General features: G+C 53.7%; 4 protein-coding genes across 8 annotated transcripts in view; 3 read left to right on the top strand and 1 right to left on the bottom strand.

Moving 5' to 3' along the window:
- The window catches only part of REX1BD (required for excision 1-B domain containing), a 2,950-nt gene extending 445 nt beyond the window's left edge, over nucleotides 1-2,505 (top strand). Inside the window, 3 exon segments of the mRNA XM_037028665.1 lie at nucleotides 285-466; nucleotides 469-638; nucleotides 2,284-2,505. Coding sequence (XP_036884560.1) covers nucleotides 285-466; nucleotides 469-638; nucleotides 2,284-2,457 — 526 coding nt within the window. The 3' untranslated portion in view covers nucleotides 2,458-2,505.
- Nucleotides 2,506-2,900: 395 nt separating this feature from the next.
- CRLF1 (cytokine receptor like factor 1) lies at nucleotides 2,901-13,470 on the bottom strand. 3 transcript variants are annotated; one of them, XM_037028777.1, is made up of 9 exons: nucleotides 13,348-13,470; nucleotides 8,211-8,492; nucleotides 7,749-7,878; nucleotides 7,447-7,616; nucleotides 6,298-6,455; nucleotides 6,051-6,219; nucleotides 3,835-4,022; nucleotides 3,698-3,745; nucleotides 2,901-3,231 (listed from the first exon to the last, which is right to left on the bottom strand). In XM_037028777.1, the coding sequence occupies exons 1-9, from the start codon at nucleotides 13,457-13,459 to the stop codon at nucleotides 3,211-3,213; spliced, it is 1,278 nt and encodes a 425-aa protein (XP_036884672.1). In that variant the 5' UTR covers nucleotides 13,460-13,470; the 3' UTR covers nucleotides 2,901-3,210. The 3 variants fall into 3 exon arrangements, with proteins under 3 accessions (XP_036884672.1, XP_036884673.1, XP_036884674.1); XM_037028778.1 differs by having other exon boundaries at nucleotides 3,698-3,740; XM_037028779.1 differs by lacking the exon at nucleotides 3,698-3,745.
- A 5,779-nt stretch (nucleotides 13,471-19,249) lies between these two features.
- On the top strand, nucleotides 19,250-24,397 carry TMEM59L (transmembrane protein 59 like). The gene is made up of 8 exons (XM_037028782.1): nucleotides 19,250-19,504; nucleotides 20,451-20,607; nucleotides 20,688-20,791; nucleotides 21,928-22,080; nucleotides 22,677-22,779; nucleotides 23,157-23,265; nucleotides 23,360-23,477; nucleotides 23,736-24,397. Exons 1-8 carry the CDS (start codon nucleotides 19,343-19,345, stop codon nucleotides 23,862-23,864), a joined length of 1,035 nt encoding a protein of 344 aa, XP_036884677.1. The 5' UTR covers nucleotides 19,250-19,342; the 3' UTR covers nucleotides 23,865-24,397.
- Nucleotides 24,398-34,430: 10,033 nt separating this feature from the next.
- KLHL26 (kelch like family member 26) lies at nucleotides 34,431-62,243 on the top strand. Of its 3 annotated transcripts, none has more exons than XM_037028921.1 (3): nucleotides 34,431-34,636; nucleotides 57,264-57,446; nucleotides 59,420-62,243. In XM_037028921.1, the coding sequence occupies exons 1-3, from the start codon at nucleotides 34,566-34,568 to the stop codon at nucleotides 60,999-61,001; spliced, it is 1,836 nt and encodes a 611-aa protein (XP_036884816.1). In that variant the 5' UTR covers nucleotides 34,431-34,565; the 3' UTR covers nucleotides 61,002-62,243. The 3 variants fall into 3 exon arrangements, with proteins under 3 accessions (XP_036884816.1, XP_036884818.1, XP_036884817.1); XM_037028922.1 differs by lacking the exon at nucleotides 34,431-34,636 and adding an exon at nucleotides 42,445-42,656; XM_037028923.1 differs by lacking the exon at nucleotides 57,264-57,446.
- Nucleotides 62,244-63,473: the final 1,230 nt, after the last annotated feature.

Genomic DNA, 63,473 nt, shown 5'->3' with positions numbered 1-63,473 from the left:
TCCCCCTCCAACACCTGGATACTGGTGCATTGCATCCACCAATTGCAAGCTGAGCTAGCGCAGGCCTTCGGCAAGCTGGAGGAGTAAATGCTGGTACTGGGGTGAGCTGGGGTCGTAGGGTTCAGCCGTCTGCTTGCATCAGGCGTGCCCGGGGGTGCAGCTGGGTCCCAGCACAGCTGCTTTGACAGAGGGGGGCAGGGTTTGCGAGGGGACCCAGGGTACGTCAGGACACACCTCAGGGCGTCTCTACCCCAAACGCAGAGTTGGGTCTAGTTCCTCTGCAGAAATCAGTGTCTCCCACACTCGGGTCTACACTTTATCGGGAATGGCTTTCACGTGGCCGATGTTGGTGCAGGGTCTGAGACCCCCGGAGGTGTAGCCTCAGGACCCCCTCTGCCACAGAGACACAGCCAGTACCTTCGCAGCGTCCCAACAAACGACTTCATGCGCTACTGAACCACAGTGCACAAGTGACCCAGGCCTTCGCCGCCTCGTGGGAGGTGCTAGGGGTGAAGGCCGAGCTGACCAGCCCCAGAGCACAGCAGCTGCTCGCGTGCCATGTGCACAGTCTACAGCTGCTGCAGCAGACCCTTGCCACCTGCTGCTGCTCGATACTCCAAAGCCTAATCTCTCCCGCTGTGGCCTGCTGGGCCTACTCTGCGCCCTCATGCAAAGGGCCAGAGGGCCCATTACCATCCACTAAAACCCCCGACCCCGGAGCCCCAGATCCCACCCCTTCCCATACCTTCCCAATTGCCCTCTAAGGCTTCACTCGAGACTCTCTGGCCACCTGGTCCCCACCTGTCCACTGGATTACATTAATGCTGTCCTGGATGACCTGCCCCCACCCCAACGCTCCTTCTCTCTGGCTCTTCTTTTAAAAAAAAAAAAATTTGTTTATCTTTAAAGAGGAAGGGAAGGAGAGGAGAGAAACATCAATGTACAGTTGCCCCTCGTGAGTCCCCCCCGCCAGGAACTGGCCTGCAACCCAGGCATGTGCCCCGACTGGGAATCGAACCTCCATCGTGTGGTTCACAGGCCTGTGCTCAACCCACTGAACTACACCAGCCAGGTCTCTCTGGCTCTTCTTAATGCCTTAGGTCCAATCCTCAACTGCCTGGTGGGTTTTCAGGCCCTGCCCCCCCTCAGAGTAACCCTAGACCCTAGCCTAAATTCTGAGCCTACTCTTGCCCTAGGGTTCCAAGGCCCCGTGTACTATGCCTCTACAGCCAATCCCATCTGAAACACACTATTCCCAGACCAAGTCCATGCGAAGCCACGCCCATATCGCACTCTACTTGGGATTCCATGGCCATCCACACTTCCAAGATCAGGGTCCTAGTCTAGATTTTTGGCCTACTTCCACCCTGGGATTACAGCGTTCTGTCTTGCCCACAAGACCATGAGCCTCTATCTACTCTGCCCCTGCAACCAATACCTAGCTGACTGCTAGTCCCATACCACTACGTGCAGGCTACAGGGCACTCTGCACTGACTCTAGGGCTTGCCTACTCTACCCCCTCAGGAGTCCCTCTTAATTGAATTCCAGGCTCCTCCCACACAAAGCACCTTTTGCCACACCCCACCAGTGGCCCCATCCCTTCACTGCTTTTCTGGTGTCTCCTCTCTGATATGGGGGGGGGGGGCAGTAGTAGCCTTTGCCTGCTGTGATATCCTCCTTGCTGCCTCTCCTGCCCTGCCTCCTGCACCAGGTGGCCCTGCTGCAATCATGAGGGCACCCTACACCTGCGAGGGCTGATGATGAAGTGAGTGCCTCCTACCAGTGGCCTGGCTATGCTAGATTTATTGCACATGGGCTGGGCACGTGCTCCCAGGCAGGTGTGCCCTAGGGCTGCCACCATCAGACCCTCTGGACCTGCACACAGCCCAAAGGGTGTGCACACTGGAGTCCGCACCTGGTGGCTCCCAGATATAGCACATTTCTCGGGTGCATACACCCTCTGTTTCCACACCAGACTTGCTATTCATTTCTGGGACAGCTGTACATCTCAGATACCAATCCTGCTCACATGGTTGGACTTGGAGCTTGGACACATCACCCAGGCGCCACTGGACACATGCCTGCACATTCCTGTCCTTCCCCAAGCACACACACATGCACATTCCTTTATCTGCTACAGTAACACTGTGAACCCTCTTGATAGGATACTCACCCAAGATGACCTTTTCTCTCTGCCCACTGTGACCTATAGGAACACCCCTATTCCCAGGCACCCAAATGGCCCTCCTGGACACTAATGCTGCCTAGAGGTTTGGTGGCAGGCAGGGGAGCCCAGGGTTTTCCACAGCCCCCCGAGAGCTGTACAGTGGAGGCTAATTTGCCCCATCTGGGTTTTATTTATAGTTCCCATTCACTCTTATAGGGTAATTAAAACCATGGAAGCTGTCAGCGAGATTCTCCAGGACCTCAGGTTTGATACAGAATCTGCTGAGTGACTGATGGTGACTCCCCAGGGACCACCTGAGGTCAGACATGGGAAAGGGGTAGGGCACCCAGCTTTGACTGCTAGCTGGCTGGGGTTGAGCCCCACTAGGCTATTAACCCTCTTTGAGGTCACCATGCCTCACACAAATAAAGGACCCTTCACCTGCAACTGATCTACTGTCTCTGCATCCTGGGGTGCTGGGGTGTGTATACCTGGTGAGGGGGGCCCACAGGGGCAGGGATGGAGGGTGGGAGACTCCCTTTTGCCAGACTGACCAAATTCTGGTGTTTTGAATCACACTCTCCAAGGAGCTTAGAAACATGGTTCTAATCCTGGGAAGAAAATGTCTAAAACTCTAGGAGGTGAGGATTTCAATCACAAAGTGTCCTCATGTGTCCTCTACAGTTTCCACCCCAGGCCTCTGCAGCCCCAAACTCACCTTAACAATCAGGGTACCTAAGTAGCTCATTTATTTAAAAAGATTCTTTGGTGGGGTCCTGGGTGAGAGAAGTAATGACTCCTCTTCACCCTCAACCTTGTGAGGGATTCTGGGCAGCTTGGCCAACCCTCACCCATGCTCCTCCCCACAGGGTGGACCCAAGGGTGGCTTCACATGCAGGACAGAGATGTGATCCCTGGAGCTCAGTGCCCATTCCAGCTCCCTCCTGCCAAAGGTGTTCAGGTACCATGAAGTGAGGGTACAGAGGTGGCCCCAGTCTGGGTGTGGCCCTGGGTCTCCACGAAGCAAGGGCAGCTCCAGACCTTAGAGTTTATCTGGCAGGACCTGTAGGCAGAGGGGAAGCCAGGCTAAGCAAGGAGCCTGGGACAGGCCAGCACTGCAGATCAACTGAGGAGCCCCTACCCTCCCTCCAGTTCAGATCCTGGCCCCACCACTTTCAGATAAGTGACCCTGGGCAAGGGTACTGCCTCTCCCTGGGCCTTGGTTCCCCATCTGAAACTATCTATCCATCCCAGGGGGTGTACTGCAGGTAAAGCCTTTGGAAAAGGGCCACATGCAGTAGGCGCTGAAACATGCTAACGAGCCAGTATGTTCATTTATTCCTGAGGATGACGTTCCACTTTGCCCATTTTCACGGAGTTGGGTGCTTTTACTAGGCTAAAAGCCAGGGGGCCAGGCACACAGTTGTTGCTAAGTAAATGCTGGTAAATAAAACGGAAGGCCCACGGCCTATTGGCCACCAGGAAGCGCCACTGTCTTCCTATCACCCATCCACCTGGGGCCCCCTTACCTCTCGCCGCGCTGCGTCTGCCCGAGGGCAGGATCCCCTCGTCCTGTGCTTGGAAGGAAGGAGGTGGTGTCTGGGGGCTGCAAACCTACCTCTCCGCCCCACCCCTCATCCTTCGCCCACGGGTCCCTCCTTCCTACCTGGTTTCGCGTCTTGTGCGACTTCTGCATCCAAGCTCGCCATTGGTCGTAGAGGCGGAAGCTGAGGTTTGAGCAGTATGCGTGCTTCTTGAGCCAGCCCAGGAATTGCTTGAGCTCGCGCCGCACGGGCCCCGAGCTCGGCTCTCCGCCCCGTGGCTCGCAGGCCCCGCCGCCCGGACCCGGCCGTTCTGAGGGCGGAGCGGCAGCGTCAGGGCGAACCCGACAGAGGGCGCGCGCGGGCAGCAGAGAGGGTCCCCGCGCGGCAGATTGCGTTCCCCTCGGGGACCTCCCCCCCATTTCCATGAGGCCAGACAGGGTCCTCCCCACCGCCCAGCCCAGCAGCCCAGCTGCGCCCCTGAGGAGGTGGGGAGGGTTGGGAAAGGAAGGGCCTCCCCCTCCACATCTCCAGGAACTCGATTCCTGTGGCCTGAGCCAGGTGTGAGAGGAGGGAGTTGGAGAGGTGAGAAGTCAAGGCCCAGGGGATGAGACGCTGAGAAAGAGCATGGGACAGAAAAAGGGAGAGAGAAACAGAGGCAGAGATTGAGAGGTGGGGACAAAGAGAGACGGGAGATACAGAGAAGACCAACGCCATGAGGGTCAGACAAGGAAATTCAGAGGAGGACGAGGTATGGAGAAAGTGGGGGGGACAGAAAGCCTGGGGATCGAAACCAAGAAAGGCAGAAAGAGAGAGCGGGGAAGAGAGTGACAGAGTGACAGACAGCCCCTGGGAGCATGAGCCAATGGGATGAGGAGCGGGTGGGAGGGCCAGATGGGAGGGCCGCCTGCCGGTACAGCTGCTCAACTCAGCCAGCCCCAAACAGGCCAGCGGATAAGGACATCGGCCTCACGTCATAAATAACACAGGGGACCCGCTGACAGGCCCTGGCACAGCCCAGGCCCCTGCTGGCCTCCCCCAGTCTCCCTAGCCTCCTCTGCAGACGCAGCCGCCTGCTGGCTCCCGTGCAAGAATCGCAGGTGCTGGGCACGAGCAGGGGCCAAGGCTCAGCCCCTCCCAGTCACGCTAGCTCCGCCCACCCCAGAACCTGGAGGGCCCCACAATGGGGGCTGGGGAGCTAGCTGACTTGAGCTAGGCTCTGCCCCTCCCTGGTTCTGAGACCCTCTCTGGGCCTTGGCTTCCCCATCATCCCAGAAGTGAGCATGGGCCTGGACTTCCAGCAAATTGAGTTCAGATTCTTGTATGACTTTGGGGGCTGGCTAAACCTCCTGGGGCCAGTGTCCTCACCTGAGAAAAGGGGGCCACCCTTTCAGTGAAAGGATGGGAGGAGAAGGGGGAGGGAGGCTTAGGTGGTGCTCACTATGAGGGCACTTTCTGTGGGTTATCGCACTGCATCTCACCTGCACAACAGCCTGAGACAGCAGTCATTATCGCCCCCACTTTCCAGATGGGTAAGCTGAAGCCAGACATTTCAAGTAACAGATTTCATATCATTTCACAAAAGAGAGAATGAAGGTCTCTGGGCTAAGAGGAACCCCAGACTGCAATAAGAGCCAGACCCCTTTTGCTTCTCTGATCATCCCCAGCCCCCTACCTGGGTCAGAAGGGGAAACTGAGGCCCATCAGAGGGACAGTTGGCAGCCCAGGAAAGCAGGGGTCTCAAACTCACTTGCCCTTAAGGACTGGGGAGGAGGTACAGGTGGGTGAAAAGGGCCAGTTGGGGATGAGGCAACTGGAGAGAGAGGACCAGGCATAAAGGGGCGGCCTTTGCTGATAGGGGCTGTGAAGCAACACTGGTTCTGTCCTGTTACATCTAGAAAATTTCCCTAGGGTATCTAAGATATGTGTTAAAACTTCTTGGTTTTTTAAAATAATTAATTAATTAATTTTTAGAGAGGGGAAGAGGGGGAGAAAGAGGAGAGAAACATCAATGTGTGGTTGCCTCTTACGGCCCCGCAACCCAGGCATGTGCCCAGACTGAGAATTGAACCCTTCGGTTCGCAGGTTGGTGCTCAATCCACTGAGCCATACCAGCTAGGGCAAAAACTTTCTGTTTTTAAATGTGTGCAAGTAAATCAAATGTGTGGTTTTCTTTTTTTTCAAATGACAGGTCAAAGAAAATAGATTCAGGGGCCAAATTTGGCCCCAGGGCCACCAGTTTGAGATCTCTGTTCTCCTGGAGAAACAAAATACAAGAAAACAGAAGCTCAGGCTGATTTAGGGCTGTCCCTGTAACCCCTAGGCCTGTTGGGATGCTCACCGCTGCGGGGGGTGGAGGCGGCCGTGGGGTGGCTCCACTCGCTCCAGATCCCTGCCTTTTTGGAGCCATAGATGCCAAAGGGGTTGCAGCGCACTTGCACGAAGTACACGGTGCCTGGCTTCAGGCCTGCCAGGCGACACGAGGTCTGGTTGCTCACGTCATCCACCACCTGGGCAGCAAGGGCAAGGTCAGAGGTCTGGGCGGGTCACACCGGGCCAGGGCGGGGCCGGGGGACGGGGGCGGACACCTTCCAATCCACACTGTCCTCCACGCGGTAGCGAATCTGGTACTTGGCTTGGAAGAGGAAGTCCTTGAGGGCCGGCGGGGAAATCCAGCGAACGCTCAGCTGGTCCTCCAGGCCCCCTACTCGGCTCACGTGCACGTCGGGCGGGGGATCCGTGGTCACTGCGGGGCGGAGTGGGGGCGGGGCTTAGTCACAGGCTCCTCTGACCCGGCTGGCCCCTAACTAGGTTCAAATCCCAGAGCACATGGCTTAGGTGGCACCTGCTTCCGTTCTCCCCACTCCACCCCCCCTGGAAGACGGGTGGATTACATTAGACAATATTCGGGAAACACTCAGCGCCTAGAAGCACTCAATTAATGTTAGCTGTTATCACCATTATTATCTGTGACAGGAGCAACATAATCCTATCTTCTGGGAATTCTGCAAAAGCAGACACTGCCTAGCTGATATTATTATTATTATTATTATTATTATTATTATTATTATTATTATTCCCAGGAGGCCAGGGGACCATCGGACCCTCACCTCCAGCTCCTTTCCACCTTACAAAGGTCATCATTATGTTGACCAGATGGGAGGGCCAGATGGGAGGGACTTGCTGGGTGCAGAGGGACAACTGAAGCTGAGAACATGCCCACTAGAGATTCAAGACTTCAGGAAACAAGTGGGAAGCAGGCTGGGATAGGGGTAGCTCCAAGCCAGGAGGAATCTGGGATTCTTTTAGGAGCCCTGTGGGAAGGAGGGAGAGCTAGCTCTCCCCCTGAGGCCTCGGAGAGGGTCCGAAAGGGTTAAGGCACAGGCCTGCTCAGGGCTGAGAAACACCCTAATTAGATTAGGCCCAATTCTGCTGCAGATCATCCATTTCCTGCCTCCTGCCTGGAACACCCCCCCCCCCCAGCTCCAGGCTGTGGCTTCCTGGGGTGCCTGAGACCTGGGCATCCCCTCCCAGCTGAGGGGTGGGGGCCCTCCAGTACACCTGGGCTTTGGTGAAGGGGGCCAGGCCAGGTATTCTCCTCAGAGTGGAAATATCCTGGCTAATTCAGGGGGCTAGGGATCGACGGGTACTCCCCACCCAACCATCAGTGTTGGACCAGAGATGCAGCCATGGCTGGGGTTGGTGGGGGGCAGGATCCACCCCAAGGGGTGTCTCACCCACATCCAGGATGTCCAGGGTGAGCACGTCTGAGCGGGCTGAGCCCAGCCTGTTGGTGGCTTCCACCCAGATCTCGTAGGGGGTAAAGAGGGCCAGGTCCTTGGGGATGTGACAGGAGTGAGGTCCGACTGTGTGGTACTCCTCACACGTGTTGTCCTGCCCATACCACCTGCAGGGGGAAGGCGGGGGACACTTACTAGGGCAGCACCAGAATACAGATGGGACACTGGGCTCAGAGAGGGCAGGCAGGTTTGGTAAAGGCCTCAGTCTGGGACAAATGTCACCCAGGGCCACCACCAACCTCAGCTTGTACTTCAGGGAGTAGTTCGTGTGGAGGAAGGTCTCTCCATGGGCCCCGGGAGTCCAGCGGCATGTCAGGTCTTTCATGTTCTTGGACCAGCAACTGATGTTGAAAGGTTTCTCTGGGGGCACTGAAGAGGGGGTGCAGGGGCTGAGGGTCTGGACTGGCTGAGGACAGGCAGAGGAGCTGCCGGTCACCAGCCAGTCCCCACCTTAGAGTGGAAGGAGGGTGGGCAGGATGGATATTGTCATGGCCCCCCTGAAAGAGCTCTCTTGGGGATCAGGGCAAAAGGGGTGGCTCTCCAGACACTCACTCCCACCCTAGAGGTTTATACCTCTCAATCCATGCAAGCGTCCATGCCCCCCATCCAGCCCTGGGCCAGAGGGCCCATGATTCATGCCCCTCTCCAGAGGGAGATGCTGCCCCCCAAAGCTACCCCTGAGTGTCCTGGGGCCCACTTACGGCCAACATAGAGGCAGGAGCCCGCCAGTATGCTGCCATCTCGGGCGTGGCACACGAGGTTGTCCCCCGACTGCTGCCTGGATCCATTGAGGTTGGCCAGGGCTAGAGCCAGGGTGGAAGCGTTGAGCACACGAGAGAGCTCAGGGGGCAAACGGCGCCCGTTGAGGGTCCAGTAGAGGCCCTCTGCGGTGGGGCCTGGTGGGTCCCCGTGCACTGAGCACGTGGCCTGCAGGGAGGAGCCGATGAGGAGCGTGGGGTCCTGGGGGCTGATCACAGCTGTGTCTGGGGTCAGAGAAGAGGGCCTATCAGGCCTGGGATGGAACTGCCCTGTGCCCCGCCAGGCCAGGACCTCCAGGACACGCAACCATCCTGCAAAGGTGCTCTTTACTATTATCTTCCCGCTCCCCCCTTTTTTTTAAATTTTAGAGAGAGAAAGGAAGGGAGGGAGGAAGGGAAGGGGAGATAGGGACAGAAAAAGAAACTAACTTGTTTTTCACTTATTTATGCATTCATTGGTTGATTTGTGTGTGTGTCCTGACCCAATATCAAACCTGCAATCCTAACTTTTCAGGATGAGACTCTAACCAACTGAGCTACCTAGCCAGGGTTTATTATTCCCATTTTACAGATAAGCAAACAGGTTCAGTTAGTTCATGCAAGTCACTCCATCACTGACCTACTCAAGGCTCTGAGGGGTTACAAAACTCAGGCAAAAAAGCCCACTCACTTTCAGGTCACTCTTGTTTGTGAGACAAACCCTACACTTTCTGCCTTTTTTAAATTATTTAATTTCATTTTTGGTAATTAGAAATAAAAGATTGTGAGTCCTTGCTCTTATATCCTGAGGGCCTCACACACAGTAGGTGTCTGTAGGGGGACTCCCTATGAAAATCCTTTTTTTCTAAGCCAGCATGTTTTATTGATTGATTTTAGAGAGACAGAAACATTTATTTGTTATTCCACTTATTTATGCATTCATTGGTTGATTCTTGCATGTGCCCTGATTGGAAAGGGAACACACAACCTTGGCCTATAGGAATGATGCTCTAATCAATTGAGCTACCTGGCCAGGGCGAACAACCTGCTTTTTATAGATTAAAAAACTCAAGGCTCTGAGAGATCAAGTCCCCTGCCTAAGGTCATTGACTGAGGGAAGGATACACTATTCAAACCTAGATCTCTCCATCTCCAAAGTCCTGCGCTATACGGGAATAGAAGGTGTCTGAGGCAAGTTCTAGGTCCTCAACCACCATCCGAAGGGACCTGACTCAGTCCCTTGACTTACTCTGCCCTTTGACTCATTTTTCCTAATCTTCAAAATGGGAACAAGAAAGTTCCTGGTCCCCAGGGCCATTATGATGATCAGATTCTGGGAAATGACTTCCTAAACTGGGTTGGGTGCTGAGCACTGGCCCTCAGGGATGGCCAGGGCTCCCTCTTCTGGAGATAGGAACCTAAGAGGAGACTGTTTTACCCACAGGGAAACCAAGGGCCAGAGAAGGGGGAGGGTACTCATAGTCCAAGCCCCTGGCACCCCTCCCCGAGTCTCAGTCTACCTATCTGGGAAGTGGGCATCATGATGTCAAACACACAGTTGTTTGAGGAGTGAAAATATTGTCATAAGAACAACCCTGTGGGACCTTTAAGCCAGGCTGACCTGGGTTCGAATGCCCCCAGATCACCGTGGAAGTTCAGTCCAGGCACTTTACTTCTCTGCGTCTCTGAAAAGAAGCCTCCCTCCACCAAAAGCAGTTGGAGGGATTCATTAACTCGTGTGTTCAATCCTTCATTCACTGATCACCTATAGTGTGCCAGGAGCTGGGGGCACCATGGTGACCAAGATACCCAAGGCTCCAGCCCTTATGGGCCTTGAATTCAAGAGAGCAGCAGGAAAAAGAACAAATAGTATCTAAGAGAATAGGGACAAAGTAAAGCACGAGTCAGTCGTGGCAGCTCAATGGTCCAGGAGGCGTGTTCAGGGAGGTGGCATTTGAGCTGAGATCTGAATAAAATGAAAGAAGTAGCCACAAAAATACGTAGGAGAGAGTATCCAGGCAGTGGGAGCAGCAAGTGCAAAAGTCCTGGGGCAGGAATAATAGGAAATGAGGTCTGGGAGGTCAGCAGGGGCCTGACTGGCAGGGAGTATTCCAGGGTTCTGAACAGGGAAGGGATTTGCGTTTTTAAAGGATCCCCAGGCAACAGTTAGAAGGGACTGACTGCAAGGGGGCAGAGGGGAGGCAGCCAGCTTCTTTGAGATGGCCGCCAAGGACAGGATGATCCTGGCCCCCTAGAAGCAACCCTTCTCCGCCCCCACAATGCCAACCGCTGCCTTATGCTGGCCTTCACTGCCCTAAATGGGAGAGGTCGGGTGGATCGGGCTCCATGGGCCAGCCCTGATGATTTTCCCGGGGCAATCTTGGCTTGAGGGCTCTATCTCGCTGGAGCCTGGGATCACAGTTGCGTTTCAGGCTTGGCCCAGGGCTCTCCGGAGGTCTCAGCATCCGTGCGAAAGAGCCGGGTGAGCGGGCCAGAGCCGAGGAGGCGGGGGAGGCTGGGGCGGGGTGAGGGGGGGACCAGGGGGCCGCCCTGGAGGTCCCAGGCAGCCAGCCGCTGGCTAATTCAGAATTCCTCCTGCATGAACTCGGGCGTGCCAGCATCTCTGCCCCGGCCCACCCACCACTTCCTGCCTGCCCCCACCTCCAGCAGGGTGCGGGACATGGGCAGGCCTGGCCTGCAAGGACCCCAGACCCACTCCCAGTCCTCAGGGGTGGATTACATCCCTCTTGCCACCCCACCCATCGTCAAAGTCTAGTCAGGAATGAGCTTTCTGGGGGGTCCTCGCTGGGGGGCACTGCCCCTCTGCCACACCCACCTGGCCTGGACTAGCACTGCTTGCTTGCCAGCAGCTGCAGCTGCCCTCCAAGGGCTGGGCGGGGGACAGGGCGAGAGGGCAAGGCCAGGCGGGCCTGGACAGGCTAGCCCCCCCCCACCACCACCACCCGAAGCTCCAGCAGGAAAGGTCAGAGGGAGGCCTTCTTCTCTTGTAATGTGGGTGCCAATCCCAGATGGATCACCTAGGCAATTGGGTTCCCCTCTCCTGTTCTCAGTTTCCTCTTCCATAAAAGGGGAGGAAAATATACCTACCTGCTGGGGAGATTAATGAAATGTGATTGCAAGGTCCAGAGTACCTAGGAACTATTAGGATTACAGCTCCTCCCAGCTCTGAGGTCCTGGCTGGCTGTGCACTCCCCAAATAATGGGCCAAGGCACTCAGGACTGGGATGCAAACATTCCGCAGCAAAGCAGCTGGGAAAAGCCCACTGAGGTTAGGGGGCCCTTGGCTTGATTGGGGGGCCTCCTAGAAGGCTCCCCAAAGCAGATCCCTGGGCTAGGCTTTTGGACAGCCCTTCCATCCTACATCCCTGCCATTCCCGCAGAGCTGGGGCCTTTAAAAGTATTTCCCTTCCCCACTTTCCAATCTGGAGCCACTGCCGTTATTAAAAAGGAACACCATGTGTTTTAAAAGGGAAAAGTGTGAGATTCTCTGCAAGCAATGCAGGAGGGTGGCCTCCATCCTGAGGTCCCCACAGGGGTCCCCATCTCCCATCCCGCTGGTACCTGCAGACACTTTACGACCCACCCGCCTGCTGGTCAGGTGCTAAGACACACCGTAAGTAGAAACATATTGCCGAGGTGTGAGAATCTTTTATTTAATTTCTTTCCCCTTAAAGGAAAAAACACACGTACAAAGGCCACCTCCCCACCACCACCTTCCCTGCTGCTCTATAGGCTGGAAACAAAGCCTGCTGTGAACACTGGCACTCACAGGCGCTGCCCACTGTCTGGCAAAGCCGTCAGGGATCCAGAGAGGGCCTGGGGCCCCTCACCTGCCCAGGCGTCGGAGACTGCTGGGTTTTCAGCAAGTGCCCCTAGGGGGTGCCCAGACCCTGCCCTCTCTGGAGGAGCACCGCAGGGAGCCTGCAGACAGCTGTTTGTAGTGTGGGGCGTCCTGGGCAGCAGTGAGTGTCCACCTGAGGTGACCTGCATGTCTGGACGTAGTATGTGGAGTGACTTTGAGTGTCCAGGGCAGGCTTTGCCTGCGTGTGTGCTCCTGTGTTATATTCCCTGAGGAATGAATTTGTGACCAGGAAAGTGTGTGTGCCAGGGATGGAATGTGCGCGCTCCCCGATGGTGTGCGAATATGCATCTGGGATTCAGTGTATGCGTCTGAGGGCCAGGGTGACGGGCCACAAGCCAGTATGTCTTTGTGTTCCTCTGGGTGTGTCCCAGAGCGGGTCTGGATGTAGAGACGATGTCCTGGAGGGGGTAGGGGACAGAGAATGCCAAGGCCAGGAGCTCCCGACGGAGCGGGGGTCTCGGCCTGCCCAGCTGCGAGTTTCTGGGCCCCCCACCCCCACCCAAGGCTGGGCCCGCGGTGCCCAGACTCGCTGGCTCCCGATTCCTCTCCCTCTCACCCACTGGCTCACAAAGATTTCTCTTGCTGGAGGCTCCCAGCCCAAAGCAGCCCGGGCGGTAACAGTCCCGAGCTGCTCCAGTGACTGGGACTCCGAGGACCCCCTCGCGCGGTGTCCCGCCGGGGGAGGGCGGCGGCGCCGGCCCGCGGAGAGGCGCGTCCCCGGGGACCCCGGGCCGCGCGCCAGGCGGCCAGAGCCGCCCCCCTCCCGCCCCGCCTTCCTCGTGGGGCTCATCTCTCCACCGGGGGGTGCTCGGGGCCGGCACCCAGCGCGCCTTCCGCGTGCGCCCCCGCCCAGGAGCGGTGCCCCGCGGTCTCCGCGGCTCGGAGTCCGCGGACGCTGTTGCGTGCGCCCGCCGAGTCCCGGCATGCAGAGGGTCCCAGGCCGCGGCCCCCGAAACTCCGGGGTCCGGGCCAGGAGTCCTGCGCCGGGCGGCCCAGGTAAGGCCTCGGGCGCGGAAGCCGGACCCGCGGGCCAGTGGACTGCTGCGCTGTGCGCCCCGCAGGTGAGGGAGCCCCGAGGGCCGTGCCGGGGGCGCCTTCCTTTGTTCCCGGGCTGTCCAGGTGGCGCCTGCGCTCCCTCCCCGCCCCCCCCGCGGCTGCCCCCAGGGCGCACTCACTCCTCCCAGGCGGGAAAGGGAGAGCAGGGCGCTGGGTACTCACGGGCTCCTGATCCGTCTCGAGGCGCCCCGAGGACGCAGAACAGCAGTAGGGGCAGCAGCGGCGGCGGCCGCCGCGCGGATTGGGCGGCGGGGCCCAGGCGGCCGGCGGGCATGGGGCCGGCGCTGCCGGGGGCGCGCGGCGGGCAGCGGCAGCGGCAGCGGCGGCGCGGGGCGCGGGAGGGCGCGGGCTGGGCAGCCCGCACGTCGCTGGGCGCGGGCGGGGAGGCCGAAGCAAGTCTGAGCAGCCGAATTGACAAGGCGCTAATGCGCCGCTGGCCCCGCCCGGCCCCGCCCCCGGCCCGGCCCGGCCCTGGGGGGGGCTGGGAGCGACAAGCCCCGCACCGGCTTCTCCGTTGCCCGCCCGCCCGCGGGCACTGCGCGCCCCACCCGTCCGGCCTCCGCCCCGCCGCGCACCGCGCGCGCCCGGTCCCCTGGCCCAGATCCCCCTCCCACTCAACCCCTACGGCCGGAGACTTCCCATTTGCACCCAACCAGCTCCAGGCTCCGCACTCCCAATGTGGGACCTGGCGCCCCCAACTCTGTTTCATATTCCTGCCCACTTTCCTGCACCCTGCTTTCGGCCTCGTGCCGCTTCAGTGTCCCCTGTGGCCCTCAGCCCTGGCTCGCTCCCCGCACCCCCGCCGTAATCCTCTTTCTAGCCCCCACCCCAGCTTTGGTCCCCACACCCCACTGAGTGGTCCCTGAGCCCCACCAGTTTCCATGTCCAGACCCCCTTCCTCCCCTGGGGCCTGAAAGTCGTCCCCTTCTCTCCCCACGCCAGGGGCGCACGGGTCCAACCAGTCACGGCCCAACAGCCCCCCTCTCACTGCATCCCACCTCTCCCCCGTCTTCCGCGGGCAACTCCCGGCCCAGGCTTTGCTGGAGGGAAGACGGAGAAAAAGCTGGAAGTAAGGAGTCCCTGGGCCCTCACTCTAGGTCAGCTGTCCTTCTCGCACGGGATGAGGCTGGGGTTCTTCGGGGCGCCTGGGGGGCCTCAGGAGGGAACTCCCACGTGGGCAAGCGAGGGAATTGGGCCCCCGTGGGAGCAGGGACCGGGCCCTGTGAGGGTCCAGCCTGCGGACGAGAGCGATGTCCAGGAGAAAAGCGGTAAGGAGCACCTCCGCGACTCATTGACACCCCCCCCCCCGGAAAAAATCCGCTCAACGGCCAGCGGGTGGGGTGCGCCACGCAGTGAGTAATCTTTCCGGCGGCCGCCGCCCGCCGACAGCAGGTAACGCCGACTGCCCGGAGCGATGCTAGTTTGTCTTACTTTTTTTTTTTTTTGCGCAGGAATCCTTCTCAATGTTATTATTTTTGGCCATTGCTTGGGTGTCGAAACCCGGTTCCCGGATGCCTCATCCCACTGCTCTCGGTCCCTAGCTGATCAGTGCGCCCAGGATAAAAGAGTTCCTGATCCCCAAGGCCGAGGTGAAAGGGCACCTGAAATGAGAGTTCCAGCCCAGCGGGCCGTTTGAGTGGAAGCCCCGCCCCTAGTCGTGTGTCCTCAGAGGGGAAGGTCTCTAACTCTCCCTTAGAGGCCGGAACCCTTCACCCTTGTCCCTAATTTGCCAAGGGGATAAAAGTGATTGAGAGGGGCTCAGGAGCCTCAACCTTGTTTGCTCAAGGACCACTCCACCTCTGTTACTTAGGTCTCCAACCGAGACCCTAGAGAGTCAGAAAAGAGAATTGGAGGATGGAGTCCTGGGGGAAGGGAGGGGGTCCTAAATGAAGCCTTTTATTGGGACCAGCCAAGCCTATGCCTCAGTTTCTCCCTGGGCACAGTGGGTGACTTCTAGCCAGCCTGAGGGTTTCTGTGGGGAAATGCAATGCAGCAGAGTGCCCCACAATCTAAAAGTGCTTAACATAACACTGAGCTGGGGGCGTGTGTTTTGGGGGCAGAGGCAGTCGCCAGGTCTCAGTTTGTCACCTCTGAAAAATGGGTCCATAATTCTGCTAGGTGGGTGGTCCAGAGGCTGAAGTGGAAGTGGCAGTTCTTGGATAGAATTGTGTCCAGGATATATGCCACCCTTCCTCCCCCTTCAACGTTTGACTCCCTCCTTGGAGGACTTCTAGTTTCTGAAGGAAAATCTTGGTATTTCCCCCCAGTTTCTGCTCCTCCCACAGTCATTGCCCGGATTTGGAAAAAGGCTCCTCCATCCACCCAGGTGCTCAGGCCAGAGACCTGGAGGCGTGCGTGACAACTCTCTCCTTTGTGCATCCCCCACGTCCCATCCATCAGCAAATCCTGTTGGCTGTGATTCCAAAATACATCCCCATCCTGAAATTCTGACCCCCTTCTCCCCACCCCATATGGGCTCAGGCCCCACCATCTCCCTCTGGGGTGCTACCCAGCCTCCTCCTATAATTCCCATAACCTTCCTGCCCCCATCTGCATAGTAGGCAAAGGAAGCTTTTAAAAGAAGTGAAGCAAGTCTCCTCTACCCTGCCACACTCTTCCCCTCTTCCTCTTCCTCTCTCTCTCCCTCACTCGCTCCAGCCAGTACAGCCCCGTTCCCCCAAACACATCAGGCAGGGATTTTGTACTTCTGCTGTTCCTTTTGCAGGGATGCGATTCCCCCAAATCTCCCCCCAGTTAGTGCTTTCTCTTCCATCAGGTCACAGGTCAAATGTCACCTTTTAAAAGGACCTCCCACTCTTTCCAAGCACTCTTTATCCCTTTCCCCCTTTTAAATGGAACACAGTTCTTCAAATGCTGGCTTTCTCTGGTGACTTATTCCCTTTAGACTGTGAGCACCCTAAGAGCCATTAGGACCCCATGTTGGGCCCAGCGCAGAAGAGCTCAGTGAACATTTGCAAAATGAAAGAACATAGAATTCTCAGTACCTCCAAGCAGCAAGAAAACTCAATCCCAGTGAATCATGCTGTCTGGGGTCCCAGCCAGGCCTATGCCCCTAACGTGCTGTGTGATCCAAGCCAGTATTAGCCTCACCTCCCCACCCCCCACCCCCGGCCCAACCTTATCTATAGAAGGGTGTGGATCCTTTGAATTTCCAATCTTGTCCAGCCCTGTCCTGGAGTGTGCCCTCTGCTCTCTGCGTGACCGTGACCCCTATACCTTTGACTTTAAGGAAAGATTTGACCTCTGGGTGCACCCTTCTTACCCTTGGTGCCCCTGTGGCTTAACCCCTTCTTCCCCAGTTTCACCACCTCTTTGCACAGGAAGAGGAACCAGCATTGATGGAACTTCCAGCAAATATTGACCCAAGTCCTTGAAGGTGGCTGGGAATGCACTGAGGGGGCAGATGGAGGGAGGGCCCCACATGGGCTGGGGAGGCCCTGCTCCTTAGTCTTTCAACCTCTGCACCTAAAGATTAGGTTGAGGGAGACCCTCTAGCCCCAGCTCCCTGCGTCATTCCAAGGCACTGAGGCGCCACTGGGAGGAGGCCATGATTACACACATTTAGGGTTCCTTTGGACCCAGAGCCAATGGGAATGAGGGCACACAGCTGCCTCTCCCAAGAGACACCTCCCCACACCTTGTGTTTCTGGTCAGTGCTCTCAGGAAGACAGTGAGGTGGACAGGGGGGTTATGGCAGCAGAATCAGGTTCAGGACCTGTGGGGCTTTATCATTTTCACCTGGGAAGCTGAGCCAGCCCAGCTGGGATGCTTGGGTTGCAGGCACTGGGGGTGGGAGTCCCAGGGCTGCCCAGACCCAGGTCAGGGCCAGTGCTCTGAGCCATGGAGGCCTGGGTTCCTTTCTCCTCTAGTACCCTGGAGAACCTCAGATATCTGGGGAGTTGGCAGTTGAGGAAGCGAGACAATGTGCCCCCTTCCCCTCCCTGCCCATTGTCAGCAATCTCGGGCGCCAAGAGCCCGTGACTTCTCCCCAGCCTGTACCCGACTTGGGGGTGGGGGTCAGCAGGGTCGTGGTGAGGGCGGCAAGGGACAAAGGGCGCTTGTCCGATGCCCGCTCTGACCTCGACCGCTGCTTCCCGGACGCTGGGCCGCCGCTGATTCACACCCAGGCTGGCCGCAGCGCCCCCAGCCAGCCGCCCCCGCCGGGCCGCCCCGGGGGGTAGGAAGTGGGGGGGACGGGACGAGGGGCGGCGCCGAGTCAACTTTCCCTCTTAAGCCCCGAAGGAATGTCGGCGGATTTCCTGAAATCCGACCCTGGCCGCCCGCCGGCCCTCCCGCCCCTCACCTGGATCTGCTCCCTCGGGAACTGCAGGAGGGGCGAGGGGGCTCACCTGGGGGGCCGAGGTCAAGTCCTCCTTCCGCTCCCACCCCCAGGGACTTCGTGGAGCAGAAAGGGGGAGGGTTGCAATCAAACCTTTTCATTCCTCTCCGGAGACCTAGGCCAGTGGTCCAACCCCTCCTGCCTCAGTTTCCCGCCCCACCCCCGGAGAAGGACTCGGGGTGTCCTTACTACCTATTACACTCTAAGCGATGCCTCTTATGTTCGACGTGCCTCACTTGGACCGCCACTCTTGGCCACCCTAAGCCTCAGTTTCCTCATCTGTAAACTAAGAAATGTTATCATTTCTTCCTTACAGGGTTGTTAGAAGAAAAACGCCTGGGAAGTGTTTTGAGATGAATGGAGGACGGTCACTGTGGGAGGCTTAAGCGTACAGGGCTCTGGAACTGGCTCGAATACTAACTGCCGAGGGGTCCTGGGGCCTAGGTTTCCCACCAGTGAAATCGGGTGTGTTTCTCGAGGCCAGAGGCTGACGCGCAGTGAGACAAGGGGTTTCCCCACATTCGCGCAAATCGGGGCTTCGAAGCCCCTCGCCGCAGGGTCTCCGCGGCCTGGCTCGGGAGGGGAAGGGGAGGGGCGCGCCAGGATCCAGATGTTCGGGGTTCACCAGGCACAGCCGCGCCTGATTAAGCCACGTGGGGCCGGCGGAGGCCGCGGAGATGAAAGCGCGGCGGCCGACCCGGGAGAAAGCGTGCGCCATTCCAACCCCCATCTACCCGGTTCCTTCCTCCTGGGCCGGAACCTGAGGCGGCCTCTGACCCGTAGACTCGGCGTGGCTGCCACACCGTCTGCGGGGGCGGGGCGTAGAAGACGCGCAGGCAGACGCTCGGCCTTGGCAGGCACCTGTGAGGACACGCCGGCGAGAAGCGGTCGTCTTTGCAGAAGACCTAGGTTTAGAGGGGCGTCCCCACTCCCATGCATGAGAAGAGTTAGCTAGGCTGACCTTATAACGCTAGATTCATGGAGCTACAATGCGTCACTTGGAGTGGGTCTTTTATGGAAACCAGAAGCGTCCGATTGTCCCAAGATTTCCCAAGAGAATTAGAAATTTTAGCAGCACCTCCGCATCCCTATCTGCAGCTCTGTGCCCCATCCTACTTGGCTGGAGGCCGAATGACCCCCAGTATGGGGGAGCAGGGGTCAGATCCAACAGATGCGGATCAGGTCTGGGCCACAAGAAGGGGAGGCTAGGGGAGCCCTGAAGGAGCTGAGAAGGCTTCCTTCCTTAAGGAGGCAAACTTCGCACAAGTTATCACCTCCCTGACTTGGGTATCAAAGGAGATAATGCCAAGGACCCTCCCAAGGCCTTGGCTGATCTAGCCCTGGGACCCTCACTACCCTACACCTCTACTCTCTAACTGGGCTCCAGCCCCACCTCCCTCCTCTCTTAACAAGCTTCTCCCTGCTTCGGGGTTCTCGCAGTTCCTTCTGCCTCGGTTGCCTGGCTTGGTCCTCCATGATACCCTGGCGAATAAACCCCTCTATCCCATAACCCGATTTGTTTGCTTTTGCTCCCAGCTCCGACTGAGAGCCTCTCCTCAGTGATTACGAGGGAGGTGTCAAGGAACCCCCGAGACAGACCAGACGACAGGGGCTGGAGTACACCTGCCCGCACCCCTGAGGTGCAGCAGAGCCGCTGCCCCGCCCGTTCTCCGCATCCTCCGCCCTCCCTTCCCAGGCTGCCTCGCTCGGGTGACGTCAGCGACCCGGTCCCACCGCCGCCGCATCCTCGGCGCTTGCGGGAGCCGGCGTCCCGCGCCCCTCGCGCCTGGCCCAGCCATGGCTCTGGTGGCGCTGCTGCCTCTCCTGCTACTGTTGCTGCAGCCTCCATCCGCCACGCTCGCGCCTCCTGCCCGCGACCCCTTCGCCCCACAGCTCGGGGACACGCAGAGCTGCCAGCTGCGGTGCCGCGATCGCTACCCTATTCCGCAACCCTCGCAGGTGACGCGCTTGCAGCGCCAGCCCGAAGACCGGCGATCTCCTGATGGGGGAGGGGTTGGGGATTCAAGTCCCTCGGTTGGGAGCGGGAGATTGGTCCCTAGGAGGGGGAAGGGGTCGGAAATGGGGGGTATCTCTCTTATGAGGTTGGGTTCCTTTGGTGGGGGAAGGGTTGGGGTCCCTTGAAAGGGGGCAAGCGCAGGCACCCGGGTTCCCCAATGTGATGCGGCTGTTTCTGCCTTGGGGAAAGGACTGGGAAGGCCCTGCGATGGGGGAGGGTACTGGGATTCGGATCCCTCGGATGAATGCGGGGTTGCGGGTCAGGGGGGTGTCCTTCCAAGAGGGGTTGGGGTAAGGTTGAAGACTGAGGATCCTAATGCCACCTGGTGGACTCTCAGTTACACTCTGCTGCGCAAGGACCCTGGCATGCCCAACCCTCACCTTCTTCAGGCCAGACACTCCCCTTCTTCTTGCCCACCCGAGCAGCTTTCATACACTCATATTCCTGCCTACGCCTATCAGAGTTACCAGCCCCCCCCACTTGTACCTTTATGTCCCCACCAAGCTCCTTCCCAATTTTCCCAGACCTCTAGGGTGATGAAACCTCCTCTGAGCCCCCTCCCCCTTTCTCAGGTCCTGAGAATCCCCCTCAATCTCCCCCCTTTTCCCTGGAGCCTGTTGGGGGCCAGTTTTCCTCCATCTTCCCCAGTTTTCTAACCTTTGCTGAAACCAGCATTCTCCATTGCCCATCTTCCCTCCCCCTCCCCCTCTGTTCTCTTCAGAGCTCAGAGCCTGAATATAAGAGAATACTTATATTCTTAGCATCATCCTAATGTCCCTAGATTTCAGGAAGGGGAACCAAATCTTCTACCTCTTCCCCTGAGTGCTTCAAGTGCCCAGCTCCTCCTCCCTCCCTCTGGCCTGAGCCATGTCTGTACCCTACTCCTAGGAGGAGCTGGAGCAGAAAGACACCTCCAAGTCCCAGAATGAATATGACAGGGCTGTCTTCACCAGTGCTTGTGAGCGAGGCTGCCGCCTCTTCTCCATCTGCCGGTTCGTGGCCAGGAGCTCTAAACCCAATGCCACACAAGCTGAGTGTGAAGCAGGTGAGGGCTGGCTGGGTGGGCCAGGGTGGGGACAGGTGGCCTGGGAAGCCTACCCCCATCACCCTCTTCTGCCCCTGCAGCCTGTATGGAGGCCTATGTGAAGGAGGTGGAGCAGCAGGCCTGCAGGGAGGGCTGCTGGAGCCAGAACCCTGAGCTGGAGCCTGAACCAGAGTCCAAGCAGAAGGTGGGCACCCTCCCACCTGCCTCTCTGGGCTTATACCCCCACCCCTGCAAATCCACATATGTCCAGAGTCTCCCAGGCTCTCTGATCCATTCTGTGCCTACTAGGTATCCTCAGTCAAGCATGTCACATCTCAATCCTCAAGCCTCAATCCTCAGTTGTCATTCTGGGACATAGAAAGTACCCTCTCACCACCCCCACCCCCCTGCCCACCACCTTGCAGGAATTAAATAACAGAAAACAGCCACCATTTATCAAGTATTTTTCCCAGTCCAGGCCTGACTAGGCTGTCCCAAATTCCTCATGCTGCCCAGAGGCACTAGGGACAGTGTCACACCCAAGAAGACCAAGTTCACACAAAACTGTGCAGATTGTGGCATCTAAAGCCAGTGCCACCCGGGCTTATAACCATCCCTCAGCTAGCTCATCTTCAGTGCCACCGGAGCTCACTTTATTGGGTATCTACTGCATGCCACGTGCTGGCTAAGCACTTTTCTCATGGTGAACAGGTGGCCAGGCATCTGGAGAGCTCTGAACTGAGGTTCAGGGGGCATCAACCTTCCAAGCACACGGGCGCACACACACACTGTCCCCCCTCCCCCACTGTCCTGGGAAGAAATAATAACTGCTCACTCATAGTCATGAGTGAATCTAGGCAATGTGGCATCAGAGGAGACTGAGGCACAGGAAATAATTAATCTTAACCAGAGACCCATGGACTGGGGTTCCACACAAAGCCCTTTCCTGCCTCTCTTCATTTTCCTCCACCTGCTCTAGCTTTTCACTGTTCATAAAAGCACAGAGCACTATTATTCCTTCTTATTCTGATACCATCAAAAGAAAAATAATGATGATGGTACAAGTTTGAATAATAGCAGCTATTATATATTGGGCACTGGTGCTGTCATTGTCTTGCTGAAATCTTGTAGCCACCCCATTCTAGAGCTCAGAGAGGGCAATCCTTTTCCCCGAGGGCACCCAGCCAGCCAAATACAGTAGTGGTCTGTGTTTCTCCTATGAAGCCCTGTTCCCCCGAACCACTTGGTGAAGTCCAATCACAGTGGACTCACCCAGCTCTCTTCCCATTGGTCAATGCCCTGCCTCAATCACATTCCATGCCTTGGGCTTCCCCTTGGCAGAGAAAGGCTCTGGAAGCTCCAAGCAAGGCTGTTTCGTTCCTGGACTTGTTTTCCACCCTCTGCAATGACCTTGTCAACTCGGCCCAGGGCTTCGTCTCCTCCACCTGGACATATTACCTGCAGACTGACAATGGGAAGGTGGTGGTGTTCCAGGTGAGGAGTCTGGCAGGGATCACACCAGAGTGGTTGGTGGGTGGTCAGGGTAAGAAGGCAGGATACAATCATTCTTGGCTCATGAAATGCAAAACATATAGGTGATCAATCAATCAAGCATTAGGCATAGCTGGATCCAAGGGTTCAGTGTCTCATTTTACCGCTTGATTCTGCTTTCCTCTGTGGTAGCTTTATTTCCAGGCAAGCATTTTATTCCTCATAGCAGGGTGGATGCCTAAGGCTCTAAATTACTTCTCTGGAGTTTTAACTAAGCAGGAATTTACAATGATTGGCCCTGACCTGGGTGGTCATGTGACCACCTCTCAGCCAGTCTCTATGGTTCTATTGGCTTGGCCTGGATCATGTTCTTCAGGAGCTGGAGGCTGGGGTCAAGACACACTGAGGGGCCCACAGTAGCAGGGAACAACATCCCTGACATCATAGCCCATGGAAGACTGTACTTCCTGCACCCCGTGGAACTAAGTGCCAGCTGAGCATGGGGCAATGGAACTAATAGAGACAGAGAGAGGTGGTTCCCAGAACCAAGATGGTGCCTTTCTAAAAGCCTTCTCTGTGCTGTCTTATTCTTGGTCCAGACCCAGCCCGTGGTAGAGCGCCTAGGGCATGAGGGGGCCCATCTTCAGAGAGTGGAGGTGTCCTGGCGGGGATCCCATACTGAGGCCTTGGAGGTGCATGTAGGTAAGATCTGAGCCTAGACCAGTGTCCCTTTCAGGGGTGGCTCCACTGCCATAAGGAGTCCTCCTGGCAAATGAAACCTGCTAGGGCTGAGATTTCTGTTTCAGTTCCTGGAGTTCTGTAGTCTGTCTCCCACGGTTCCATAGCCCATCTCCCACGGTTCCTTGGTGCATTTTCCAGGTTTCTGTGGCCTATCTCCCAGGGTTCCCTGGTCTGTTTCCTAGGGCTTCATGGTCCGTCTCCCAGGATTCTGATCTATTCCAGGACTCCATGGCCCATTACGCCAGGTCCTGGCCTCCTTTCTCTTCTCTATGGCTGCTGCAGCCTCAAGGGGAAGGACTGGGGCCACTGAGGAACAACCTGTCTCTCTGACCCTTTAGGCTCCTTGGACAAGGTGAGGAAGGCCAAGATCCGAGTCAAGACCAGTAGCAAGGCCAAGGTGGAGTCTGATGAGCTGCAGGACAATGACTTCCTCAGTTGCATGTCCCGGTGGGTGGCAGGATCCTGGGAGTGGTGTTGCGGTCAGAGGGGAGGGTTCCCAGACCCTACTAGGGTCACTGAGAGTATATGCCATGTTGGGCAGGCGCTCTGGGCTTCCTCGCTGGATTCTGGCCTGCTGCCTCTTCCTCTCTGTGCTGGTGATGCTGTGGCTCAGCTGTTCCACTTTGGTGACTGCTCCTGGCCAGCACCTCAAGTACCAGGTGGGTGGGGCCAGTGGGTGATTCTGGAGGAGGGGTTGGGGAGAGTGGCACCCTAGTTCTGGATGGGTCTATTCCCTCTCTCCATGGAGGCAGGGCCCCCTGACTTGGTGTTTGACTTTGGGTAAGTTTCTTCACTCCCTTGTGAAATGGGGGGAAGAATGCCCCCACCTTTAGTCAGGGTGACCTGAGATCAGGGGTGGGAAGGACTCTTACAGGGTAGGGGCTCAGTAGCCTGCCCTCCCTCCTCCTCCCTTGCAGCCCCAGACCCTGGAGCAACACAAGGGCTTCATGGTAGAGCCAGACTGGCCCCTGTACCCTACCCCATCGAATGACTTTGGGGATAGTCCCCCACCCTACAAACTGAAGCTGGACCTGACCAAGCTGTAGGCTTTCTTTGGCCTGAGCACTGCCAGGGACAGGAGCTCCTCCATCCTCACTGCCCTGCACCCAGGGGTCCAGGCAAGGGTGGGACCATCCTTGGACTCCTGTACCCCCAAATCCTCTCTCTCTGGTCCCATTCCTCACCCCTCTGGGTCCTGGGGTCACCATGCTCCATTGGGGGGAGGGATCTGGCCTTTGTTCCTACCGGGGCCTCTTTTCCCTGGAGTATGCTACTTTTTGCCTTCTATTGTGTAGCTTCATGAGTATTTAAACCCAAGTTCTGTGCCGCCTTCTTCCTTCCCTGTCTCTCTTCAGGATGGAGGACATTTCTGAGGCCTCTGGGGAACCAACCACCTTGTGCTAGGGCTCCCTACTTTCTCCCCACCTCACCTCCAGAGATCCAGCCCCAGTGGGAGGAGGCCCTCTGGGGAGGAGGCTGTGGGCAGCTCCATGCTGCGAGGGTGGGCGATTAAGGCTGGAATTGCAACATGGGGGTTGGGAGGAATAAACCATGTACATAAAAGGTGTCTTGGACCAAGCCTGCTTGTTTGTTTTTCCATCGGCCCTTGGAGAAGTGGTCTGAGCATGGCCATGACCTTTGCTGACTAGGCCCTTCTGAGATGGGGGAAACCCTGGGAACTCCCTGTGGCTCATGTGCCCCTAGAGGTTAATTTAATTGGGTCCTCAGCCTTCCAGCTAGAGTCAGTTGTGGCGGTGGGAGGGAGCGGTGACAGGACCAGCAAGATATGGGAAGAAGGAAGAATGAGAGAAGACATGTTTCTCTCCATATGTCACTCCCTATATTCCCCAACCAAAGACCATAGCTCTACCAAGTGAGCCTTCAGCCTGGGCATGGACAGTTCTCCCTGTTGCTTGTTCTGCACACTGCACTACCCATATCACTTACCCAACCTTGTGCACACCTTTGCAAAGGGCCCCTTCATTACGACGCTCCTGAATCATCCATTCTCAGTGGTTCCTGCTGCTGCCAGGACCCTGCCTGATGACATGAGCTTCAGGATTCAACATGAAGGCAATTTAGGCCCCCAGGTGTTATTCTGAGCCTGGCTTGTAGTTTCAGGGCCTCCTTTAGGAACATTGCCAGGAAATGAGACCTGGACAGAGATGAGAAGTGGAGACAGGCCAGCCCTGCCCAGTAGAACTTTCTGCGATGACAGAAACATTCTGTCTGCACCATCCCTAGACACATGGTGTTATGGAGCCCTTGCAGTCTGGCTGAAGAAGTATATTTTTTCTTCAGTTTGAGTTGGTGGTGTACATTTAAGATTTTTCCTGGTTTTTTTTGCATTGGTAAAATATATATCTCACATAAAATTTGCCATTTAACCAGTGTATAAGTGTGCAAATTGGTAGAATTAGGCTCATCCACAATGTAGTGCAAACATCCCTACTATGAACTGAAATGGCTACTGGCACTGTTTAGCTCAGCTGGAAGGGCTCCTGGTGGTCCTTTACCCCGTATCCACATCCTGCCCCTGGCCTCCCTATCTCGATAGCTCCAGACACTTCATAGCCCCTTTGACTCTACCTAGCCTCACTCCCACCTTATCCCATCAGTAGAGCCAGTCATCTTGGCCTCTAGCCCACATGCTTCTCTGTCTCCATGGAAACCACCTGAAGTCCAAGCTACCACCTCTCTTCTGGGCTTCCTGCTCCCCCTCCAGTCACCCTCCAGTTCCATGCAGCAGCTGGGGAGCTGTCAGTATTATGCAAACCTAAGTCTCATATCACCCCCTTCCTGGGTTTTCTGCTGCCATGAGGAGCTCAAACACCCACATGTACCAACATAACCCCCCACAATATGGCCCCATTAACATTAACCACTTCTAGAGAGGCTCTGCCTCTCGATGGTTATGCTCCAGCCACATGTGTTCTCGAGTCTACCCAAGGCCTTTGCATTTACCTCTGTCAGGAATACCCTTGCAGCCCAGTTCTTTCCAAGTTCTTAACTAAAATACTCAGCAGAAGACATCCAAGCCATCCCAGACTGGGCTACTATCCTGTTATATTCACGTTTAGCTCCCTGTCAACCTCCCCGTGTTTACCACAGTAATTGCTAAATAATTAGTAATTACTTGTTTCAACATTGGTACAACCTAATTTTACAAGCTCTGTGAAGGCAGCTTCCATGGGTTTCATAGGTGGCAGGGCATGGAGCAGAGGATCAGTAATTATGTTTATTTGGGTTTCTCCTCATTTTCTTCTCAGACCTCAGAAGTAGCCTCACCCTGTTAAGTTCATCCCCTACATGGGGTCAGGCCATGCCCCTCCCCCGCTGAGTTCCATGACTTCCTGTTGCCGGCAAGCACCACCTAATTCCCTCTTTTGGGCTTTATTTTTTAATTTATTGATTTTTAGAGGGAGGAAGGTGGAGAGAGAGCACAACATTGATTTGTTGTTCTACGTATTTATGCTTTCGTTGGTTGATTCTTTTTTCAAATAAATTTTTATTTATTTTTAAAGAGAGGTAGGGAGGGAGGGAGATAGAGAGGGAGATAGTGAAACATCAATCGGTTACCTCTTGCACACCCCTAACTGGAGACCTGGCCTGTAACCTAGGATGTGCCCTGACCAGGAATTGAACTGGCAACCTTTCAGTTTGCAACCTTTTCAGTGCTCAATCCATGAGCTACATCAGTCAGGACGAATAGGTTATATGTGCTCTGACCAAGGATCGAACCCACAACCTTGTTATATTGGGATGACACTGTAACCAACTGAATTACCTGGCCAGGGAATCTTATGGACTCAATACTCACCAACCTGGCAGCCACCTCTCCCGTTCTATCCCTCTCACCTTTTGGTCTACCAACATGGGCTCTATTCTTATTGCTTCCTGTAGTAACATCAGTGCTCCAGCCTCTGGGCCTTTGCTTTAGCAGCTGCTCTTTCTGCTAGGAATACTGTTATGGACTTGGTACCTGTCACCCTCTTCTTCCTTTCTTCTTCCTTTCTTTTTTTTAAAGATTTTTTATTTATTTATTTTTAGAGGGGAAAGGAAAGAGAGAGAGAGAAATATTAATGTATGGTTGCCTCTGGTGTGTCCCTTGCCGGGAACTGGCCTGCAACCCAGGCATGTGCCCTGACTGGGAATCGAACCGCAATCGTGTGGTTCGCAGGCTCACGCTCAATCCACTGAGCCACACCAGCCAGGGCCCTGTTTTTCCTTTCTAACAGCACTCTAGTTTGCTTTGGCCAAACCTATGTAACTAAGGTGAAGCTTAGCAGCATGATGCAAGCCTCCTCTGGTATTGTTGGGATTTCTTGGGACAGAGACATCCCTGTTAACTGGGATTGCTGAGCTGGGGGGATACAAGTCTGGAGCTGCTAAAGGTCATATGTCACCAAGTGACAGACTTCCAGACAGATGGAGAGAGACTTTGTCTTCATCATATTGGAAGTCCTGGATCAAGCTGTGCCTGAAGCCCACATTCTCCTTGGTTTTTGATTATCTCTGTTTGCATTCAGTTTCTTGGAATTGAAAAGTTGCGACTGATCCCTGTCTCTTTGCCCTCCCTCCTCTCTCTCAAAACTCTATTTTGTTTGTTTGCTGCTGTGTGTCTAGTGCATTATTTCTTTCTTTCTTTTTTTTTTTTTAAAGCATGCCTCCAACCAGTACCTGGCCCGCAACCTATGCATATGCCCTGACTGGAAATCAAACCAGTGATCTTTTGGTTTGCGAGATAATGCCCAACCCATTAAGCCATACCAGTCAGGGCTAGTGCATTACTTCTTAAAGCCCAGTGCTGGGCCAGTGAATGCCTCATAGGTGTGGAATGAATAATGCTAGGTGGTGAGGATAGAAACTGTGAGTGCTGTGAGTGTGTGGAGAGGGAAAAAGAGTCCCTTCCAAGAGGGTGAGGAGTGATGGCCTCCTGAGAGAGGTGACAGCTGAATGGGTTTTGAGGAGTGGATAGAATATTGGGAGAAGGGAGGGAGTCCCAGGTGCATGCGCTCGCGCGCGTGTGTGTGTGCGCGCGTGCCAAGAAAAGTAATCCTTGCTCATATCACCTGCCCCTTTGAGGGCTTCACTGGGGGAGGGGCCCTAGTGCCACACAAAGGCCTTTGGGTCCTTTCTAGAGTCACAGGAGAGAGAGCACTTTGCCTTCTTCTGGGGCTCCTTTCACAGGTGGGGGCCAGCAGGAGTGACCTTGTGGAGGAGCCCTGACTCACCACAGCTCTCTAAGTCTCAGTTTCCTTCTCTGCTCTCTCAGCTCTGTGAGGCGTCTGGAAAGCTAACCCCTCTCCGTCCTCCCTCTGCCTTCCTCCTGCACCCAAAGCAGACCTGGTAGATAGTGGGTGGTGGCTGGCATCATGGCAGTAGGCAGGAGTGGCCATGTGTCCTCACAGCTCAGGGTTGCCACGGCAACTGGCTATCATTTTCCTGGCAACAGGCCTGAGTTCTGGGCTGTGGGAGGCAATCTGCTGAAGAAGGGAGGCAGGCAAGTGAGGTGTCCCCGTGATACTCCTTCAGTGCTAAGAGGGAAGGATGGGGACTCATGTCTTTCCCTTCTCTGTGTGTGTTGGGGGAGGTGTAGGCTAGGCTCCAGCTAGCGGCTGCCCAGGTCCCTGCTCAAAGCCAAGCAGGAGCCCAATGGGGAAGCTGAGGCCTCCATGGGTCTGTGTTATGTGACTCTGACCACCACCCTCTTCACAGTCAGTCCTACCAGGCTCTCTGTGGCTCCTGGCATTTTCTCTCCTCAAAGTTCCCACACAGGCTATTCCCTCTGCCTGGAAGACTCTGCTTTCTTCCTGGTCATCTCTTCAGCCTGAATGTCCCTCCCTGTTCTCCTGACAGCCTGGTCCCTCTAAGTCACTATGCCCCAACTCAAGCTTCTATCATGTTGACAATTATGTTATTACTTCTTTGCTTGTGTGATGATTGGTTTAATAAATGTTCCCCCTTCCAGATGTGACACGTGAGCAGTCTCGGTCGCAGCTGTGTCCCATGCTCCAGGAGGCAGCTTTCAATACATCTTTGTCTACACTCTCCCTCCTTGCTCCAAGCCTTGCCCATGTCGCCCCACCCAATGTGGTTTCTTATCTCTGTCTCTCAGACTCTTTCTGGAGCCTACACATTACTGCCTCCTGAAATGTTCTGGAACATTCTAGGCCCTTCCACAATCTTCTGGAATGTCCTGGAATATTCTAGAATATCCTGTCCCCTGCTTTTATTAAAGCTGGATGTCAGCTCCTCAAAGAGGCTGTCCCTAACTTATGGCTAAAGCAGCCCCCACCCCTCACTTGGTCACTCTCAGCCTCTTGCCTTCCTGGCAACTGTCACCATCAGGAAAGGCCTTGGTCATTGATAAGTTCATGTGTCTCAGGTTTGTCTTTCCCATTAGAATATACATTCCAGAGTATTCTGGACATGAGGGCAGGGATCTTGCCTGGCATGAGTACAGCCCAGCACCTGGCACATAGCAGGCACATAATGTGTGTGTTGGTCTAATGGAGAGGGATAGCAGGAGTGAGTCCAAGGTGTGGCGGGGAGCTCTAGGGTAGGATGGCTTTGACATTCTCCCATTGGGGCCCTAGGCAAGTTACTCTGAGCCTTTGGGTCTTTCTTTTAAACTGAGGTGTAATTTACAAACAGCAACATGCACTCATTTTTTACTGTACAGAATCATGAATGTTTACACTACTGTGACCTAAGTACAGAGTAACTCTAGTCCCTGGGGGCTCCCTCATGCTCCTTCCCAGTGGGTCACCCCCCAGAGGTAGCCCCAGGTCTTACCTCTGTCACCTTGGCTCCATATGACCTGTTTTATTTTTGTTAAAAAAACAAAACAAAAACAAATCAGCCCTTGTTGTGGTGGCTTAGTGGACTGTGCGCCAACCTTTGAACCCAAATGTTGCTGGTTCAATTCCTCAGCAGGGGACATGCCTGGGTTGTGGGGCTAGGTCCTCAGTTGGGGGTATGCAAAAGGTAACTGATCAATGTTTCTTTCACACATCAATGTTTTTCCCCCTCCCTTCCTCTCTCTCTAAAAATAAATAAAAGCTTTAAAAATATTAAAAAATACTTAAAAATTAGCCTTAATGAGGCAAAATTTACTTCAATGATGCAAGTATTTTTTAAGTGCTTGGTGAATTTTGACAGATGTAAACCCCCCTGTTGTTCCAGAATCAAGGAATAGAACATTTTCATCACTTCCAGCTCCTATGCTTCTTTGTGGTCAATGACTTCCCTCCCTACTGATCTACACTAGGTGGCCCCTGTTGCAACCTGTCAACATAGATTAGCATGGCCTGTCTGTGAACTTCCATAAATGGAATCGCACAGTGTATCCTCTTTATGCCTGCTTCTTTCACTAAATGACCCACCTGTGGGATGCACGTAGCACTGGTTTGTTTTTTCCTTGCTGCATAGTATTCCATTGTGTGAATATGTCATTTGTTTAGCCATCAACCTGTTGGAGAACCCTTAGATATTTCAAGTTTAGGGCTGTTATGACCACTTGTGTTCACTTTTTTGATGAAACCATGTCTTTTTTCTGTTGGTAAAGACCTGTAGTGGGTTAAATGGGGTCACTACCGTCCTTATTTTGTGTCTACTTGAACCTCAGAATGTGACCTTATTTAGAAATAGGATCTTTGCAGTCCCTGCTTTCACTCGTCTTGGGCACATACCTCAGAATGGAATGGCTGGATCATAGGGCAGGTCCATAAGGAACTTTTGGAGGAACTGGCATGCATCTTCTTTCCTTGCTTACCATCTGACCTCCCCCTGGAATGCCAATTCCCCTAAGGGCACAGACTATTTTCTTCCTGACTCAGAGCCCTGGGCAGCATCTGGCACATTAAGTAAATACACGGTGCATGAGTGAATCATTGTGACTTTTGGTTAAGCAAGAACTGTTAGGTTCTCTGGATCTCAGTTTCCACATCTGTGAAATGGGAATGAACTCAATCATTCCCTCAGGAAGAACTAGTCTCCCCTCTTCCAAAAAGGCTCTGAGTCAAATACTCAAATATCCAAAGTAGGCTGCTAATTGTCCCGGAGAAAAGAACCACCAGTTCCACATTCCTTCTGGGATGGTGAAGAAAGTCAAGTGCAGAGGGTGAGGGGCTCCTGCAGTCACACAGCAAGGGCTTTGGGCTCTGGGCCCTTAGGGAGTAGACTCTATGAGATGCTGCAACAGAGGCAACTCTTGAGGCCCCTACCTTAGTTGGGGTGCTGGAGGCAATAAGAGTCTACAGCCAGACAGTGCCAGAACTGCTGCCTAGAGGTGAGCCATACCCAGGAGGACATCATGGGAGGTGGGCAAAGCAGTCCCCAGTGATTTATTCCCATGGAAAGTGGGCTCTGGGCTAGAGGAGGAGCCCCACAAGCCAACCCCCATCACTATGAATAATGTAATGGCTGATGTGGACTGAGTGCTGCCACAGGGCCTTTGGGGGCTCCAGAGACTCTTCCTCTGAGCCAGGGGTCCTGGTAGTCCCCCAGGTCCAAGATCTCACATTTCTGGCAGAAGCCAGAATCAAATCATATCCACAGTCTTGAATGCCGATTTACCTCCAAGACCCAGTTTTCTCATCTGTAAAACTGGCAGAGGATTAAAATCAGGTGCTTAACAAATGCATGTGCATGCATGTTCACAGCACACTATTTACAATAGCCAAAAGGAAGAAATGACCCAAGTGTCCATCAACGGATCAACGAATGAACAAAATGTGGTCCATCCATACAATGGAATAGTAGTTATAAAAAGGAGTGAAGCACTGATACACACTATAATGTGGATGATAAATTATCATAACCACATAAATATTATGCTGAATAAAATAAGCCAGACCCAGTACGACACATATGTTTTTCCATTTATATGAAATATTCAGAATAGGTAAACCCATAGGGACACAAAACAGATCAGTGGTTGCCAGGTACTGGGGGAGTGGGGATGGAGAATGAATGCTAATGGGCAGAGGGTCTCCTTTTGGGACGATGGAAATGTTTTGGACCTACATGGAAGTGGTGGTTGCATGACATTGTGAATGCACTATACCATTGAATTGTATACTTTAAAGTGGTAAATTTTATGATATGAGAATTACATCTCAATTTAAAAAAGGAAAACTCAAATAAGGAGTTTGTTAGGTGGAAAATCGAGTAGTGCGGGAGGGCAGAGGGTGGGTGTAGGAGAGGGACGTGCTGTCAGCTGCCGTGGGCTACTAACTGAGCTGTCCTGAGCACAAGTGCATTGCTTATTTCATCCTGACCTCTGCCCAGGGCCATTCTAAAGATGGAGAAGCTGAGGCATAAAGAGCTGGAGTAAACTGTCCAAAACCTCATGGCTCATAAGAAGTGGATGCAGAACTCAGTGTGATAATGGTATTTATCAGATGTTGACCTGTCTAGTTTACGGAGAAGCAAAAGTGGGCACTAGAGCATCTGCAGCTCACTCTAAGGCCGCTCAATGGCGAAGGGCAGACAGGTGGAGGAGGCCCCGGCATGAGGATACAGGAAACAAGGCATCCCTTACCCCTGCCCCAAGCCTCAGTTTCCTCTTCTGCAACACCCGGGGGTTACAAAGAGGCTTCTGAGCTCCAACCTGGGGCCGTGAGTCGAACAGCTGGTTCAGAACAGAGGAGCAGGTGGCAAGGCCCCTGCCTCTGGGAGAGCCACGCCAGCTGTTGTCCAGATGGTGGCTAGGCCTCAGGTCTTTGCCTGCTGTGTCTCTGCTTGTGGGGTCTGCCAGACCATAGGTCATTGTTATTGGGTGAGGGTCTGCAGTAACCTTTGGCCCCCCAGGTCCCCCATCTGCTGGTACCCCATCCCAGGTATAGCAGGCAATGGGGCTAGGCCAAAAACCCTGGCTTCCCTCTGCCTCACTCCAACACCCATCTGTGGCATCTCCTGTTGGCACTACCTGCAAAGTATCTCCTGGCTAGGAGTACTTTCCACCCCTCCCCTGCTATACCACCACCCTCAAATGAGCTCCATCATTTGTCCTAGGATACTCCTAAGTATTGTCCCTTATTCAAGATATTTCCCCTGACTGTCATGTTGGTTACATCCCTTCTGCCAACAATTCCCCTCTCCCTCCACAGTGGTCTAGGGGGCCCTCCATGACCTACAGCACCCCTCATTGATGCCTATCCTGTCCCTCACTTTTCTCTGCCAGGCAACACTCCAGGTGCCCTCTTGCATCAGGTTCTTTGCACTGGCTGTCCTGTGATGTATGATCTTGGAGTGAGTACCTAGTGTGTCCACAGCACCGTGCGTCTGCAGCATGCTATGCGTATGCATACAGCCAGGGGCCCAGTGATCTTGAGCTGTGTGCCTGTGTGTCTGACATGTGGGTTGAATCTGGGTGTTTATTAAGTGTGTGTGCATATGGATGCCATTGACTGCAGCCGCGTGTTTGGCGGGTGCGTGAGCTGTAGGTCTCAGCTGAGCAGGGTTTGATGCCTGCATGTGGTTCATCTGGAACAAAGGCTTGAGTGGTGGCTGATTACAGGCAGCAGAGAGTGAGTGTGCAGAGCTTGTTGGGAATGTATGTATCCCATGCGTGTATGCATTCAGCATTTATTGAGTGCTTATTGTGTGCTGGAGAGGTCAGTAGGGCCCTTCAGCACCTGGTATCTGTCAACTTGCAGTGTCAACTCCTGAGTGTTTTTACACGAACGAATGAGCGCCTATTAAAGCCTGACCCTCTACTGGACATGGATCAGTGGGTCTGATTCTACCTGCAGAAGCACACTCAGGAGGTCCTTTGCTTCTTCCTCTGGAGTCTCCAGCTCATGCTCACCCCCTTCTAGGAAAGGTGACTGCACAGAGGTCTCTGAGCCCCATCTGGACCCCTGGGCCTTTCTTGAGGCCCCACGAAGGGAGGTTTTTCGATTCAGAGGGTGAAAAACTAAATGGGCTCAGGGCTGGAGAGAAGTCCTGGGAGCCTGAACCCACCCAGGGCTGAGGTTCTAGGCTTTCTGAGGAGTCGGGGTAGGGGTGCACTTGAAAGCTCTGGGAGCTTACAGAGGCCCTGTTGGCTCAAACACGGGCTAGAAGTTTGAGGCCTAGGCACAGGGTGAGAGTTCCCCTATCTGAGGGAGGTCTTGAAGAGGGAGTGACTCTCGGAGGGGAGGATGATTCTCAGAGCTCAGAGGACCATTTCCCCAAGCCTTACCTTCCATCAAGTCTCCGTCCCTTCCCTCTTCCAGAGCAGAACCCGCCCCAGACTTGCTGCACCTCACCTTCCCACCAACCCCCACTCCTAGCCCCCTTCTCTGTACCCCTCCATCCACAGCTCTCTAGTCCCACCCATTCCTCTCCAATGGCCACGCCTTTGTACCCCACCCCACAACCTCCTTCTTGGTCTCGCCCCATCCCAGTCTAAGCCCCGCCCCTCTATAGACTGAGCCTTGCTCCAAGTCCCAATGCTGTCATCTTCTGCCCGTCCTCTGACGCTGCCGGGTCTTCAACCAGACCACGCCCCACGCCAGAAGCCCCGCCTCTCCAATACTAGGGAGAGCAGGGCCCCCATCCACGCCCGCCCCGCCCATCATCAGACCCCGCCCTCTCCCCAGAGGCCACGCCCCCTCCTCACTTCTGGCAGAATTGCCCAGGCCCTTCAGTCTTGAAGCACGCCCCGCCCCTGTTCCCCAACTCTCGGTCTCCAGGACAGGCGCGAGGCTCCCGTCACTAGAACGCCCGGCGGTAGCGGCGGCGGCGGCGGCGAGAAGATGGCGGAGTCCGGCGGCGGCGGCAGCGGTGTTGGCTTCAGCGCGGGCCCTGGCCCGGAGCGCCCTAGCAGGTGAGATCTGGCCTGCAGTGGGCTCGCACCTGTCTCAGGATCCTGGTGACTTGTTGGGAGTGCTGGGGGTCTGAGGGCCTGGGAAGCGTACTGGGCCTGCCCAAGGGTTTTTTCGGGGACTGCAGGTAGGTGCTGCTGAACAGACAGCTGGAGGAGGGCTGGGCGCCCCAGAACCTCGAGGTGTCTACATGTGGCTCTAGGGGCCTGAGGGGGCGTGGGAGGGCTTGGAGGTCTGAAGGGAAACCCAGGGGCTCCTGACTGCGAACTGGGAATGCTAAGGAGTCTGGGAGGCAGAAAGGGCCTGAACAGAGACCATGGGCAGTCTTGAGGTTGTTAAGGTTGTTTTTGGTGGGACTCTGAAGGGGCACTGAAGGGAACTTGCTGGGACTGAGGCCCCGGACTTCCTAGAGGGTGCTAAAGGACCCTGAGGATTCTAAAGGTGGTCCTGAGGGTATGCTGAAGGGACCTGGAATTGGCGAGGACTGTAGAAGCCAGAGGGGAGGGGTTAAGGGCACAAGTGAACCTAAGGGCATGAAAGAGGCCTAAAGGGGCCTGGGAAAACCTGAGAGGGGAGGCTAAGGGGCCCCAGGGGTCCTAGTGAGTCCTGGTGGGCAAGAAAGGGCCTGGAGTCCCAGAGGTTCTGAGGGGCTGGAGTGGGTCTTGGGAAGCCTGAGGATGGTGAGAGAACCCTGAAGATCCAGCACACACACACACACACACACACACACACACATACACAGTGTCCACCCTTGGAGTGCCTCTTTCCCATCCCCATGGGGTTTAAATCTCCCCGTTCCCCAGGTCAAAGGACTTGAAGCAATGTCTTGTCCTCAGACCAAGGGGGCAGAATTCATTTTCTCCAGTTAGAGGGAGGTCCCCTTTCCCTTTGGCCAAATCCTGAGACTGGGTGCTTGAATCCCAGATTTGGCATGAAACTTGATGTTTACATGTGTTGTTCTGGGTTCTCAGAGGGGAAGAATGCTGACCTTAGGGAGCACAATCTTCCTCTTTACATTGCACAGGGTCAGGGTGGTCCAGACCTCCCCGTCCCTGTTCCCTGGGACAGCTGGCCACCCTTGGCTTACCAAGGACTAAATTCAGGCTCTTTCTCGCTGGTGAGCTTAAGGGAGCAAATCATTTCAGTTAAAGTGATAAATGATGAAATTAGTACTCACGTGCTGTGATGTCATTTATCATTGTGGGGACCTAGGCTGGTGCTGGCTGGAAAGGCCTGATGACCCAGGTGCACAAGCTGGGTTTTGGAGGCCTCCAGTGGGCAACATTAGAGATACAGAGGATTTGGGAAGAGATTCAGGAGGTGGGCTGGGCAGGGCTTGGTGACCAGGAATGAGGTGGTATGTCAGGAACAGGCAAGAGGGGAGAGTGAACCCTAGGTGTTTGCCTTGAGCCTTGGGATGGGATAACTTGGGGCAAGGGTAAGGTATAATTAATTGCATACCATACTGTTCATTGAGTTTTAATAATAAATTTGTAAGGAGGTAATAAATGGTGGTAGAAGGAGACTTGACTTGGGGTGGTGAATACACAATACAATATAGAGGTGATGTATTATAGAACTGTACACCCGAGCCCTGGCTGGTATGGCTTGAGTGCCAGCCTGTGAACCAAATGGTCTCCAGTTCAATACCCAGTCAGGGCACATGCCAGTGTTGTGGGCCAGGTCCCCAGTGGAGGTGTGTGAGAGGCAGCCACACATTGATGTTTCTTTCCCTCTCTTTCTCCCTCCCTTCCCCTCTCTCTAAAAATAAATACATAAAATCCTTTTTTAAAAAAGAATTGTAAGCCCTGGCAGGTGTAGCTCAGTGGATTGAGTGCGGGCCTGTGAACCAGACGATCGTGGTTTGATTCCCAGTCGGGGCACATGCCTGGGTTGCAGGCCAGTTTCCGGCGGGGGACACATGAGAGGCAACCATACATTGGTATTTTTCTCCCTCTCTCCTTTATTTCCCCTCTAAAAGATAAATAAATAAAATCTTAAAAAATAAATTGTATACCTGAAACTGATAGAATTTTATTAGCCAGTGTCACCCCAGTAAATTCAATAAAAGTAAATTTATAGAATATGAGCATACACCCATTAACCCAATCCAGTTTTCCATCTTTTATTCTTTTTTTGATCCCCACCTGAGGATATGTTTGTCGATTTGAGAGAGAGAGAGAGAAGTGGGGTGGGGAGAGGGAGACTGAGAGCGAGAGAGAGAGAAAGTAACATCGATTGATTGCCTCTCATGGGCTTCCTGACCAGGAATCAAACTCATAACCTAGGTATGTGCCCTGACTGGGAATCGAACCTGTGACCTTTTGGTGTATGGACAGTGCTCCAACCAACATAGCCACCTATCCAGGAGTCTTTTTTTTTTTAATTTATTGATTTGTAGAGAGAGGGGGTAAGGAGTAGGTAGAGAGGAAGAGACAGACATTAATTTGTTATTCCAGTTATTTATGCATTCATTGGTTGGTTCTTGTATGTGCCCTGACTGGGAATACAACCTGGCGTATTGAGATGACACTCTAACCAAATGAGCTACCCAGCAAGGGCAGCCAATCTTTAATTTTAGTAATTCTAGGTGTATGCTGTTATTTTATTTTGCTTTTAATTTGCATCTCCCTAATAACTAATGATGTTGGACAGTTTTTCATGGTTTCGTTATTCATATTTTTGATAAAGTGTCTTTTCAAATTTTTGGACTAATTTTTAGTTGAGTTGTCTTCTTATTGACTTTTAAGAATTCAGCTCTGGCTAGTGTAGCTCAGTGGATTGAGCACAGGCCTGTGAACCAGAGGACTGTGGTTCGATTCCCAGTCAGGGCACCTGCCTGGGTTGCAGACCAGTTCCTAGCAAGGGACACACAAGAGGCAACCATACATTGATGTTTCTCTGCCTCTCTCCTTCCCTTCCCCTCTAAAGATAAATAAATAAAATCTAAAAAAAAAAAGATTATCTCTTAAAAAAAGAATTCAGTAAAGTCTCTTAAAAGATTTTATGTATTCTGGTTACAAGTTCTTAATCAGATATGTGATTTGCAAATATTTTTCCTAGTCTGCTACTTGTCTTTTCATTTTCTTAATTTATTTTTTACAGCTAAATTAAATTATTATTTTGATGAAATTATAGTTTGTCAATGTTATTCTTTTGTAAATTATGCTTTTAATGTCATATCTAAGAAATCTTTTCTAAATGGAGGGACTATGGAGGGACTTTCTTTTTTTTCCTAATTTATTTAATTGTTGTTCAAGTACAGTTTTCTGTCTTTTACTCCCATCCAAGCCCCCCCCCAGTGCTCCCCACCTCCCTCCCATTTTCACCCCCCTTAGTTGTTGTCCATGTGTCCTTTATACTAGTTCCTGTTGGAAGGACTTTCTTTTTTTTTTTAAAGATTTTTAATTTATTTATCTTTAGAGGGGAAGGGAAGGAGAGAGAGATCAATGTATGGTTGCCTCTCGTGTGTCCCCTGCTGGGAACTGGCCTGCAACCCAGGCATGTGCCCTGATTGGGAATTGAACCTTGATACTCTGGTTCGCAGGCCTGCACTCAATCCACTGAGCTACACCAGCCAGGGCTGGAAGGACTTTCTTAAAAGATATCTCCACCATCCCTGAGCTGCCTATGTACCCCCTTCCATCCTTCCCAGTGAAAAATCACTGTTGTTTGGAGCAAATGATGGTGGGTATATGTGAGTGTGTGTGTGTGTTTGTGTGTCTTATTGTGGTGCTAGTGTAGGGAGGAGGGCAAGAAACCCTAATATGATGAGATGGAGCATACAGAAAGAGGACCAGGTTTTGAAGGAAATTGTGGCATACAATAGCCTCCCAAGGACCTTTTGAAATGTAGAAGTTTTTGTAGCATTGTTCATTTATTCTTTCCTTCATTTCTTCCAAACGGGCTAGACTGGCCTGTTGAATGACCTGCCCATGCCCTCTTTGTCCTTCTACGCTCCAAGATCATGGCCTCTCAGAGCCACCTGCCTGATTACCTGCATTCAGCTAGCCCCAGGAACACTTTTCTTAGTCACCTCATGTGTGTGTGGTAGGGGTGTTTTTTGTTTTTTTTTGTAAAATTTATATGACATAAAACTCTTTCATGTAAAGTGTGCAATTCAAAAATAAAGAGAAGAGAATGAAGTGTACAATTCAGTGGTGTGTAGCACATTCACAATGTCGTTTGTGTCCATCACCTCTGTATAATTTCAGAACATTTCTATAACCCTAAGAGGAAATCCTGTCTCCATTAGCAGTCACTCTCCATTCCCCTTCTAGCCCAGCCCCTAATAACTACTCCTCTATTTTCTGTTTCTGTAAAGTTATCTGTTTTATGAATAGAATCATACAATATGGGATTTTTTTATGACTGGCTTCTTTCGCTCCATGTAACGTTTTCAAGGTTCATCTACATTGTCCTGTATGTCAGTGCTTCATTCCTTTTTATGGCTGCATAGTATTCTGTCAGACCACATTTTGTTAATCCATTCACTTGCTGATGACAGTGGAGCTGGTTCTACCTTTTGGGTATTTTGGATAATGCTGCTGTGAATATGTGTGTACAAGTTTTTGCCTGAACCCCTGTGTTCAGTTCTTTGGGGGAACTGAACACAGGGGCCGGAATTGCTATTTCAGGGCCGGAATTGCTGCATCATAAAGCTGTTGTTTCATCCTTGACCGTGCTATCAACACCCAGCACTACTTGGTGTGTTTGTAGAAATGCCTTGAGGGTGGGGAGCGTGTCTTGTGTACCTGGAGCAGAGGCCACACAGAGGAAGTAAGTGTTCAAGAAATATGACCAGGAGGGAAGAAGGGATGGATAGGGTATGTAAAAGCTCTCTAGGGCTCGCAGTCTGGCAAGGAGGAAGTAACATCTATGGATGGGGTGGTCCTTTGCCTTCTTGGGGAGACTGTGGGAGTGCTGCGGAGTGGAGTTGGCTGACCTTGTCTGGGAGGTGGGTTTTCCAGCCTGCCAGGAGGTGTCCGCATCTGCCTTTCTTGTCCCATGAAGGGTTTTGCCATCTGGCCTGGTGTGGGGGCCGTTCCTGTCTTCCCCTTGGCCCTTCCAGCAGTCTACAACGTGAGAAACTCTTCTCGAGGGACTGTGCTCCTCCACCCCAACCACCCCCAGTATTATATAACTTGTTTGTTCCAGTTTTTTTCTTCTGCGACCAAGGGAGAAAAGTGAAAAAGAAAAGCTTATTCTCTTTCCTTCCTATCTCGAGGGATCAACAAAAAACCCACTGCCTAGTAGAGATGGTCATTAATGACCGAGCGGAACCTCTGGGATAGATGAAGATGGCAGCCTCAGCATGAGGAGGGGGTGGGGCCTGGCTGCAGGCTCAGTCATATAAAAGACATTTGTCCTCCAGCATGTCCCCTCCTAGTCCACCTTGGGCCCTCCACAAGGTCCAGGTTCCTGGAGGGAGAGGAGGTTATGGTGTTTTGAGGGGAAGGAGGTACCCTCCATGGAGTTGAACCTCCCCAGCTAAAATTCCATCGCTATGAGCTACCTACCTGGCTAAGTTCTGGAAGAGCCTGCTCTCTATGGAGGCTCTTCAGATGGTGGGCCTTTAGCATCCTTATTCCCTGGCCTATTTTCCCTAAAGGTGTCTGGATGGGGCCCAGAGTTGCTGACTCACGCTGCTCCTGGAGGGTGAGGTGGGGGTATCTGGGTGAGGGACATGTTACTCACAGATGTTTCTATGGGAGTTTGTGGCCAGGACACAGTGTGAGTGGTTTTGGCCCAGTTCAGCTGAAGTATCTGCTCCTGGCTTGGTGGCCTCTGCTTGTTTGAGATTTTCCAACAAGCCCTTTCTGACTGTGTTCTAGATTGTGTCCACTAAGCTTCAAGGCTCTGGAAGAGTCTAGTTCCCCAATGCCTATGCAAAAGATGGGGGAGAGGGGACTTGCCTTCTGAGAAGGTTCTTATTGCTTTGGCTTCATCCTGTTTTCAGCTGGTAGGGAGAGGCAGGAATTTGACCCTTCAGACTTGGGAACTCCATTCCTCCTCTTGGGAATTCTGGGAGATCTGTAGCATCAGGGGCCTCATCATACCCACATGTCTGTGGTCCCTCCTTCCATGAGCAGGATGACCCTGCATACTCATTGTGTACCTTGGGCACATCTGCACTCCAGTGTGTATTAGATTCCTAAGCTGAAAAGTAGGACCCCAGACCCATAGGGCAGGGTAGCTTGGAAGAAGTGAGCTAAGGTGAGGGTGTGCTTAGAAGGTGCCCAGCACCTTGCATGTGTATGTGTTAGTGCAGAGGTAGCGATGTTGCCCTGTGGTCCTGATGCTGTTGACATTCTGTCACTGTGCTGTGTGGGCTGTGAGGAGATCATGGAGTGTGGCAGATGGAGAAAAGATAAAAGTTGGTGTCTTCATCAATTTGGGCTGCTGAAACAGAATATTGTAGACTGGGTGGCTTAAAAGCAACAGAGATTTATTTCTTGAAGTTTGGAGGCCAAAAGTTCAAGATCAAGATGCCTGGTGAGGCCACTTCCTGATTCATAAATGGTGTATTCTCACTGTTTCCTCACATGGTAGAAGCTTCTAGGGAGCTCTCTGGGGTCCCTTTAAAAAACTCTCAACCAAGGATATGCTTATTGATTTTAGAGAGAGAGGAAAGGTGGGGGGAGAGAAACATCAATGTGAGAGGGAAACATTAATCGGTTGCCTCCTTTATGTGCCCCGACCAGGGATTGAACATGAAACCTAGTGCCCTGACAGGGGATGGAACCCACACCTTTTGGTGTATGGGATTATGCTCCAATCAACCTGAGCCACCTGGCCAGGACTGGGGTCCCTTTTATGAGGTTACTAATCCCATTCATGAGGGCTCCACCCTTATAACCTAATTACCCCCCAAAGGCTATACTGCCTAACACCAACACATTAAGGGTTAGGTTTCAACATATGTTTTGGGGAGTATACAAACATTCAGTCTGTGGCAATAGACCTGAGCATTTTGGAGGATGACTGGGGCATTATTAATTGATGGCCATGAGAGGGACAGCTGTGGGGCAGTGGGAGATTGGAACATGTCAAGTCTGAACTGCTTCTGCAACATGAGAGTAGATGGAACCTAGGAACAGAGTGTGAGCACGAGCTGGGTGGGTCTTGGCAGAGTATTGGGATGAGCAGTTGAGCCTGCAATGAGCTGGAGGAAGCACTGGGCTGGTAGTGCTGGAGGACCCGGCCATGCAGCTCATCCCTTCTCAGGGATCCCCTGTTCCTCAGTATCCCAGCAGGGTCCCTCAAGCTCAAGATGTGAAATTGCTCTGAAGACTACACACTTCTCCCTGAATTGAGCACTGCGATTGTCTTATTGCTGGACTGCTTCCACCTGGTGGCTGTGACCCCCCCCAGGGACTCCTTCTTGTCTTTGGACATAGTTACTAGGGTAGGAAGGTTTTATTAGCTTCTGCTATCATTGTGCCATCTCCAGGGAGCCCACCTGTGTTCTATTCACTTTCCTTACCAGCAGTTATTTTTGATCGCCTATCCGCAGGGGAGAGCTGAGTGAGGCCAGGGTGCAGGTTTTATGCCTGCATCCCTCCTCTCTCCCAGACCCTTTAAAGATGGGGCTTTCTTTGCACTCCCTTCCCTTGGTCTTGGGCATGTTTCAGACTTGGGGTCGATGGCTCTAGAGAAGGAGGATGAAAGTGGGAGAAGGAGAGAGATGGGGAGGGAGAAGGGCCCAGACAGAAACAATTCATCCACATGTGGATGGAACTCACATCTTGCTCTTCCCCTGGTGGTTGTCACATGCTTCCTGTGTACCTGCCACTGTTTGGTGCTGTGCTTGCTAGGAGGGGTGCGGTGGACAGTTGAGTCCTGCCCTTGGGGGATCTATGTGCCAGCAGGGAGTTAGTGAAACCCCGGTGCAGTCCTCACCCTATAGGTGCCATAAATGATCCTGAGGCCAAATGGGAAGTTCCTGCCTTCTCGGAAAGGGTCTGAGAGCCTCTGCAGGAGTGAGGTTGAGCCAAGACTGAAGGTTTGTGTTATCTGAAGGTTAGTGTCATCGGCTCAGGGAAAGGGGGTCAAGTGAGGTGGACTGTTCTCTGGGTGCTGGCAAGTGGTGTGTGTAGGTTCTGAAGGTGGAGGAGATAGCCTCTTCAGGGTTGGGGGTCAGAGAGGAGTGGGTAAGAGGGATGAGGCGGGAGACTGGAAGGCCAGGATTTGGGTGAGAGGGACACCTAGGTCCGATTTGTGTTTTGGAAGGATCCCTTTGGCAGGAGAGGATGGGTCCTGGACCAACCTTGGGGCTGTCGGGAGGACACAGGTTTGGGAAAGATTCGAGGTTGAACTTGTGCTATGTGCTGACCAGTGTTGGCAGCTGACAGGGAGTCACCTGCTCTCAGGTTTCTGCCATGGCTCTAGGAGTGCATACTGGGTGAGGACCTGTGGGCAGGTGGGCGGGCAGGGGAGCCCCAGGCCTCACTTGGTCTGAGAGGCTGCACTGCCTGCTAGAGAGCTGGGAGGGGCAGGGGTGGACATCCCACCTCCAAGGGTCACTGGCCACCTCTGCTCCAGAAAGCCCCCGTGCCTGTCTTTGCTCAAGGGCCTCAGTCTTCCAGCCAGCAGTTCTTGGTCCCAGGAATGTCCCCCCTCCCAGGAAAAGGGCTTGGACAAGTCATAGCCACTCAAGGCGGTCTCCCCAATTTGATTCCACCCACTCACTCTGAGCTCCTCCTTGAGAGTCCATATGCACCATACGCACTCTCATTTGCTCTTTCCTTCTCTCTGTTAGCCACATCCTGGTCCGGCCCCTTCTTCCACCTCTCCTCCTCCTCTGGGCTCTGTGCTACTGTCTCCCCATTCTGGCAGCATCTCCCAAGGCAGGCATCAGCCCACATCGTTCTCTCGTTTCTCCCATCTGACACCTGCCAGGGGCTTCTTCACTCTCAGAACAAAATCCATATCTCCACGTGACCACCCCCCCTTGCCCTCCTCTTGGTCCAGCACCCCTCCTGGGCCTTTAACCCAGCTCCCCCCGGAGTGTCCTGTCCCGGAGCTTCGCATAACTCCAGTGTTGCCTCCTTGGGGCCTGATCGATCTATCTACCATAGCCCACTGCCCACCACAGCCCCGAGTCTGCCCCCTGCCCTATGTTCCTGGAACATTCTCTGTGCTAAGGACCCGTGCCCCCAAGAATGTGTGCTCCCCAAAGGTAGGGCTTCATCGTGGAGCTCTGATTCCACCCAGTGAGTACTTCACGAACAGCCTGTGATGGAGTTTGCCAGGGTTGCTGGCCTGACTGAGGCTTCTGAAATAGTGCTTCATGGCCCGGCCGGGTGAGGCTCAGTTTCCTCTTCCTCCCTTTATTTCATGTCAGGATCTGGGTAGAGAAACACATTCCCAGGCACACTGTCAGTGAATCAGCTCTATGTGAGGGAAGCTACTTCCTGTACAGAAGGGGCCCCTCAAACTGCTACCCACAACCACCACTCACCTTCAGATGATCATTTCTACGCAGTAATAGGGGCCCATGGCTGCTACATCTTTTCTGTTTTCTGGACAGGCAGAAATCCAGATTTAGCATACAATTTCTCAATTTTGAAAGGTAGACAGTGATCAACTTATTTTAAATTACACTCAAGCTTACATTTGCAGGCTAAACAATACCCATTTGGAAGCTGAATCTGGGTCATGAGTCATTAATTTGTAACTACCGATGATTTGAAAGGAGCAGTAGACACTCAAGGAGCCCTTGGTTATTCAGAGGGTGGGATTTACTCCATATGATCCATTGCACCCACTTTTGGCAGGTGTGCTTTGTGTAGGATCTTAATGCTGTGTGTTGAATACGGAAACAGCTGGCTACTCTCCCTGTGCAGCTGCCTGCAGTGGGAAGTGGGGGCCACCCTCCAGGTTTCTACTGGAAGATTCCCCTTTTCTTGTGGTAGCCTCTAGCAGCTGTGCAGATGTGCTCTTAACACATGCTAACTCTGGGTCTCCAGTCCCTTCTTCCTCCCCTCCCTGGCCTGTCCCTGGTCTCTCCAGAGAGGGCTGCTTGGGATGCACAGGACAAATCCTCCCTAGCATTCCTCCTCTGCAAACAGGTTTTGGTGTGCCAGTTTGCTGCACAAGAAAATATTGTGATTCCAGAGGAAGTTACCAGCACCTTTGGGGAATCTCAGAACTTTTCTGTGAGTGTAGCAGCTTCTGGAATTGAACATGCTCAGCATGGAGGAAATCTTGAGGGGTGGACCTTGGGGCTTTTAAGGCCTCGAGGGCGGTTACCTAATGAGGCCCGAGATGTTTCTTGACATGACAACTGTGAATTTCCACAGGGCTCAAAGACGGACTGCACCAGGAGCAGGTTGAGCTGGATATCCGGAGAGCTCTCCTCTCAACGGGGTGTTAGGAGTGGAAGCAGTCTTCCAAAGGAAGCAGAAACAGACATGATCACTCAGAATCTTCTGTAATTGGAGCTGAGAGCGGGGCATTCTCTTGTGGCAGGGTTCAGGGGGTGGCGAGGTGCCCATAGGCTTGCAGGCATATAAGGGAGCCCCCCCTGAAGACCCATAGGCAGCTTTCATGTGGAAAACTTCCAGGACTAGAGTTGTAACCATGTGCTTGCCTTAGTGTGGTTGTCTCTTGCTCTCTCTGCCTTTTCCATCTCCCTCCTCTCCCTGTCACAAGAAGAGATAATTGGAGCCTGCCTGCTTCTAAGGTAGGGCTGCTGGGAGTACACAAATGTTTATGCTGTGTGTGAGTCACTTGCAGAAGCGATGGGTAGTGTTTTCCTTGTCAAGGCTGAAGGCATGGGCTGCCCTGCAGCTCTAGCGTTAGGCATGCTTCCAGCATTTGAGCATTTAGAGTTGCTGAACTTTTGCAGTGGGGGGGCGTGGGTAGCCTGCTGACCTTTACTGGGGAGCCCGATGTCTCATTGCAGTAGAATATGGCCACCACCTACTCACCCAGAGATTTCCCTGCCTCCCTGCACCCTCCCACCTCCCTGCCCTGCAATCCCGGAGTAGGAAGACTGTGCAGTCAGTGCAGGGAGAGGTGGCAGCTGGAGCATTGTTAACTTCACAGCGGTTTTTCCAGAGGCTCATGTGGAATGTGGTGGAGAGGAGGCCAGGATTCAAGACTTCTGACATTGAAGGCCCACTTTGGTTATAAGCACCAGAAATTCAACTCACTGTTTTCAGTTAAAAAATAAGAGTTCATTGTTCTCATTAAAAAGAAAAGTTTAGAGAGTGTTTCAGTTAGGTCCATTGAGATTCAGGGCTCAGATGATTCTCCTAGAATCAGTGATTCCCATTTCTTACCTCTGTCTTCCCTCTTTTTTTTTAAGATTTTACTTATTTTTTAAAAAGATTTTATTTATCTTTAGAGGAGAAGGCAAGGAGAGAGGGAGGGAAATATCAATGTATGGTTGCCTCTTGTACATCCCCCACTGGGAACTGGCCCACAACCCAGGCATGTGCCCTGACTGGGAATCAAACTTCAATCCTTTGGTTCACAGGCTCAAGCTCAATCCACTGAGCTACACCAGCCAGGGCAAGATTTTACTTATTTTTAGACAAGGGAAGGGAAGGAGAAAGAGAGGGAGAGGAACATAAGTGTGTGGTTGCCTCCCATGTACAATCTGGCCTGTTGCATCCCCAACTGGGGATCTGGCCTACAACCCAGGCATGTGCCCTGACCGGGAATTGAGCTAGTAACCCTTTGGTTTACAGGCCAGTTCTCAATCCACTGAGCCACACCAGCCAGGGCTCTGTCTTCCCTCTTGACTGGGCAAGGTGAACTCACCTTGCTCCCCACCATCCCAGAATCAGGGGAAAGGCAAATCTCCATTCCCAGGAAAGACTCTGATTGGATTGGATGGGTCACACCCCCATCCCAGGACTAATCCGTGGGGCTGGGAGGCTCTGGTTAGCTAGGCTGAGTCATGAGTCTCCCATTTCAGTCCAGGAATGGGGTGTCCTGATCTCTACTACTGGGGCTAATGGGAAAATAGGAGGTTCTTTGAAGAAAACAGGAGGTCCTTACCAGAAGAGGGGAGGGATGTTGGCACCCCCTAAAATGAAGATATTCGTGACAGGCCCCTTCTGATACCTAAATTTCTGCGGCTACTGGAAGGGCCTGGCTGAGCTGCCCCATGGCTGTCTGCCTGGGTCAGGCCTGACACTGCTGGGCATGAATTCATGCCATGCCATTTGGCAGAACCATCCCTTTCAGTGTCTCAATACCTGTCCTGCCAGGGGAGGCAGCTAGGCTGGGCCCTGAGACACTGGAATTTGGTAGCACTGGAATGTCACTGGGTTTCTGAACGGTGCTCTGCGGCTGCGAAGTCATGCACATACTTGCCTGATTTGTAGAGTGAAGGGGTTTTGCTCATTCAGGTGGCTCCACTTCCAAGCCCAGCGCAGTAGGGATAATGTGGGGGGATGGCCTGTTACTGGGATCAGCCCTGAGTCAGTGGGTGGGCCCGGGACAGGCAAAACCTTGGCCTGACACCTGCTCACTAGTCTGCCCCTGCTACTCATGGCATGGGGGCCCCAATTAGACTTGGAGGAGTAAGAGAGGCTATGGGGTGATATGGTTGGGCTGTAAGGACAAGGGAGACTGTGGGGCAACCCGCTTTGAGAAGGCTTGGAGGTGAAGGCTTTGAGGAACATGAAAGAGTTGGGGACTTGGGACTGCAGTATAAGGAGGAGGGTGAGAAGGCAGGAGGAGTCAGCCCTTCAACAGGGGGCACAGCCTGAACAAAGTGTAGAGACCAAATGCCTGAGAGAGAATCTTGCTAAGGGCCTCCTGTTGAGCCCAGTCAAAAGATAACATACCCAGACGTAGGACTTGGACCAGGAGGATGCGTGGGGGGAGGGAACCAAGCAGATGTACGCAGTAGAGATCTGCAGTGAGCAGATATGTGAGTTAGCTCTAGACAGTGCTGCCACCTAGTAGCCATCCATCTGTTACCTCACCCATCTATTTACCTGCCTATCCACCATTTCACCCACCCATCCATCCACCCACCTATCCATCCATCCATCCATCCATTTATCCATTCATCCATCCATCTCTCCCCTCTATGTAGCATCCAATTGACAAGTGTGACTGAGCTCTGAGCACATTCTGGGCATGGTGCCAGATACCAGAATCCATCCCATCCTACCCTAGTGAGCCTCCTGTTTTAGCCTTGGGGAGGCAGGCTGGGAACAGATGGGTGGTGTGCCAGATAGAGTTAGGAAAACAAATAGAGCCAGGCTGGGGGGTCAGAGAGGCCTTGATGAGGCTCTTCCAGTGTGACCTGGCAAAGTGGGGCAATCTCCCACACAGAGGGTAGAGGATTAGTGGGCTAATGCACACCCTGGCCATGGCCTGCACCAAGGAACTGCATCCTGCCTTTCCTGTTGTCCAGTTCCATGTCCACTTCATGGATCAGCACCCTTGGCTAGCAGTCTTAGTGATCATGGTGTCCACCCACCTGAGGCTATAGAGAGGCTGACACCAACCAGGTCTTTTGTGTGCTGTGTGGCCTTAGACCTCTCTGTCTGAACTTATGCCTTATTGCTTTGTCTGTAAGATGGTGATGATAGTGGTGTCCCCCTTGCCATACTGCCCACTGAGAAATAAGCTGGGAACCAGGTTTGCACCACCCAGCCCATAGCCCTGTATGGAGTAGGTTCTCACCAGAACAGGAAGGGGTGGAGGTAAAGAGCTTGCCGCTGGCAAGGGAAGTTGGGTTTGCATGTCCTTTTCTTTCTTTGTAGCCTTGAGAAGTGCCCAGAGTTGGGCAGGTCTGGGAATGCTGGGTGTTGCCCACATGATCCTCCTGTGCATCAGTAGTGGTCCCACATGAGCCCCGCTTGTCCTGGGCTCCCAGGGGCATCAGTCAGAGACTGGGGTGAAGGCATAGACACTGGACAGGAGGTCTTGGTCTGGTTTGAGGGGCCCAGGGTTCACAGTGGCTCGTGAGCTGTGAGGCTGTGGAGAACAACAGGAGCCGCTGGCAGAAGGTGATGAGGTCTGACATTATGCCCCACTTTTGGTAAGAGGGCAGGTGGTATCTGTGGAGTGCTCCACTCTGACCCCGTGAGTATTAGGGAAACATGGGGATTTGTGCCACTTGGCCCTGTCACAGTCACAGAAGGGCAAGATGATTGAGCTGGAAGGGCTTATCTTCAGTGGAGCTGGCACTGAAGGGTCCACCCCATGCCAGGCTTTGTGCATGAGGGGTCTTTGGTTGGCCTCAGGGCAGGAGCTGGTGACACATAGGGCAGGGCAGGATGGGAGCAGCTTTTCTCACCCTGAGGGTCCTCAAGAGGATTCATGAGGGTTCTTTTAAGGTTAATGCAAGTTCTAGAATCTTCCAGCCTTCCCCACCATCCTCCCCAGCCATAGCCTCCCAGGCTGTTGTATGCAGCTCTCAGGAGGTGCCAGCCCCAGGAACCAGCAGGTTGCAAAGTACTTTCTGCTGGGCACTCCCCTATACCCCCTCTCTTCCCTCACCCTGTCCTGCCCACCAGGCAGACAGGCAAAAATGAAGGTTATGCATGTGAGCGATGGCTCTAGAGTGTGATGCCATGAGGAATACTGGCGGTGGGTATGAGGTGCTGTGGCCTTTGGCTCTTGGAGGAGGCTGGGCAAGTTGCAGGGAATGCACTAGGCTCTGCCCCCACCTGTCGGCCTGGCACACCTGCCCTCTCTGGACGCACAAAGATCCACTGATAGGGTACACAGACTGGTATGGAGCTGGGCAGCCTATTGTCAATTTTGCATATGTCTGAGAATAACCAGCATGATGACCAGGAGGGAGAAATAGGCAACTTAACTGCTGATGCCGTGGAGAGATTCCAGGCTTGGAGGACATGGAATCTGGGGCCCTGGCTGGGTTCTTCTGTCTCTCTCTGGATCTCTGTCCCCCTCTCCCTGTCTCTATCCCCCTCTCTCTGAGTCTCCATCTCTCCCACTCCCCTGGTCTCTTGTCTCCTTCTCTCTGGGTCTCTGTTCCCTCTGGGTCTCTGTCAGTAGATTGGTGTTTTGGCCTGTTGTGACAGTGTTGTGGGAACCTTCATCTGCTACTGGGCTCCATGCTTGTCCACCCAGAAGCCCTGGGCTTTCCTCTGTTACCCCTGCAAGTTCAGGGATCAAGCCCTGCCAGAGAACTGTAGGTATCTCAGAAGGAGCTGCCCCTTGTCTGTAGAGATGGGCCAGAAATGGGCTTGCTGCCTCCTGGGGATGAGGGAGGCAGAGCCACCCTTGCAGAGCAGTCCCAGGAGAGAGGCACTGACGTGAGCGTGCAGGCTGTAAGCCAGTGCAAGGTGCCAAATCATGGAGACTCTATCCTTGGGCTGCAAGCATAGTACTTGGAGCTGTGAAATATTGCAACCATGGCAACAGTGGCTGGGCTCTCTGCCTTTGTGGGGTGTGTGAGACCCCGGCATTGGTGTACCTCTTACTCATGGATCTGTGCACCCAGGAGCCAGCAATGGCCTTGGTAAAGCCAGCAGGCTGCAGTGTAGTGAGCCAGCTTAGGGGCCCCGGTCTTCTTTTTTGAGGGGGACACTTGTCCCATCATCCTCCTGGGCTGTTAGGGGATTCGTGAGGTTGTCTATGAAGAACCACTTGTAGGGGTGGTTAGTTAGTGGGCCTACCTTGCAAAGTGTCAGAGGGGGTGGGAGGGGAAGGCACAGAGTTTCTAATGTGGCTGGACAGAAGGTGGGGAGGGAGGTGTGTGAAATAGGGTGGAGAGCTGGTCCCGCAGGCTGCCAGAGTTTCATCAGAGCTCTGGAGCCTGATTTCCCCTTTCTGGGTCTCTGTCCCCTCTTTTTCTCCGGGTCTCTGTTCCACTCTCTCTGTGGGTCTCCCCCCATCCTCCACCCAAGTCTCTGTCCCCCTCTTTGTGTTTCTGCCCCCTGAAGCATAGCATCTTCCCTACTGATGCCCCTGGGACCTTGGGTGGAGTGGCTGAACTCCCTGGTACAACGTCAGCCGGGGTACGAGCCAACCAGCTGCACTGTGCTGCTGTGCTCCTTGGAGCCACATGGACAATAAAACCAAAATTGGCTTTGGAAGTGGAAGTGCTCTCCGTTTTGAGGGGAAGTGAGGGAATTTGCATGTCAGAACAGTATGTTAAAGGGGCAATACCGGCAGACTCTGTTCTGGCCTGAGCTTTGGGCTCCATGTGGGGGTGGGAAAGGATTTTACAAAACCCCAAAGAAATGTTTCCATGAAATTCTTGTTCTTGCCTTTTCTTTCTTTCTTTTTTTTTTTTTACATTCCAATGAAAAGAATTGTTCCGGGGCTTTGGAGATCTCCTGTAGGGTTGGGAAACTGACCATGGAGACCAGGGCCAGCAGTGGGCGAGGGCAGGAGGAAGGGAGTCTTCACCTCCACCATGGGGCTCTGTCAGCCCTGTGGCTCTGCACTTCTGTGGTCTTTCCCCATTGTGCAGTCCTGCCTCGGGCTGGGTCTCTGCAGAGCAGAACCTGAGGTAAGGCCTCCAGTCTGTGATATATTCGGGGGCGGGGGGGTGGTGACCCCGTGAAGGACTGGATGAAAGGACTGGATGTAGGGGCACCAGCAGGGAGCAATGGGGCTCAGTGACTAGGGTCCCCAGAAGATTGGGGGAATCCTTCCACTGGTGGTCTCTCTGGGGGCATTTACTCTGTCCAATCCCTTGGGCCATCAGCCCTGTGCAAGGGAAACCCTGAGGGAGGCAGGGGCTGTGTTCCCATGTCTAGCATAGGCCTGGGCCTGGCCAGAGGTTCCTAATGATAGTGCTAGGGGGCACACTGCAGGGGTAGGGGATCAGGACAGTCCTGAGCCCAGGCCAGATCTGTGGGGGCACGTGCAGCCCCCTGGAGCCTCTTGGAGCCCAGGTCCAGGCAGAGGGTCAGCTGGGGCAGCAGTGAGAGGCCCCCCAGAGACACCCTGACCAGTTGCTGACGCACTGGCTCCGATGACTCAGTCCTGGTGACCATGGCTTGGGTGGCCGTCTGGAGACTTGGACTGGCCCAGGACTGCCGCCACCGCCTTCCTGGAGGCCCATGGCCCCTCCGTGGCGGCCACCCCCTGTCTGACCAGCCTTAGTCATTGGTCCCAGGCCCAGTATTCCTCCTCCTGACCACCTCCGCCCAGCCATGCCTGACTCTCTGTCCAGGATGGGACTCTGGCCCCTGCCAGCTTCCTCCCTCCCTTCCTCCCAGAGCTCCCCAGAGGCTGTGAGGTGTGTGAAGGGCAGTGCAGGGGCTTTGAGGACAGTTGTCCCATCTGTGAGACCGGAGGAAGGAAATAGCCTATGGGGTGCTGGGAGTCTTGCCCAGCACAAGGAGGATGTGTACATAGAAAAGGTTGCTTCCCACTCACTTGTAGCTTGGCTTAGCCCACACCCTGTAGACAACAGCCCAGGTGTGTTAACTCCCGCTTATGGACATTCTAACTTCCTCTGTGCTCAGCTGAGTGGCAACCCCTATAGCAAGGCACCATAATTCTTTGTACTTCCTTGAAGGGCATTTAGTTCGTTTCCTATCTTCAGACTCCAGAAATGATATTTGGGAAATGTCCTCACTCATCTCTCTTACACATGTGAAAGATAAATCCCTGAGATAAATCCCAGCAGTGGCCTTGCTGGTTCAAGGATATAAGGACTTAGAATTTTGCTAGGTCTGTTCCACTGCCTTCCTGGAGATTGTCCCACTTCACACTCCCCAGGGGAACTAATATGAGCATCTGCTGATAGATAACCTGATGACTCTGCCCACTTGAGGGGTAAATCTGGTCCCTTAGTGAGCGTACTTTCATATTTGGAAGAGGCCTACCCAGCTGTGCTTCCTTTCCTCTGAACTATCAGCCCACATCATTTGCATATTTTTCTGTGAGGTTGCTAGCTTTGTATTGATTTCTTAGAACTCTTTTTATATGGAGGACCACGGTAAATAGATGTTCAGGGACAGAGCAGCTCCATAATAAGGTTGCCCCTGGTATAATATCTTCTCGTGAAAATGTGAACATACATGCCAGTCCCATGGACTTAGGGAGAAACATAAGAAGTCCTCCCACCCTGTCCTGAAGCCTCCAAGGGACTTGTAAGAAAAATGAGACTACGTGAAAGCAAAATGGAAAAATGCACAGAATCTGTGAGGCAAGGTGTCCACGGGAAGGCCAGCCTGGCTCACTGGACACCTTCCATCTGCCAACATTCTGTGGTCATTCCAGGCTTCAAGTTCCCGAGTGCCTGGGCCTATTCAGTGGCTTGTGTGTGGCTTGTATAGGTAGTGGCAGGATACAGCCCCCAGCTAGGCCTTCCCACCTCCCCAGCCCAAAGGGAAGCTGGTGGAAGTAGATGGTTTGTGGTCCATTACTTCCCAGGAGGTGATGGGGGCAGAGGAGCCTCAGCACAGCCCTGTGACGTCTGTGCTCCTGCCTGCCCCATTTGACAGCCAAGAAAATAAAGACCCTGAGTCACACAGTTGGCTGATAGTAGGGCAGGGGTTGGAATCTTCCCTTTGCTTCTCATACCAGATGCCAGAGCCTGGCAAGGTGAGGTCCGTGGTGCAGCCCGGGCAGGTTTCCTGAGGAGTGGGTCTCACTGATCTGCATCTCCTAACCTTTGGGTTCTGGTTTAGGCTCTAGGGGATCCTAGTGATGGAGGTGACTTACTGGGTCTTGGACCTGCTGAGTCCAAATCTGTTCCAGCAAGGGAGGCTCCAAGGGGTCACACCAGCTGTTCTGACCCCAAGGTCTGTGTGCTGCACAGAGAAGTGGCTCACCTGCCCAGACTAGAGGGGCCAGAGGGACGGTGGAGGTGGGAGAAGGCATCTCAGCATGCCTTCACTGCAGGCAGGGCCCCAGGCAAGGCTGCCCTCTGTGGAAGCAGGGAGTGAGGCCTAGCACCCAGCAGGCATCCAAGCCCTTCTACCCTTAGGGAGAGGCCCCATGGGCATCACTGTCTAAGCTTAGGGGTGACAGGGCTGGGAAGAGAAGCCAGGGCACCCCCACTTTCTGGCCTCTGCAGCTTTCTGCCCTGTGCCTGTTCCCTCTTCCTGGGATGCCCACAGCTACAGTGTGAAGCTGATTCTGGATGATTTGACCGCTTTGTTCCCCAGGGCCTAGGATGTGCACCAGGTGAGGGCAAGGTCACTCCTTGTTCATGCTATGTCCTTCCACCCACAGGAAAGGTTTTAGGGGCTAGCAAAGCCGGTGAGGGGTAGGATGGACTTGAGCACCTGATGGGTCCTTGGAGGCTTTTGTGGGGCATGGCCTTTGCTAAGGTGGTCGAGAGGCCCATCAGAGGGTATCAGCAAGGCTCCATTCCTGGGGGTGTCCTGGCAGTGGCTGTCCAATGGAGAGTAGCCCTGGCTGGGGGCAGAGGAGAAGTGGTGGGGGGGTTGGTACTCTTTGAGGTACTTTGACACTCAAGGGTCCATGAGCCAGTGACATTCTGTGCATATCTTCAGGACTTGGGTGCATTGTGAAGTCTTGGGAAACTGTCAGCAGAGACTCATCAGTCAGAGAGGATGGGTTGGACACAGCAGCTCTGGCTGCTCTGAGCTGGGGAGAGGAGGAGACCAGTGAAGTGGACATCCCCTCTACCTGGTGGGGAGAGGCAACTGAGCCAAACTGGAGACTCAGGGTGCTCCTGAGCCCCTGTTCCTCCTTTCCTCTGTGGCCTGCAGGAGGGCTGCACACCCAGTTTTCCAAGCACACCAGGCCCCACGGCACTCACAGCCAAGACACCGATGGCACTGGACTCTAAATCCTGTGTGCTCCTTTTTCCCATGGTGGGAAACCTTTCCATCAAGCGCAAGCTGTGTTCCTCCTATCATGCATATGCTGTGTCCCCCAGCCACATTCCACATCTTGGGACTCTGAGTACCTCACAAGCCCTCTATCCCTGGTTGGCCCTCTCCCATTCCTAAGGCTCTCTGAAAGGACACTGAGGTGCAAGGTTGGGGACCCCAGGTGGCCTGCAACTGCATGGATCCAGTGCCAACTACATGCCCTTGGCTTGGCATCAGCCTTTTTACATCCTTTGGTGCTTTGGGAGCTGGTGGGCAGTGAGGCTGAGGGGACTTCTTGTTCTTCCTGCTTTCTTGGAAGGACTGGTGCTCACCTTCATGGCCCTTATTTGTAGGCAGGTGTTGGTCCCAGGAGTGGGAAAGCAAGTTCCAGAGAGCCTGAGGCTGGAGAGAGAGCAGAGTGCTGGGGCAGTGGGGCAGGCGTGGGCTGGGAAGTCCTGGGGGTATTTCGAACCACGAGGGCCTGACTCTGGAGGTGATGACATTGTTTGCTCCTGTTGTGTCTGGAGGATGAAGTGATGTATTGGGTCCTCCAAACCATTTTATTCAGTGATGCATTCACTCTGCTATATAGTTTCCTGAGATGAAGCAGCAAAGGAGACTTGGGGAGCGATGGAGGGCCTCCTCATATTCTCTGAGGTGCTGGGGGTCATGAGGGTTTTATGCAGGACCTGAGAAGGCTCAGATGTCTTTTCACTCTAGTATTTTTGGGGGGGAATGAAGTTCATATGATATAAAACCACCATTTTAAAGTGAACAATTCAGCGGCATTTAGCACAGTGACAGTGTTGCGCAACCACCTCCTCCACCTCGGTCCAGCACACTCCATCATCCTGAAGGGCACCCTGCCCTGTTAGCAGCCACTCCCCATTTGCCCTCCCCACCCCCTGACAACTCCTAATATGGTTTCTGTCTCTATGGATTCGCCTCTTCTGGACATTTTATATAAATGTGATCATACAACATGTGGCCTTTTGTGTCTGGCTACTTTCACTGAGCATTCATGTTTTTCACATTCACCAATGTTGCTGTGTGAATCAGCTTCATTCCTTCTTAAGGCTGAGTAATATTCTATTGTGTACACATACCACATTTTGTTTATCTGCTCATCCGTTGATTGGCATTTGGATTGTTTCCACTGCTCCTTTTTAAAACCTAAAAACAAAATTCTAGCTCTGGCTGGCGTGGCTCAGTGGGTTGAGCACTGGCCTGAGAACCGAAAGGTCACCAGTTTGATTCCCAGTCAAAGCACATGCCTGGGTTGAAGGCCAGGTCCCCAGTTGGGGGCATACAAGAGGCAACCAATAGATGTATCTCTCGCACATTGATGTTTCTCTCCCTCTCTTTCTTCTTCTCTTCCCACATCTCTAACTATAAATAAATAAATCTTTAAAAAATCTAAAATGATTTTTCTTTTCTCTCCTGATTCCTCATTTGGAGGTACAGGCATTTCTGCTTGTCTTGTCCCCACCCCCTCAGCAAACTGCCTCCATTGGTAAACCTATCTTCTTACAGAGATAGTCTTGGTTTTGGGGCTTCCCCACAATTTGCTCTGTTTCCCCCACGTTGGCCAGGAGGTAACAAGATGATCTCATGCAGCCTGTTGCTTCCCAGGATGGATTCAGATTCTGCTGTGTCCTCTCAACAGCTCTGGGGTTATGGGCAAAATGCTCAGCCTGTTCCTGTCCTTGGAAGGTGGAACCAGTGGACCTTTCCCCTTGACTAGGCAGCCACAGAGCATAGCCCAAAGCCAAATTCTTCTGAAAACTGCCCTAAGACTTCGTGCTCATGTGACTGCCCTCCCTCAGGGTACTGGGAACTACAAGTATGCTGGCAGGTGTCGGAGTGGCTGGGCCTTGAAGGCCGGGCCTCTCTGGAGGTGGCACACCCTCCTCCATAGTGAGATGCACCCCTGTCCCTAGAGCCCAGTGCTCCTGGGAGGCTGCAGGTCTAATTCCTCCTCCACACTCACACTGGGGCTCTGTGCCAGCATCTTATTCCCACCCAGCCTCTGTAGGAGAGAGATGGGCTTACCCATAGGCTTGCCAGGGCATAGGGGACATTGGTGATGTGCAGAGTGCAGCACTCAGGAGGCACATCTAGAATTAAAAATAATGAGATAGAGTTTTTAAAAGGAGAGGGTTGGAAGCAACCTACATGTCTACAGATAGTTGAAGGGATAAAGAAATTGTATGCTCACACACTTCCATAGTAGAATATTATTCGGCCGCAAAAGAAGTGAAGCACTGATAAACACTAGAATGTAGATGAACCTTGAAAACGTGATACTAAGTGAGAAAAGTCATAAAAAAAACACTTATTGTCTGATTCCATTTATATGAAATGTCCAGAAAGGTAAATCTGTAGAGCCAGAAAGCGGATTAAGGGTTGCCAGGGGATGGGACGAGGGATGGGGGGCGTGGGCAGCGACTGCTAATCGAGATGGGGTTTCTTTCTGGGCTGATGGAAATGGACTGGAATTAGATCGAGGTGGGGGTCGCACAACATTGTGAATGTACTAAATGCCACTGAGTTGTATATGTTAAGTAGTGAACTTTGTGTTATGTGAATCTCACCTCAATTTTTTTAAAAAGGGACCTGTGGTCTCCTCAGGTCCTGTGTGAAATCCTGCCATTATCACAGGCAGCGAATGACATCCACTGCCAAGGCTAGTTAGTCAGTGGGCAGGTGGTAGACACTGCTGAGAGCCAAGTTTTGTTTCTCCTTCCCTGGGGCTGGTTCTGGTGATTTTGCCTGTGCCTGTGGCAGCTTTAGAGTCTAGGTGAGCTGCCCAGGGCCCCTGGGCTAAGACCAGCCTGCCCTGAGACCTCTGAGCCTCGAACTCCACCCTGCTCTCCCACAGCATGGCCGATAAGAATGGAGCCCTCAAGTGCACCTTCTCAGCGCCCAGCCATAGCACCAGCCTCCTACAGGGCCTGGCCACACTTCGCTCACAGGGCCAGCTCCTGGACGTCGTGCTCACAGTCAACAGAGAGACCTTCCATGCGCACAAGGTGGTCCTGGCTGCCTGCAGTGACTACTTCAGGTTAGCACAGGCTCAGGGTGTGGGCTGGAGAGTGCAGGCCCTTCTGAGAGGGGCAAGTTCAGCACCATCCAGGGAAGGATGGCTGTGAGGGAAGGTGGCTGGTGTTGGCCCAATGGCCAGTAGACCTACTGGTTTTCCCAGATTTGCAACTTAAAACTTTCTGGGGACATTGCACGGGCAAGAACATATCTGGGGCACAGAGGTGGCCCATGGGCACCCAATTAGCAGTTTCTGCCCCGAGGGATGGCAGAGCTTGGCCAGATTTCCACTCTGTCTTTATTTGACACCTGTGTGTGTCAGATGCTGTGCTAGCCTTGGATCCAGCAGGGAGAAGACTGGCACAAGTCCCTGCCCTAGTGATACCTGTGCTCAGGACAAGGGAAAGGAGGGACTCTCCGAGGTGGCTCAGAGGGTGCCAAGTTCTGTTCTAGTCCCCACAGGACAAGCAAGGCCTTGCTGGGTGCATGGATCAGTCTGCCGTGGAGGCCTTTTCCTGGAGGTGTCCTTCTGGGGGAGGTTGTCTGGCCCTGCTTTGCTGGTGGTGGCCAAGGCATCCCTGCCACCATCTCACAGAGCCCCACCCCTGGTACACACCACAGGCTGCATCTCTCCCCTGCCCAGTTGCCCTCCGACTGCCCGCTGTGGGCTCAATGAGGCCCTTCTGGGGAGCTAGAGAAGCCAAGCCATCTGGGGCGCCGCTTCTATTTTTATTCTGGATTTGGGGACGGGCGAGCCGCCCCAGCCAGAAATGCCCTTTAAAGGCTCCTTTGCGCTGGTACTGCAGCTGGCGAGGCCTTAAAAGGCAAAGCTCCCTCTCGTCGCCATGACTGCTTCTGCCTTCAACAGGCTGATGGGACTCACAGGGACAAGAAGGGGCAGGGCCCTGAGGCTGGCAAAGCACTGCTCTTGGAAGGGCTATGGCACTGCCTCATGGAGTGCTGGGCAGTTGTTAGTTGGTGGTCCCAAGGCAGCACCTGAGCCTGGCCCATACTAGGGGTGACTGGGTGACGGATATCTATTAGGTAAATGGCCCAGGGAGGTTCCCTCCCCTCAGTCAGCTGTTGTGGCCGTCAGAGTTATGATGAAAGGCCAGTTGCCTGAGAAAGAACCTTCCCTGCGCCATCTTCTAGAACCTCCTATGAACTCCTAGCAGGCACTGGGATTCTCACCCTTCTTCCTGGTGGAGAGCCCCCCAACAAAGGCTGGGGGGCTGTGACCCAGGTTCTATGTCCCAGAGCAGGAAAGCACAGCTGACAGACCTGGGGTCACTCACTAGGAGGTCTCACAATGGTTTGGGACTCCTGTGGGCCATTCTCAGGGGCTTCCCTGACTACCTGGGCCTTTCTCTGGACACATCAATGACCCCGGTTGGGGTCCTTTAATAGGTGTTCCAACCTTGGACCTTTATTCCCTTCCTGTTCCTGTGTGGTAGCGGCTGAAACTCAGACAGGGGAAGGTGGAGCCACCTATTCAGGTGAGTGTGCTGAGGAGAGAGCAGACTCTATGAACTATGGTGTGCATTCCCCTGATGTTCCCCGTTGTACTTCCTGACCTTATTGAGGGACTGGTCCTCATGTCTGCGCACTAAGGTGGAGTTGGAGACCTCTCTAGAGCCAAACCCAAGGTCTGGCCTCCCCCTGCACTACCCTGCCAGGGGTACTACCCTGCCATGAGTAGGGGGCAGAGGGGGACCTGGCCCCCACTCTCCAAACCAGCCCACCCCAGTGCTGCACACATCTGGGTAGGGTTGGGCAGTGCCCCACCAGAGGGGCAGAGTACAGAGCTCCTGTCAATAGGAAGGTGCGTGACTTGGGGTGGATTAAACTTTTTTTCTTTTCTTTTTGCGTGTCTTTAATGCATACCTGGCCTGCTTTCCCCCGGTGGGCCAAGCCTGTGTCTTAGGGCCAGGCTATCCCAGTGACCACAATGTCCCTCGGTGCCCTGAACCCACATGCTATGTTTCCGACCCTCAGGGCCATGTTCACAGGTGGCATGAGGGAGGCGAGCCAGGACATCATTGAGCTGAAGGGCTTGTCAGCACGTGGCCTGCGGCACATCATTGACTTTGCCTACAGCGCTGAGGTGACCCTGGACCTGGACTGTGTGCAGGATGTGCTGGGTGCAGCTGTGTTCCTGCAGATGCTGCCAGTGGTGGAGCTGTGCGAGGAGTTCCTCAAGGCTGCCATGAGCGTGGAAACCTGCCTGCACATCGGCCACATGGCCACCACCTTCAGCCTGGCCTCACTCAAAGAGTCTGTGGATGCCTTCACCTTCCAGCACTTCCTGCAGATTGCTGCTGAGGAGGACTTCCTGCAGCTGCCTCTGGAGCGCCTCGTCTTCTTCCTGCAGAGCAACCGGCTACAGAGCTGCGCTGAGATTGACCTGTTCCGTGCTGCTGTTCGCTGGCTGCAGCACGATCCTGCCCGGCGGCCGCGTGCCAGCCACGTGCTCTGCCATATCCGTTTCCCACTCATGCACTCATCTGACCTGGTGGACAGTGTGCAGACACTGGACCTCATGGTGGAGGACGTGCTGTGCCGTCAGTACCTGCTAGAAGCCTTCAATTACCAGGTGCTGCCCTTTCGGCAGCATGAGATGCAGTCCCCGCGCACAGTTGTGCGCTCTGATGTGCCCTCTCTGGTGGCTTTTGGTGGCACACCCTACACTGACAGTGACCATGCTGTCAGCAGCAAAGTATACCAGCTGCCTGAGCCAGGAGCCCGCCACTTCTGCGAGCTTACAGAAATGGAAGTGGGCTGCAGCCACACGTGTGTGGCTGTGCTGGACAACTTTGTGTATGTGGCTGGGGGTCAGCAACTACAGTACCGCAGCGGTGAGGGTGCGGTGGATACCTGCTACCGCTATGACCCGCACCTGAACCAGTGGCTGCGTCTGCAAGCAATGCAGGAGAGCCGCATCCAGTTCCAGCTGAATGCACTGTGCGGCATGGTCTATGCCACGGGTGGCCGCAACCGAGCTGGCAGCCTGGCCTCAGTTGAAAGATACTGCCCGAGGCGCAATGAGTGGGGCTATGCCTGCTCACTGAAGCGCCGCACCTGGGGCCATGCGGGTGCCTCGGCTGGGGGCCGCCTGTACATCTCAGGTGGCTATGGCATTTCGGTAGAGGATAAGAAGGCACTGCACTGCTATGATCCTGCATCCGACCAGTGGGAGTTCAAGGCACCCATGAGTGAGCCCCGAGTGCTGCACGCTATGGTTGGTGCTGGTGGCCGCATCTATGCTCTGGGTGGCCGTATGGACCATGTGGACCGCTGCTTTGATGTGCTGGCTGTGGAGTACTATGTGCCTGAGACTGACCAGTGGACCAGTGTGAGCCCAATGAGGGCTGGCCAGTCAGAGGCCGGCTGCTGCCTGTTGGACAGGAAAATCTACGTTGTTGGGGGCTATAATTGGCGCCTCAACAATGTGACAGGCATTGTGCAGGTGTATAACACCGAGACGGACGAGTGGGAGCGTGACCTGCACTTCCCTGAGTCCTTTGCAGGCATCGCCTGTGCCTCAATCCTGCTGCCTCGTGCTCGGAGCAGGAGGTAGCTCCTAGAATGCCCCTTCCTGCCATGACCTGGCTGCATGCTGTTCTTGCTAGAGGCTTGGTGAGCACATGTCCTATGGAGAACCTCATCACCCTTACCCCAAACCTTTGACCCCCCACCCCCCACCCGTATAGGCCCACTGTGTTGATAAGCCTTCTTCCTAGGGTCCTTCCTATCCGAAGCAGATCTTGGCTCTGTGCCTGCCTAGGGAGCCTGCCAATGAGGATGCTGACATGTATGGCAGAAACCTTGAGCCTGAGGCAGTTTTCTCATCTGCACAGGGTCCTCATTCAGGGGCGAGAATTGGGAGTCAGGCGTGTTACTGTGCCCCACTTCTCTCCCATCCCTCAGCCCGGCCACTCAGACGTTCAGATGAGGGCTCATTAGTGTCGTTCCAAATTCATGGTGTGCCACTCTCCTCCTCCCAAGTTTCTTGTGCTTATGTGTTTTAAAATAACTGCACCCCACACCTCTGTCATTTGGACCCTTTGGAGCAGGAGGGGCTTGAAGCACCCAGCTTGGAGTGATGACCAAGGGTAGTTCTGTCTCCCCAATGAGCCCAAGCTGTTGAGTGGGAGGGGGGCCATAGGGAGGGTTCGGCAATTGCCTCTACTCCTGTCCTTGGTCTGAGACCCTCAGGGTATTTGTTCATTTGCTTTCAGGAGGAAAAACCACAGCCAGCTCCTGGAGATGGTTTTTATAGGTTCAGGCCTCCCACTGGGCACTGGGCCATGTGGAGGGCCCTAAGGAGAATTGGGCCAATGTCCCTGCCCCACAGATGAAGGAGGATGTTGCTTTAGAATCTCAGTATATCTGCATTCCACAGGTCTGTTCAAGGATTTTTATTTCATCCACTCTCCAGCCCAGTACTCCCCCCAGTCCTGTGTTCAGGTCCAAGTGCCACCTGGCCCAAGGCTACCAGTGCAGGAAGTAAGGCAGATGGGAACCTTTCTTTTTAAGGGCTTCACAGCATTTCTGGCTACATTTGTTTTGGTCTCTAAACCTTTTTTTCTGTTGTTCCATTTTGCTGCTGTTTTTTTTTTTTTTTTTTAAGAGGCCAGCACCGCTGTCTTATAAATGGGGTTTGTACCCTTGGGGCAACTTAAAGTGTCTCTCTGCTGCTAACAGACGATTGATGTCATGTCTCTGTGACCCACTCGCTGTGTAAAGAATTAACCTCATACCTTAGCAGACGTCGTCTCCTAATATTTTCCTTGTATTTAATAAAAATGTTATGGTGAAAGCTGGAGCAGGCCCAGCACTGAGCTTGTGGAGCCTGATAGGTCACAGATTCCTCCTGTCCTCTGGGCATTTGGGGGCCCCTCTCCCAGTTCACCCTTTCCCATCCTTGCAGAAGAGCTGGAAGGGGGGCCAGTCTTTAGCTCAGGGTTGTGAATGAGGGCAGTGGGAAGTGGAGCTGGGACTACTATTCAGCACTGGTAAGACAGGTGGCAAACCCAGTGGCTCCCAGCAACTCTCAAGGCTATTCCATGTGCCTGGTGGTTCAACCCTCCTGCCACCAGCCAACTCCCAGCCTTAGCAGGTTCTGTCTCCATGTACTCAGGCCTGGGGTGCAAGATCATGTGGCTATGGAGCCCATCTACCCAGCGACTACAATGCAGAAAAGAAAGGGCAGGCCTGAACAGGGCATGAAGTCACTGACCGGTGTGGCACAGTTGGGTGGATGTTGTCCCACAAAATGAAAGGTTGCCGATTCGATTCCCAGTCAAGGCACAAGCCTGGCCTGTGGGTTTGGTCCCCAGTTGGGTTGGAGCCTGTATGAGAAGCAACTGATCGATGTTTCTCTCCCTCGGTTTCTCCCTCCCTGCCCCTCTCTCTAAAAATAAATAAGTAAGTAAGTAAATAAATAAATAAATAAATATTTTTTAAAAAAGAAAGCATGAAGTTATCACGCTTCCATAGGGCCTAAGAACTCCATGAGTTGCCCCCAGACCCTGCTTTTGTGGCAGCCTCACTGTCAACCAGGCTGCACATTAGTGAACAATGCCTGCTGTTTATGTATAGCCTTCTGAGAGGGGAGGCTTCTAGGTCACCCTCAAAAGATACCATAGGCCTGGTGCTCCTGTCCAGCAGCCATAGGGCCCCTGGGGTGAGGCTGAGTGGGGAGGCAGCGTTGAAATAAGAATTTGGTTGGGAATGAGGAAGGAGCCCACACTGCCAGGGGCATTGAAAGGAAAGCAGTGGCCCTTGGGGTCTTACCAGAACATCTCAACCCCTTCTCACTGCCCTAACCTGAGCTCCCCGAAGAGACCCTTTTTTGCTGGAGGCACAGCCCCTTCAGGGGGGCAGTGAGAAGCCTTTGCCAGCTGCAAGTTCCCCCAGATCAGCTCACACCTCAGAACATCTTGTCCCCAATGAGCTGGCAGGGGTGCCGGCACAGAGTGGAGGGGGCGCTGCTGTATCTAACTGGTTGATTGTGTGTAACCGTCTGGGCTGGTCCATGGAATGTTCT

This window comes from Sturnira hondurensis, unplaced genomic scaffold (genome assembly GCF_014824575.4).
Source record: "Sturnira hondurensis isolate 20B ecotype Veracruz unplaced genomic scaffold, ASM1482457v3 Scaffold0020119, whole genome shotgun sequence".
In the NCBI taxonomy this organism is placed as follows: domain Eukaryota; kingdom Metazoa; phylum Chordata; class Mammalia; order Chiroptera; family Phyllostomidae; genus Sturnira; species Sturnira hondurensis.
The sequence above is the reverse complement of the archived record's forward strand: the minus strand, read 5'-3'. Positions and strand labels throughout refer to the sequence as shown.

Bases quoted from the DNA above. Each gene is read 5' to 3' on its own strand.
- CRLF1 (XM_037028777.1), bottom strand. From the start codon at position 13,459: ATGCCCGCCGGCCGCCTGGGCCCCGCCGCCCAATCCGCGCGGCGGCCG. The intron at 8,493-13,347 runs GTGAGTACCCAG...CTCTGACCCCAG, and splicing joins TCGAGACGGATCAGGAGCCC to ACACAGCTGTGATCAGCCCC. The intron at 3,232-3,697 runs GTAAGGGGGCCC...CTCTGCCTACAG, and splicing joins CAGACGCAGCGCGGCGAGAG to GTCCTGCCAGATAAACTCTA.
- TMEM59L (XM_037028782.1), top strand. From the start codon at position 19,343: ATGGCTCTGGTGGCGCTGCTGCCTCTCCTGCTACTGTTGCTGCAGCCT. The intron at 20,608-20,687 runs GTGAGGGCTGGC...CTGCCCCTGCAG, and splicing joins ACAAGCTGAGTGTGAAGCAG to CCTGTATGGAGGCCTATGTG. The intron at 23,478-23,735 runs GTGGGTGGGGCC...CCTCCCTTGCAG, and splicing joins GCCAGCACCTCAAGTACCAG to CCCCAGACCCTGGAGCAACA.
- KLHL26 (XM_037028921.1), top strand. From the start codon at position 34,566: ATGGCGGAGTCCGGCGGCGGCGGCAGCGGTGTTGGCTTCAGCGCGGGC. The intron at 34,637-57,263 runs GTGAGATCTGGC...GCTCTCCCACAG, and splicing joins GGCCCGGAGCGCCCTAGCAG to CATGGCCGATAAGAATGGAG. The intron at 57,447-59,419 runs GTTAGCACAGGC...TCCGACCCTCAG, and splicing joins GCCTGCAGTGACTACTTCAG to GGCCATGTTCACAGGTGGCA.